General features: G+C 39.3%; 1 protein-coding gene across 3 annotated transcripts; it reads right to left on the bottom strand.

Moving 5' to 3' along the window:
• Positions 1 to 29,900: 29,900 nt before the first annotated feature.
• On the bottom strand, positions 29,901 to 45,903 carry LOC113411841 (protocadherin Fat 1). Of its 3 annotated transcripts, none has more exons than XM_087963642.1 (2): positions 40,932 to 41,274; positions 29,901 to 33,380 (listed from the first exon to the last, which is right to left on the bottom strand). In XM_087963642.1, the coding sequence occupies exon 2, from the start codon at positions 33,359 to 33,361 to the stop codon at positions 30,038 to 30,040; it is 3,324 nt and encodes a 1,107-aa protein (XP_087819768.1). In that variant the 5' UTR covers positions 33,362 to 33,380; positions 40,932 to 41,274; the 3' UTR covers positions 29,901 to 30,037. The 3 variants fall into 3 exon arrangements, with proteins under 3 accessions (XP_087819768.1, XP_087819766.1, XP_087819767.1); XM_087963640.1 differs by lacking the exon at positions 40,932 to 41,274 and adding an exon at positions 44,927 to 45,903 and having other exon boundaries at positions 29,918 to 33,380; XM_087963641.1 differs by lacking the exon at positions 40,932 to 41,274 and adding an exon at positions 42,752 to 42,829 and having other exon boundaries at positions 29,918 to 33,380.
• Positions 45,904 to 72,089: the final 26,186 nt, after the last annotated feature.

Consider the following 72,089-nt stretch of genomic DNA (forward strand, 5'->3'; position numbering starts at 1 on the left):
AATTAAATCTTATTACATTTTAAAGATTGTATCAACATTATAGTCAAAGGACAGATGTTCAAGTCTACAATATAGAGGGAGGAAATGTAATCACGATGTCTTTTTGTGCTTAGCATGACAGTAGATATTTTCATGCATACTTTACATGGATCACAATTTCTGATTACTACAATATTGACCTTACCTTTAGAAAAAGGAACTAAAATATTATACTAATAAAAACTCCATCACTATGAGAACTGTGATATATATATATATATATATATATATATATATATATATATATATATATATATATATATATATACACGTCATTGTAGTTGTTCTTTTAAAGTTGTAGGATGATGACCCCTTTTCTATCTAATAGCATAATAAGCTTCTTTGTCAATGTTATATATTTCCCCATCTCTTACAGGCCAATAACCTGCTTATTTTCAATCTAAATCTGAAACCACTGTAAAAGTTTGACTCACAGACGGACACAATACAGAAGCCTGATGATGGCAGATGAGATTCTGCTGAAACGTTGCTGAAATATATAACATTGACAAAGAAGCTTATTATGCTATTAGATAGAAAAGGGGTCATCATCCTACAGAAAAAAATCTATGGCGCAGAATATTCAATACAGCATCCAAATGTCAAATTGTATCTTATCCCTCTGGAGACTGTTCGAGAATTCTTTTGGTACTTCATTAAGAAATCTCCATGGACCCAAACAAATCATAATAATGTTCCATTTAAGGTTGTATTTCTTTTCAGCATTATGTCTGTTACTCTAAACAAATACTCATTCTATACAAACATATTTTCTATTTTTCTCCAAAGTAATACATTTCTTTCCCTCTTGTACATGCCCCTTAAAAAATGGACACAAAACCTAGGTTAAAATTTCTCTGAACCTTTTCAGAAGGCTGTATTCTTTTGTTAATGTGTCTTGCACTTGTTCCAGCTTGACTGCTGCTGTTGAATTAATTATTATAAGGAACTCTGAGCTGCCTAGCAAAATGAATCATTTAGCCATTTTCTCTTGACAAAGGAAACCACAAATGCAATACAAACAATTTTTCTGTGCATGATGCTGTTTATAAATTAGATTCCAAGTCAGAAAAAACCCTCTCGGAGGAAAGCTGGAAACAATATTTAATTGAAGTATATTTAGATACTTTGATTTCTATACAACTGGCTTGATAGTCTAGGAAAACCACAAGTGAGGAAATAGGTTAGTAGACAGCTGAAAATCTGTCTGCTGCAATTCCTGCCTTCAGGAATGATCCCCTCCACGCCCTTCCCCCTCAGGATTTTTGTGGCTTCCACCATGATACGAGTCAGGAAATTAAGTGAAGATCTGTTGTTCTTCCAGGCCTTGTTTTTATTTCTTCACTTCATTTTATTTTGCTTTGGTCTTTCGTCCTATTGTATACTTTTTATATGAATGAATGAATGAATGAATGGATAAAGCCTATTCTGAAATACAACTTTTAATTGTGCTTCTTGCATTGTGTAGCAATGAAAGCTTCAAAAAGACTACTTTATAGGCTCCACTTCAGTCTCAATTTAGCAGGCCTTGTTATGTTCTTTCCTTTCCTGGTGCCCGCCCCCAAGTACAAGGGTACATTTTAGTGGCCAAGGAACATCTATACTCAGCTTCAAGAGTTATGCATACTAACCTCTTCCTTGGATAAGGATAACCTAATTGCTCTTGTCCATGTATTGGTAATCACTCATTTAGATTAGCATCATGAACCTGATGTGATCCAAAATCTGGACTTGGTGCATAATGCAAGTGGGCAAATTTCCAAGCATGGATACTGGCCTTTCATTTTGCACCTTTGTTTATTACAGAGACTGAACTGACTGACAAACCAAGTTCACATTTCAATTGTTGGCATACCAAAGCCTAAACAATTATCATCAGGCTATCTTACTGAAGACTGACCTTCTGCAGTGCTAGAATTTACATTGGATCCCTTTCTCTATGAGCACATTTTCTCTGAAATTCTCTCCTCCCATTTCTGATATCCCTGAAACTTTTATTTCTGATATCCCTGAAACTTTTATTTTCTCATCCTTGGTTTTTTAAAATCATAATCATAAACAAAAATAAAATATCCCCCAAACTGCTTTTTCCTTTCTTTTCAAGCCACCTTTTTACACACATCCTTTTTTTTTTTGTAACTTCAGTAATTCTGTTTTATTTTAATTTTATTTTGAAACCTGCTCCAGGAAACTGCATAGAAGAAATATTAAAATACACCATCAATATTTTTTTTAAAAGACATTAAAAATATGACTCTGAAAAATCCCCTCCTTCACACACACACCTGCATACTTCATGTCTTCAGATTAAGTTGGGTTTTTTTTTTGGGGGGGAGATGGAACATGACATAGATGTTTTAAAATCCAGTTCTCAGATCTCTCACATTGCACTGGAACACCGGAGTATATTTTTTGGAAAAAGTTAATGTATATAAGAACAGCATTTGATGTTTCTATGACTTGTTGATAAACTTGGGGAAAAACCACCTAGATTATTTCATATTATTTTTTTCCAAAATAAACCTCATTGGGGAATGGAAAATTAATGAGCTGGATGTACTATGTGTGATTTGCAGTATGAAATCTACTCTGGTTCACTTATTTTTTTGAAAGATCAATGTTTAAACCTTACAATAATCTTTTAAAGTAAGTTACCATTTGAAAGGCATTGAAAATTATTTTCCAAAATTTGAGTAGTTATCTGAACCGCAGATTAAAATAGGTAAGAAGACATAAAAATAGATAAGGAGACACCTGAGTACAAAAATCTCTCTTTGTCTCTCTAGCATGAAAAACAAGTACTGACATGACGCTTTTTCAGCCAGGCTACAGAGGAAGACAGAACAAGCCTTTTTTCCTCCAAAGGTCTGGCAGAAATCTTCGATCTGATTCAGTTTTGCTTCTGCTATATAGGCTTAGTAGATCAAACTTCTGTTTCCAGTCTCCTGATCTAGCCGACTAACTTACTGATACAGATAGTCCTTGACTTACGAGCACGACTGGAACTTCCATCACCAGGTGTGGCCGTGAAGTGAGTCATCCCATGATTGTGCCCAATTTTATGACTTTTGCCATGATTGTTAAGCAAATCATCTTCCCTTACTAGCTTTGCTTGTCAGAAGCTGGCTAGGAGGGTTACCATTGTAAATACATGCCAGCTGTCAAACTCCTGAATTGAATCACATGTTTATGGAGATGCAGCAACCATCATAAGTGCAAGGTTGGTTACAACTTTTTTCAGTACAAGTACTTCTCAACTTACAACAATTCATTTAGTGACTGTTCAAAGTTCCAAAGGTGCTGAAAAATGTGGCATGACTATTTTTCACACTTACAACAACTGCAGCATCCCTATGGTCACATGATCAAAATTGAATGCTTGGCAATGGGCTCATATTTATGACTGCTGCAATGTCCTTGGGTCATGTGGTCAGCTTTTGCAACCTTCTGACAAGCGGAGTCAATGGGAAAGCCAAAGTCACTGAACAACAGGGTGACTAACAACTGCAGTGATTCACTTAACAACTATGGCAAGAGAGGTCGTAAAATGGGGAAAATTCACTTAACAAATGTTTCACTTACCAACATAAAGTTTGGACTCAACTGTGGTTGTAACTCAAGGACTAGCTGTACCAGTCTAAATTTGAACAGTTTAAAGAATTGGTAAATTTAAATAATTGGTTATCAGGGATTACCTTTATAGTAAACTGAATTGTGAGTTTGAAATGTCATTCATGCATAATGCATTTTTACCACGGAAGACCAAGAAAGCAGAAAAGAAGTTATCACCATCAACCCAGATTGTTGGGGGCAATATGCTGACACTGAAACCTGCTTAGAGAGGGCTGTAAAGCACTGTGAAGTGGCATGTAAATCTAAGTGCTATTACTATGTCTATTAATTGGCTTTATGACACTGCAATAAGCCATTAGCTTGAAGGCAAAGCCGTGTCCTGAAAAATAGTTTTAATTCCAAACCCCACCCCAAATCAAAGGAGAATGTATGAGAGTCGTTCATTTGATTCTGAATTGAATGCATAACCGCAGTGAGTTTCTCCTTTTTTTCCATTAATGGAGAACTATAAAGGACGCTTATGACATGCTGACATTTGGAAAAAAAATGAAAGGACTTCTAATGTGTTTTGTTTGTTTAAGAAAACTATTTTGTTTTCTTAAAAAAAATATTTAATGTTAGCATGCTTTCCTACGTCCTTAGCTGTGCCAATAGCTGAAGAAATTATCTAATGAACGTACTGGATTATGTGCTAAAGCTTGGCATTTCAGAATACCTTTCTCTTCCTGCCAGAGCAAGAAGAGCAATTATGGTGATCAACTGGTTACCACAACCAATTAGGATCTGTTAACCCACCAAAGAAGAACCAAATTAAATCTGATCAGTAAAGAAATGGGGAAATAGAATAGATTGGACAGAGGAGACACTTATTATATGTTGTTCATGTTGTCTTGTGACCTGGAGGAGATGTGCTGTTTGTTTTTCTCCACAAATTAGGAATTATTCATGTTACAACTGCCAGATCAACACATTCCTGAAGAAGGCAAAAGGGCTAGAGGCAAAACTTTCTAGACCTTAGTTATCAAATAAGATAGGGAATGCCTGAATCAGACAAAGGAAGCACTCAGAATTTCACCAAGAAACCTTTAAGAAGGAAGCCCAGCATGAAGGTATGGCGATAGGCAGTAATGTGACACAAAGATTCACCCCTCTCAATACAAGTTCTAAAATAAGGGCTACTTATAAAAATAGATTTCAAGATTCATTGTTGATCTGCAACATGCTTGAGAGACTAAGGAAAATGACTTTACAGCAGGGGTGTCAAACTCAATTTTACTGAGGGCCGCATCAGGGTTGTGTTTGACCTCAGTGGGCTGGGGAGTGGTGGTAGCTTGGGGTGGGCATGGCCATGGTGGGCATGACACAGGAATTCGTGTAGGAGGCACCTGTGGTGGCCAAGTGATAAGGGAGGACTTTCATGAGACCCTCCGTCATTCTCATTATAATCCTCCCTCACTCCCTTCTTCTCCTTTCTTCTTCCTTCCCCTTTTTCCTTATTCTTCATCCTTTGCTCTCTTCCAATCTTCCCTTTTTTTCTTTGTCTTTACTCTGTCCCTTTCTCGCCCCTCCTTGCATGCTAAAATGCAAAAGGGAAAACATTTCTCCTTTTGTTACGTTTTTAGTTTATTTTGATAGCCCTCTGCCAATGAAAACGGAGCTTGGGGCTGCATGTGGCCCCCTCTGCCCCATTTTGGCCTGCAACAGCCTCCTGCAGCCCCCTCTGCCAGGATCTGGCCCAAAGGTCTTGAGTTTGACACCCCTACTCTACAGGATCTAGAGAGCAACCCTTTATTGTTGCTTCTAATTCAAAAGAGGAGAACATTACAGTAGTCCTCAGCTTACAACAATTTAGTGACCTTTCAAAATCACATCACTGAAAAGTGCGACTTATGACAGTTTTTCACATATTTATGACAATTGCAGTGTCCAGGGGTCATATGATCACCTTTTGTGACCTTCTGACAAGCCAAGCCAATGGGGAAACCAGTTTTACTTAACAACCATGTTACTAATTTACCAACTGCAGTGATTCACTTAACGAAAGTTGGCCACTGATTGGGGGGAGGATAGCCTTCCTCTACACAGAGGATATGGCGTATGACTCCCAGGACTCTCTACTGACAAATATCACTTACAAACAATCCACATAGAAACAACTAACACAATAATTTGTTACAATAAGTAACTAACATAATAACTTCCTGACAAAAGTTAACATGATTATTGACAAATGTCTAATTAGATTATTGAAAGGAAACATGGTTAGCTTACAGAAATCTCAGCAACTGGACATTTTTCACTTGTTCCCATTTTATCTCTAATTCCATCAGGATGGGCAATTCTTAATGAACCTGATGGACAGCAGAGGTGGCTAGCCAGTTTACTAACAATGAAGGAATTTACAGATTTGATATAACTTTAGTAAGGTTTTATAAACCCATTTTCTTGTGTTCTGAGAAGCACATAGCTATTAACCTGAGAAACACTGAGCAGACTAAAGGGGCTGGGATACGCATAGTGTTTTATCCTCTCCTTATTATCAAAAGATATGCCTTAGGAGGAAAGAAAATATCTTTAGCAACAGGCTCCACCAATGGTGCCAAAGGAAATGGTTTGGATTTTTTAAAACAATAAAATGAAATGAATTTTTCAAAATAGACTTCTGGTAAGAAGTGTGTTTCATTTACATTGAGATTATTATACACTTCTGAATCCTATGGGAAGTAAAGGGAAATTAAGCCCAGAAAATAGTGTAAATATAAGTAATGCAGGGATGGGGTGAAGAGTAGGCAGGATGTGAAGACACAATAATAAAGGGCACATAACGCAGGTAGGCCCAGGTCAATTTACATGATTCCAGTGTGCTCATACAAATCTACTGAGCATGGAAAATGAAGAGGAAGAACTAAATGTCTTAATGCAAGCCGAAAATGATTTAATAAGCATTAATTAAATTTGGTGGGATAAAACTCATGAAAAGAATGCAAAAATTGAAAAGCAAGGCAAAACAAACTGGTTATTGAAATGGAGAGGATGGGTTGTGTAACACATGAAAGAAGAACACACTCACACGGACATCCAAAAATTTGAGCAGAAAAAGCTTTCGAGAAAATGAGAGGATTCACTTTCTTAAATCTAATCCTAAAAAATACAATAGGTAAAGCAGGATATTTCCCAGTTTTCCACTTCTTTTCCCTCCATGTCATTCAAGAGAATGACACTGAGAACCTGGACACTGAGAAACTGAAACATAAACCAGAACAGAAGAGAATGCAGATGATTGAGGCCTGAAAGGAAAAGCTTTTGAAGAACAATTGAAGGTTTTGAGTATGCCTAGCCTGCAGCAAGACTTTACAGCTGTTTTCAAGTATTTGAAATATTGTCATGCAGAAGACAAGGCAGAATAAGGCAAATAACAACTCCCTTAAATTACAAAGTATATTTCAAGAGAAAATCAAGAAAACTTCCTAACACAATAGCTGAACAATGATGGAGATTGCTTCAGGAAGCTGTAGATTCTGTATTATTGAAGCTAGGTTTGACGAGATGATCTCCAGATAGTCCTTGACTTACAACCATTTGTTTAATGACCATTCAAAGTGACAACACTGAAAGTGACATGACCAGTTTTCATACTTATAAAAAATTGCAGTATCCTCATCGTCACGGGAACAAAATTTGGGTGCTTGGCAACTGGCATGTATTTACACAGTTGTACTGTCCGAGGGTCATGTGATCATCATTTGTAACCTTCCCATCTGGCTTCCGATAAGCAAAGTCAATGGGCTAAGCCACATGATTCATTTAACAAGTGCAGAGATTCACTTAACAACTGTGGGGCAAAAAGAGATTGTAAAATGGGGCAAACCTCACTTAACAAGTGGTCTCACTTAGCAGTAGAAATGTTGTGCTCAATTGTGGTTGTTATGTCGAGGACTATATCACTTTAAAAATTTCAGTCAACTTAAGTCTTAAGATTGGATCAGGTAACTAAAAGTAACATAATTCTGAAAAAAAAATTCCGGGTGATTTAAGGTCATTTAAGACATGTGTCTCCTACTAAGAAATACAGGCCAAAGCCTGTGGAGAGTAACTGACCATATGCCTCCACATAAAGACAGATTTAAAAAAAGTTTTCTTAAAGCGTACTTTGACTTCAAGTGATTGTTAGGACATTTCCATGTCTCTACAGTTTTATTGGCAATAAATAGGGTTTGTCTTCTAGAATGATTTTTTTCTTATCTTCTAGTCTTGTCTAGTAGTCTCCCATGTATCTTGACCTTGCTAAGTTGTTTTATCATGATCACACAAGGTTAGTTGATTCAGCAAATAGATCAAAGTACCCCTGTAATGTTTAGGTAAAGGACTGAATCAAGGAATACATTATTGTAGCCTTCTTTGCAGGTAAACAGTACCCTTCATAGAGCAAGCACATTTAAGGCTGATTGAAAAATATTTTCCCAAGACTTCTAAACACTGATTGTGCAATAATCTGCAAAATCATATAAACCATACAGTGTTTCTCATATAATAAGACCGGGTCTTCTTCTTCTTTTTTTTTTTTTTGAGCCCTGAAAAAACGGCTAGGACATCTTTTTGGGGGTGAATTAATTTCTCCCCCCCTTGGGCAGCCACGCCTCGCCACCAGCCATTCCTAACAGCCGATCATGGTGGAGTGCGGAGGGCTCCCTATCCCCGCCAAGTGCCTTTGCGGCAGACCTGGGTCAGCAGGCGGGCGATGGCAGTGAGGATGTCTGCCAGCAGCATTTCAACCACTTCTCGGGCCTCCGTAGCTTCCATGGTTTCCGAGGTGCATTTTAGTTTAATCCCAAGTGGCTGGTTGGGTGTGAGAAGAGCCGAGTGAGCGTTTCAGCTGCTTCTCGGGTGGGGGAGCCGCCTCCATAACTTCCACGGTTCCCGCTGCTGCCGCCGCTATTGTTGGAGATGGAGCTGGCGAGAAAGGGACAGCTGCAGCTCGGCCTGGGCACGCTTAGAATGCAGGAACAGGCTGCGCACCTGGACTTTTGGAAACTTGCAGATCCCAAGGCTGGAGCACCAAGGGTAGCAGCGGCAGAAACGCTCGCTCGGCTCTTCTCACGCCCAACCAGCCACTCGGGATGAAACGAAAAAGCACTGTGCGGCGCTCCCAGGTACCTCAAAATGCTTTATTCCCTATTGTTGCGGGAAAGGGGACGGGGGGAAAAGTGGGAGCGACTCAGACGTTGTTGGAGACGGCGCTGGTGAGAGAGGCACCAGTGCCGTCGGGAACCATGGAAGCTACGGAGGCCCGAGAAGCAGCTGAAATGCTGCCAGTGGACATCCACGCGGCTTCCGCCCGCTGACCCGGCTCTACAGCAAAGGCGCTAGGCGGGATAGGGAGCCCTCTGTGCTCCGCCATGATCAGCCATTAGGAGCGGCTGGTGGTGAGGCGTGGCTGTCTGTGGGGCGCTTCTAACGGCAAGTCCTTCCCTTCCATTTCGCAGGTTTTAAAATAGGCCTAAATTTGGGAGTAGGGGCTTGATTACATTTTATGCCTAGCAAACATGCTGGGATTTCCTATTGGGGGGGGGGGCATATTGTTGGAGAAACACAGTAGATAGAGTCAAACAAAAACAATCTATCAGTGATTAAAGATGATGAAAGTGCTCCTCTAAGTGACTAACGTTACGGATCAAATTTTCTTATATACAATTGCAATTCAGAATGTAGCTTGTGTGTTGTAGAAATGGCATAAAAAGTGAGAATTTAAAAGTAGCAAAATTATAGAAATAAAAGATTAAACCAAAGAACACTTTATGCATGTTCCTGTAAAAATCAGTACTTCCCCCTAATAAACTGAATTGCTTGGGAAGAAGGGGTAAATCTTCATTTTTCCTGCCTGTACAAGTCAAAGCGATTATTGAAAAAAAATATGTTAATTTGCTTAAGCATGACACAGCTTTTAAATGCCAATTTTATTCCATTAACAAACTGTAAAGCTATCATTCCCTGGATAATCTTCTTAAGTGTGTTATTCATGAGAACTCTTATTAATATTACTAATGATTCTGTAATGGAAATCAAAACCTGCAATCATTTTTCAGCAATGCATGAAAATGAAGTTTAATGGACTACATCTTAGGAGTGATGGCTGAAACAAAGCAAACAAATATTCCACTCTTTGGAATGTGAAGTTGAAATTTTGATTATAATTGTAATCAATCTGAATTCTAATAAGCTAAGCACATTTTTAAAAAGTCACATTTTGGTTGTTTTGCAGTTCTATGGAAATATGTATTTATTAGAAAGGGTGACACTAAGAATATTTAAAATTATATTTCAGAATTACGGTAATACTTTAATAAAATATATACTTCTCCAAATAACTTCTTTAATTTTTTTCAGAATGTCCGCAAATAACTGTCTATTTAAAACTGGTTCCAAAAATAGAGATCAATAAAGCTGGGCAATGTATTTGACAATATATTTATTGCTCTCTAAATAAAACTGTATAGGTTAATGTGACTAATACATGAATCATATAATAATGCCGATTATCACTACTTTAATTAAATCTAGGTATCCCTTAACTTCAAAACAATTCTGGATGGCTCACAATGTAATGCACAATAGAAACATAATGGAATAAAAAAATAATAGGGAATTTACTTGCTCAATACAAAAACACAAAAATGTATTCAACAAGGGGCTCCAATCATCTTTGGATACAAGGATGATTGGATGCAAGGGTTGTAAAAACAATAAAATCTTCAAGATCTTGTGGAACACCAACAGAATGGAGCCACACAGATTTCAGGGCTGGGTCATTCCAGTACACTATAGCATTTATAGGTGAAACATTCCATACAAACTTCACTTTTCAGCTATACTTCCAATTGACAGGCTGTGGAGAGTGTGGTAGAGGACAAAATATAATTAACACATATAGCTATATTTTAAAATGGTCTGCACAAAAATCTCCATTGATTAACCCACAAATCTGTATCTTTAGGAAGACATAAAGTATATCCAGAGGTGGGCTGCTACCAGTTCGGACCAGATTGCCGCAATTGTTTCGATTCTCTGTGGTTTGGAGAAGGGGTCCCCAACCGCCGGTCCACGGACCGGTACCGGCCGCGGAACAAGCCTTACCGGGCCGCTGGTTGTTGGCGCCGCCATCTTTTGGTAAAAGTGCATCCGGTGAGCTTTTCCGGTAGAAAGCTCACCGGAAGCACTTTTTCATCAAAAAGATGGTGGCGCCAGCGCCGATGAGCTTTTCCGGTAGAAAGCCATTTCTACCCAAAAGCTCACCGGAGCGCTAGCGCCGCCATCTATTTGACGAAAAGTGCTTCCGGTGACATCACCGGAAGCACTTTTTCGTCAAAAGATGGCGGCGCCCAGTTGACGCCGGTACCGGGCCGCGGCGCCCAGCTGATGCCGGAACCGGGCGCGGCGTCGAAAAGGTTGGGGATCACTGGTTTGAGAACCAGCAAATCGGACCATTGGCTGGCCCCACACCCACCTGTTTTGGGGGTCAAAAACAGCCTGGAAAAGGGCCCAAATCAGGCTGTTTTTCAGACCATTTTTGGACTGAAAACGGCCTGAAAATGCCCCCCCCAAAACAGCCTGAAAACGGTCCAAAAAGCTGGCTGCAAGAGGAAGAGAAGCCAGTTGAGTCGGATCCAGGTGTGTCCCGGGTCCCCTTGTCCCAGAAGCAGCAAACTCGCACTCTTCCCCTCTCTGCTAGCCCCCTTCTTTGCATGGGATCGCCCAGCAATGGAGACAGAGAGGGAGAAGGGGGCTCCTCCCTACTGTGTGCTCCCGTTTCTGTGTGGCACTCTCCCCTGAATGCTAGCGGCCGCCACTGCCCCCTTCTTCCTCTCTGTCTCTGCTGCTGGGTGATCCCATGCAAAGAAAGGGGCTAGCAGAGAGGGACAAGTACGAGATTGCTGCTTCTAGGGTGAGGGGACCCGAGAAGTGTCTGGGTCCAGCTCACCTGGCTTTTCTTCCTTTTGCAGCCAGCTTTCCCAGTCTAGCTTGATGCAGGATTCCTCCCCAGGCCCCCGTCTGTTTTCCCCTGGCTGGACAAAGCCTCAACAACAGCGGACTTGGAAAGGGCAATGTGAACTGCATTGCCACCTGCATCAAGCTAGACTGGGGATGGAGAACGTGAGCCAGGCAAAGGGTTGAGTGAGGGGTGTCTGCAGTATGCTGGGCCTGGTGGAATTTCTAAGCCTGCCTAAAGCAGGGAGGATAGGAGAGTGTGTTTGTGAGTGTTTGTGCACATGAGAGAGATCCGATCCAATCTTGGAGTTATATCAGGGCTGGCGACAATGTGAGCTCTCTCTCTCTCTCTCGTGCACACACACACAAACAGGTTGGTTCTTTTTTTCCTCCACCCCTTCCAGAGACCCCTGTCTGTCCAAGTTGTGGTTCACTGGCAGCCTGTGCAGATGGCAGCATAATCAGACAAGTGGGGAAAAAGAGAGATCAGGCTGGGAGTCTGGAGAGGACTCAGACAAGGGTCCTGCGTCTGATGCAGAGGTGGGGTCAGGACCATCTGGGAGTGGGGGGCTGCCTCCTGAGCCTTCCAAGTCTGGCAGCAGTGAGGCAGAGGACCTAGGGGAGCCTGTTCCCAGTGTGCTTATGCGCAGAGCTGCTAGAAGGTGATAGGAGCTGAAACAAAAGAGCCGACTCGGGAGTAAGGCTGGGAGGTAATTGGCCCCCCCATTAGGCATAAAGGACAGGCAAAGATTAGATAAAACCTTTGCAGGAATCAAAGTAGTTTGTTCGGTTCAGATTCATTCTTGAAGCTCTTTGTACTTCGGTTGGTTTTTTTTCTAGTTGATTTGACACTGTTATTGGCAGCACTTCACAGAAAAGAAAGGTGAGTACTTATCTTGGGGGACTATTCGAGATTAATTCCGGCTGGGAATAAAAACAATTCCCAGTGTTGCAATAAAATAAGACTTGTTTTTAAAATAAGCGAGTGCGTAATTACGGTCCAGGAAGCCTTGGTCAGAACAGTCCCATACAGGTGCCACCCACACAAGGGGACATAGTGTTGGCCATGCCCACAGTCACATGACACCCCACCCATGCCCACTCACCCAGTCATTAGGGCAGAGAACTGGTTGTTAAAAAATTTGCTGCCCACCACTCACTGAGTATATATCTATTGGGACTGTTTTACCATTGAATTGGGGAACCAATACTGTCAGCATTTGCATTTTAATTTCAAAGATCCAAAATAATTGTAATAATTCAATATATTATACTATATATAAACTAATGTATTCAGTTTAGAGAAAATTGATTGTACTGCCTCAATAACTATGATCTTATAGGCCAGTGGTTCTTAACCTGGGCGATATTGCCCCCCAGGGGCAATTTCATTATTCAGAGGGGTGATGGAACGAAAAGGGGTGATGTGGGGCCGAAGGAATGGAAGGGGGGGCGATATGGGGGTGATGGAGTGAGAAGTTTTGGGGACACTTTTGAGACTTTTTTTGTACAGTGAGCCACTGTATATCTGTCATACAAAAACATCATATCGCTCGCTATTAGTGGATTGAACTGTTTTAAAATGTTCCTCCAGCTAGCTTCAGTACAGAACGTCGTACATATGTGAATACACATCACTCATCTTCATGCGTGTTGCGCAGCAGCCTCTATCACTCTACCCATTAAATTTGTCGCTCTGATTTTTGTTGCTTTCCTTCTGTAAAAATTTTCTTTGAGTCTTTTTAACCCTTTTTACAGTGTGCATGAATATATATTTTCCTCGAATCTTAATTTAGTTTCAGAGTTTTCGTCTTGAAATTCTTAGTTCCTGCCTTGCGGTTTGTTCTTATGTCCTTTTTATATTTCTTTTTGTGTCTTAAAATTCACTTGTAATTAAATCATTAAATGTTACTGTTTTTTTTGGGCATTTCATTTTCTTGCAATTGAATTTTGTTTTCAGTGGTCATTGCATTTAAGTGTCTTGAATAAATAAGATAATAATGACATACATGTATCACGAAGTTTGGGAGTAAAGTGATGGGTGGCATCAGAATTTTTCACACAGTTGAGATATGGGAAAAAGACTGGAAATAAATTATTTGCATTGATATGTCCTCATGACAATTCTAAAGAAAACAAAAAACGTGTTTGCATAAATTGAAGAATTATTTCCCTGTGTTGTGATTGAGAGGTTATGCTGGGGGAGGGGGGCAATGATAACTTCCTCAATGGCTCAAGGGGGCGATTCTTTCAAAAAGGTTAAAAACCACTGCTATAGGCCATTAATTCAGAAGATCATCAAGATCAGTTTTGTGATCTCTTCATTTACCACTACACGATGCCAACTTGTTTTAAAGAAATCAACAGTAATATTGGAACAAAGCAACTTTGTTTAGACCCAACTTCCATATTGTGATGTAAAACACATTTCAAAACACAAGGAAAAATGTGATTTAGATTTGACAACCTAAAACCATGAAGAATCAGAACATGACGATTGAATGAGTCTATTTGATTTATTTGTGGAGATGTGAACTTATGTAAATTTCATAATGTTTGCTTTGAAATACCATCTTAATTTCATGAAGATAAGGTGAAGATTCCCAAGAGTTGATTCTTGTAATTTTTTTTTTAGCAAAAGCAGGTAATATGGCATTGCAGACTATGAAATCTTTTAATTTCAGGATTAAAGAAGCAAATCTGTATTTTTTCAAATAGAAATGCCCAACATCTGGAGCAAAAAACGTACTTCAAAGGAAAAGCTGTTCTTCAAAGCAGACATGGATGTGCACTCTGAATCTGCTGGCAAGCCTCTGAGTCTTTTCTAGGAACTCAAACCCCAGAGCAATCTGCATTTCAATTAAGGAAGTACTGACATAACATGGTCATGAAGCAACTTCTTTCAGCCTTCCTGTGCCTCCTTAACTCAGGATCCCATGGCTATTGTGAGAGTTCAGAAAATGATGTTTCATTCAGAAGGTGCTGACAGGACTGGGATCTTCAACATTCCCTATTGTAAAGCATCTTTGTGGTTTTGAAAGTCTCATATACTAATAAAAATAAATTGAACAATGTATGAGTCCTCTAAAGTTTCTATCCACATAATACAAACTGAACCAACCAATTTTTATAAAGCAATGTTTAAACTCCTCAAAATGGAAATACTGTATATACTCGAGTATAAGCCTAGTTTTTCAGCCCATTTTTTGTGCTGAAAAATTCCCCCTCGGCTTATACTCGAGTCAGATTCCCCTCTGAAAAAAATATATGGTGTGGAGTCGCGGCCTCCGGCGGCAGCGACTCCCAACAGCCCCAGCCGGGAAGGGAAAGGCAAAAAGCGCTTTGCCTTTCCCTTCCCGAGGCGGCGGGACTGGGGCCGCTCCGCGGCAGCGACTCCCAACAGCCCCAGCCGGGAAGGGAAAGGCAAAAGCGCTTTGCCTTTCCTTCCCAAGGCGGCGGACTGGGGCGCGCCGGCGGTAGTGACTCCTGACTCAGGGGGCCTCCGAGGGAGGGGAAGAGAGTGATTCCTGCCTCCCGCTGTCATCATCATCTTCTTCTTTTGGGTTAGTGAATCAATTAAACCTTTCATGATAGTGAGATCGTTTCCCAAATTAATTATTTTTATTTTTGAAATTTACCAGTAGCTGCTGCATTTCCCACCCTCGGCTTATACTCGAGTCAATAAGTTTTCCCAGTTTTTTTGTGTAAAATTAGGTGCCTCGGCTTATATTCGGGTCGACTTATACTCGAGTATATACGGTATGTATTTTTTTAAGGCTGGAGAAATAACAGTGATCAAAAATGGGTAATTTAGAACAGATAGAAACCCCTACATTTTTTTTCAAATCTGACTTTTTTTCTAGACTTGTGGCTGTTTTGGAATTCTTACCAGCTATTTTTGTATGTGTGTTTTTTCATACTGATATTTCTACTGAGCAAACAATCCTATATTAAACCTCTGCTTACTGAGCTTTATTACAGGGATAAAACTGATTTGGTGCATTTAGGAAAACCCTATGCAAATTACAGTTACTTTTCTGATTTAATATGTCCTAAGCTCAGAAAATGAACACATGAGCATTTGAATTGTTTTTAGCTGAAATGCAGCTTGGTAGATCAGATTAAGATTCTTTGAAAGTATAAGACAAGGTATCTGTCAGCAGCTCTATGTCTTTTTCAGCCATTCCCTTATCATCAGATAATTGAAGATTAACCCTTATTGCTTTGAATATAATTTAATCAAGAAACATCTGTGTAATCTCTATGTGCAAAATATGACTTAGTATGGCTATGAAGTTCAGCATGGGATTTGTTTGTGAAAGGTTCCAGATTCACCCATGGCTGGAAAAAACATGCTGCCAATTCTTGATAGTACTATCTCATTAATTAAGCATCACCATGTATGTCTCTACTATGACACACTGACTTCAGTGGTACTTGTAACCCAGATAATATGTATAGAACTGGAGCCTAAGAAATTAATTTATTGACATTTGCCATTCTATTCACTCTTACTTCTAAGATAAATCCAGAGCTCCATAAATGAGCTAATCCATTAATGGGTCACTTCAAGAGTAATTCAATTCTCCTTTTTTTGTCTAATATGGGGAAAATGGATGCAACTTATCAATGGACAAAGCACACTGAATATCACATAAATGTGTCCAGGAGAATTTCCAGTTTTAATGTATTTGACTTAAAAATGGTGCTCATATCACTGTCTCTGTTCATCCAATTTCATGGAATCATCAGAAGTTACATATCACTTTGAGCTTTATAAATAGGCTATTTCTTTTTTCTGTTTCTAAACTGCAGAATTAGTTTTCCAATTTGAAATAATAAAAAGGCCCATTTCAAATCTTCAAAAACATTTATCTAAACTACATCCTAAAATCTCTGAGTGTGACAGACTGCTGGCTCAGCTCATGCATAGCTTCGTCAGCAATGAATTGCAGAAAGTGAACAACTCTAGGCAACAGCTAATTTCAACCAGGGCTCTTTAGCTAACAACAGAGCCGCTTTCAGTAGACAGAGCTCTCAGAAGATTTCAACCTGCAAAAGTCCTCATTTCTCTTTTAAAGATACTAGACCTCTCATATTTCTCAGTCTAAGCAACCCAAAACACAATCAGGCCCTTTGTATCACTGTTATCAACAAAGCAAGTCAGATAAAGGACTAAAGAGCCAAGGAAACAGCTCTACCCAGCCTTAGTGGTGGTCTCAACTAGGTAAAACCAGCTGCCTATAAGTGTTTTAAGTTGTAACATACATCCCATTACAGACAAGGAACTATTGAGCGCTTAAAATGTCAGTTGAAAACACAGTCATACATGCCTATGCCCCCTGAAGCAATCTTCAGTTAAAGAACTATGTAGTCTTATGTATCTTCAACTAAAATGCCAGATTTTAGTTGAACAGAAAGGTAGTCACTTTTTGCACTGCAGTTAAAGAAAACCCATAAATATGATTTTGTTCTCAAAGTATTTATAAAGTACTTTAAGTACTGATTAGAATGATTTTTAGAAAACTATTAGAAACAAATTTTTCCTCTTTATTTCAACTTTGGTGTAATATACTCTGGATGGGAACATAAATGGGAAATCTACTTATTTTCTTATAAGCAAAGTGCTGTTGATTTACAGGCATAGCATTAATTGGCTATTTTACGCCTTTGCAAGAGGAAATGGGTGAGGCAACTTAAATTCAAATACATAACTTGAATGAGTTCATCAAGGGGAAAACCGATGGCCTATTTTAAATCTAATGGGAAAAGATATGATATTATAGACTATAAAAACCCATGTATTAATTACTAATGGATTGTTTATTCATTACACCTTCAAGTAACATTTCTAAGCCAGTTAATAATTCAAAAAGATGCAGTTTCCCAGATTTTAAGATTTTTGTTTGAATATATGCAACTTGGAGGCAGGGAAGGAATTACATGAATGGTCAGAAAGACAAAAAATTATATTTTGTGTTAATATTATAAGTCAAGTGTGGATTCATTTACCACTAAATAGCGAGGAACAAATCTGTTATGAACATAACACATTATCATTACTATTTTAACACATTATATTACTATTTTAAAAAAACTAATAAAAATTCCTTGCCTTGCATAAAAATACAAAACCAAATTTATTGCTCTGTAAATTATTGTTAAAAGTAGAATTGAATATTAAGCTGTATGCATGTACCTTTATAAACATTTTAAAATTGACATGAAAGATAAATACAAATATTTGGCGGCAATCTTTTAGAAATATGAAATCTATTGTCACAGTGTTACTGTATTTTTTGTTTATAATTCTACCCAATTTCTTTCACAAAGCAATCAACATTCCGAACCTAACAAGCATAACATTTGTTGATCATTAACTGCTCAGGTCATTACAAAAGCAGCACAACCCTCCCTTAAGTTATCTAATGATTTGCCTTTTATTTTCTCCCGCACTTAATCAGCCAATGGATTTAACTTTCACAATAGATTGTCAGCTGTAATGCAGTAATAGAGAACTTTATTCAGAAAGATACATGCCCTGCAGTTCACATATTATTATTCTTCAAACTAGGAGTCATCGTGAAAGTGTTCTTCTAAGCAAGAAAAACAGGACTACTTATCTTTTGTGCAAGAAAAACTGCAATGGCATTGTTGAATCAAAAATGTATAGTTAGTAAAGACATTCCATTGTTATGTACCATTCATTTTGATACATTCTTCCATTTTAGAAATACACACTGAGCACTCTAAGAGCACATATTTGGATGAAGCAGACATTCTAGACTTAATTTTTTCCTATTATTAGCAGAGTATGTATGTTCTCAACAGAAAAAGGAACAGAGTGAACTGTAACATTTCCATCTCTCAAACAAGCTTCTGAAGAGAGCTACATACATCAAGCCTGGTGGAAAAAATTACAAGACTTTTAAAAGTGTGTACTAGAAATAAATTAGTCACAAAGTATAAGACAATTCCCAAGAAAACAATGTCCAGCCACGTCCATACCATTATCAGGAGATGACAATGTGGCTGAAGAAAAACCTCACTATATAGCTCAAATGGATATAAATTCAGGCCTTTAAAGGGCTATAAATGACATTACATGATTTTGCACAATAGGGCAAAACGTAATTAAAATTACCCGAGTTTGAAATGTAACATACCAGGTGTCCAAGTATCTTCATCAAAGTCATACAATTGCAAAAGAAAGTTTAATGAGATATGTCTTTTTAAATCTTTTTTTCAGGAGAACAAAATGCTGTAAGAAATCATTTTTCTTTTTTTATTGTAAGGTTGGTCAGAGACCATGATTAAGGTTTGGTATCTCTGGCTCTTAAATTTGAAGCACTGTTTATGTTTGAAAAGACTTCAGTATAAGTAACCATTTCTTTTAACCATTCTTGGGTGTCCAGTTTCAGTCTTACCGAGTAGCCAACTTGAAACTTAATGTAAGCATTATGAATTTTTAGCATTTCAATTCTGAAATAATGAATAGATATTAATGGAACTATTATGGTTTTAGAACTTAGTAATAAATCATAATTTTAATCTAAAAAATTAGATAATTTACTGGGATCCAAAACTAGATTGCAAGCCACAGTTTGAGTATATTGCTTTAACATATTATTTTTATTATTTGTAATTTATTAAATTTATACGCCATCCATCTCAGGCCGCGGCTCCACATCCAGTCTGAGTCCCGCATCACTCTTTCTGGCCCTGCCATGCAATGGAAAGGGCGACCCAAAACCGGGCCTTGACACTTGGCTTGTGCCACCCCGCATTCCTGTCTCCCTGTCTTTCACCCCATGGGCCAGGTCCCATCCACTTCCTGATGGGCGGGCCAGCTCCCCCCTTTGGCTTCATGTCCGGTGAGGCTCCTCTGGTAGATGAGGCTTTGGTGTTTACCCTGGTGTCACCTTCCTCTGCTGGAGTCCTCTGGACCCGCTCCACAGGCTTGCCTGGCCCTTCACAGGTACCCTTGATGTGAGGGACATTGAGCCAGCACCCCCACCCGGCCCTTTGAGGGCAACCATAATGCTGATGTGGCCCTCAATGAAATTGAGTTTGACACCCCTGCTCTACTTGTATATTTGTCATTATTCTTCCACCTCACTGGTGGAATTGTACACAAAGAGCAGGCACTGACGAACACATTTTATTGTCAAAGTCCTCCTGATTTTTTTGTTACCATACACAAAGCCTCTAAAGTGTCAAAAAGGATGTCTGAATCCTGTTAATAAATGAACTTCAATCAGTAGATCAAATTGACTTCTTTCTCAACAGGTTCTTTTTTTTTCAGTCTTACTATGAAAGTCATTACTATGGAATTTTTGCTCATAGTCATGATGCCCTATGGCATCTAAGTATGGTGTCTTCTGGGAAAAAGATAAGGAGATTGAAAGCTTTTTTTCTATCTCAAAAATCTGGAATAACACAATATCAAATTCTTTTATCTCTAGAAATTTGTAAGCATGAGAGAGAAAAAAATTCTTGCTCACTCATGCCTTTAAACAAATTAATGTGTTAAAAAAAGGCAATTCACTGAATTTAATTAATTTATTCTGAAATAAAAGCATCTTTTACCCTGCATGGATATCAAAAAATGTAAGAACTATATAAAATTATCATAACAATTTTCCCTTTTATTGTGTGAAGTATTTTCATCAAAGATGCATTAAACAGAAACCCCCAATCGGAGATGAATAAGGGCAGCAAAATGCACATTATATAATGCAAATAAGAAAAATAACTACCGTGTTTCTCATATAATAAGGCCGGGTCTTATTTTTTTGAGCGAAAAAATGGCTAGGCCGTCTTTTCGGGGTGACTTAATTCCCCCCTTGCATCTTCGGGCGGGCGGGGCGGCGACAGCTTGGATGTTGACCTCGGCGTTGGTGGGGCACTTCGTGATCGGGGTCAACGCAGGCAGCACCATATCCGGGTGTGCAACAAAAGTTCTTCCTAACGGCAAGCCCCCCACCATTCCCCTCCATTTCGCATGTTTTAATATAGGCCTTAATTTTGGGGAGGGTTTAATTTCATTTCATGCCTATAAAACATGCTGGGACTTCCTATTGGGGTAGGCCGTATTGTTGGAGAAACAGGGTACTGCTGCCTTCTTTAAGAAACTGCAGTATTTACTTTTTAAAAAAATTGGAACAATCCTATTAAAGGGTCTCCCTTGAGCTTGCTACTCTTTCTAGGGTCAATGATCTTAGACTGCTTATTAATATAACATATTACAATATCTTGAGTAACCGGCAATCGCTGCATCTTACTTTGCTGCATATTAAACCTTTCCAAATGAAATCAGAAAGATCTATTTTTAATTTGGCCAGTTCAATTACAATCCTGGATTTCTGGCTTAATTTTTAAAATAATAACTTTTCAATAATGCAATAATAAATTAGTTTCTACAGTTTCGGTACAGGCTAGGCCTCACATAGGTTGAAAGCGCGTACTAGGAACAGAGAACATCAATCAACAAACACGTCATCATGGGCAAATAACTGGAATGTAAGCGCTGATTTGCTACTTAGTACCTTTTAAACTGACCATGTAACTGTGATTGGATGTTACTATGTGTGCACTAATATTCCTACTCATGTAACTTAATGATTGGATAGACTTCACTGCTTGTGACGTATCACTGTGTGTTTTTAATAAAAGAGCTTCCCGAGCTTATGATCGGGGCAACTCACCCAAGATAGAACCTGCGTTGGTGTCTTTCTTGATGCATTCGACCACCCAGTGAGAAGCCTTCCTAATGCAGAGCAAAGCCGCACAATAAAATAATAATTGTTGCTTGTGAATCTTGAGAAATACAACTGTAATCTAGATCTAGTTACGCTTCCTCAACTGCTTGTCAGAATTTGCCCAATCTCAGCCCAGCAGAGTGTGTCCAATCTTTCAATGTCATGAAATACCCTGGGTATCTGTAGTATTTTCTAATCCTAACTTTGGTATTAGCACGTTACTATTAATTAACATTAAAAAACCCCCTGTATTCTGCACATAGCAGAGGTTTAACGTGTATGTTATCTTGCAAAATTGGAAAAAAAAAACATAAGGCTATCCTTATTTGATTTAATATCAAAGGGGGCATTGGTCTTACCTGAGACACTCTTTTAAAAAAACAAACTTTATTGAATATACAACTAAAATATCAAACAAACACATACACAACACACAGAAAAAAAGGAAAAAGGAAAAAAAAAGATTAAAAACTAGCAATTCTATTATCGACAGTCTATGGTTCCTTGTTTGTTATCAATATTGGTGATATATTTACAAATACATCTTATTGCAAATATATAATTACTACCTCTTTTACATTTTATGTTGTTTACTAATATATTTTCTCTTTTTGTTCTATTCAGTCATACCAGCATTCCCAGCTTCTGTAATATTCTGATGTTTCTTTTTCCTTAAGTGCTAAAGTTAATACTCCTTCTAAGAGGGTGAAGATAGGATCCAGACAGCGTGGGAAGACTCTGGTCTGCTTGCTCTTTAGACTGAATTGTTTAATCTGAGGACATGCCTCTTCCTCCCTAACAGTCCCCAGTTTTCGATGAAGTTGAAGCAATGCATGTGGGTGATGATGGCAAATGTCCCCACACACACACCCGCAACCCCGACCAGTTAGTGTGTGGAAAATACATAGATCCTCCCGGTATTAGGGCCTCCAGCTTCCAGGGCGATATTATGGCTACAAGGAAAACCACCTTGTACATCAGAAAATGTAGATTAATGGATCTTAAAAGTTCAAAAGGTGCAGTCGTAAGTGCCTGAAGCACCTTGGATAAGTCCCAGGAAGAGTACCTATGCACCACCAGCGGTTTCAAACTGGTGTCTCCTACGTACCACCGGGAGCTGTGATAGGGACTCAAAGGCCCCGAAAGTCAAGACTGTTGAAAGGGCTGCTACCTGTCTATGAATAGTGGCAGAGGCTAAGCCCTTGTCTAGTGCTGCCTGCAAAAAGTCCAGTACTTGGGCCACTGTTACTGAAATGGGCTGAACTCCCTTCATTGCGCACCACTCGCAGAAGGCTTTCCATGTTGCATCATAAATTCTGGTGGTAGATGGTCTCCTGGCTGCCTGAATGGTTCTGATCACCCGGGAGGAGAAATTGTCCCCTGTCAAAATTCTCTGCTCAAGTGCCAGATGGCCAATTGGAGCCACTGAGACTCCGGATGTTCTATTGGCCCCTGGCTGAGAGAGATCCTTTCGGGGAGGATTCTCCATGGTCTGCCTATTGAGAGACCCACCAGATCCACGAACCATGGTCGCCTGGGCCAATGAGGGATTTAAAAAAGGACCTCTAGTTTCTCCTTGATGACCTGCCTGATTTCTCCTGGTATGAGTGGGAATGGTGGGAAGGTATAAAGGAGACCCCACAGCCATAGGCACCTGAGTGCGTCTACTCCTTCTGCCCCCTGTTCTGGGAATCTTGAAAAAAACTTGGCAGCTGACTGTTCGAAAGAGTCACAAAAAGGTCTACTATTGGAAGACCAAAACAGTCTGATATCTCCTCGAACAGGGCTGGATGCAGGCACCACTCAGATTGGTCTAGAGTGGCTCTGCTCAGTCAGTCTGCTCTCATATTCCTCACTCCTTATATGTGCTGTACTTTGATGGAACCCAGGCACTTCTCTACCCAGCAGCTCAGCCGTTCTGCCTCTTTCGTGAAGGGCTTGGAATGAGTTCCCCCCTCCTGTTGATGTGGGCCTTGGCAGCCACATTGTCCATAAAAACATGCTATCCTGCAATCCTGTCCTTGAATTCCCTGAGAGAAAGGTGGGCTGCTTGTAGTTCTAACCAATTGATGTTGTGGTCCAAATCTATGTCTGGCCACTTGCCCTGAGCCACTAGGTCTTGGAAATGTGCCCCCAGCCTGAGAGGCTGGCATCCATCGTAATGGGCCCTGTTCTCTGAACAAGTACCTGTTGATGATCGCCTGGGACCTCCACCAAAGTAACGATAACACATTTGGGGATAGTTTTACTTTTGACAGTGAATTGCTCCGACCCAACTTCTGAAATGGTAGCAGGAACCACTGCAGGTCTTGTGCATGTAGTCGAGCCCATGGCACGATTGCAATCCAAGAGATCATCTTGCCCAACAGTTGAGGTAGTTGACCAAGCGATACTACTCTGAGGGATCTCACCTGAGTCACCAGTCCCTGGATGTCTAACCTTTCCTCTGGAGAGAGGGAGACCACCCCAGCTACTGTGTCTATTATCGCTCCCGGTGTAATAAACGAGGGGTTGGAGAAAAATGGCTCTTGCTGATGTTGATTGAGAAACCATGGGACTGCAATGCCTGCAAGGTGATCTGTAAGACCTCCTCTGCTTGCCTGTGAGATGATGATTGAATTAGAATATTATCAAGGTAACATTTTATATGGACTGGGATGATTCTGAGATGGGCTGTCAATGCTGCCAGAATCTTTGTGAAGGTTCTGGGTGCTGATGCCAGGCCGAACAGGAGGGGTCTGTATTGTAGATGTCTTCCCTTGTAGCAAAACATCAGGTATTGACGGTGATCTTGCCGAATCAGTATGTGAAGGAAAGCCTCTGTGATACTGATGGACGTCAAATAATCTCCCTCTCTGACACTCTGCAGAATGTATTATAGAGTGTGCATTTTGAATTTTCTGTATATTAGGTAATGATTCAGTCCTTTTGGATTGAGAATTGCTCTCCATCCCCCCGAGTTCTTTGGTATGACGAATAGTATTGAATAAAATTCATGCCCCTGTTGATTTTCTGGAACTGTCTCTATTGCCTGTATTTACAGTTAATCCTGAATGGCTGCCTCCACCAGATTTCTCTTGGTTGCGTCTTTTGAGGTTGGACATCAGATAAAGAAGCTCAGAGGCTTGGATCGGAATTCTAGCACCCAGGCATCCGTTGTCGTCTGCTCCCATTGGTCTGTGAAAAGGCTTAGTCTGCCACCAATGGGAGCCTCGGTATGGTAGTCACTTGGGGTGATGGAAAGGACAGTTGCCTTCCCTTGAAAGGAGCACTTGTTTTGTGTTTGGGGCTTGTTTCTGTCCCTGAACCCCTGGGATGACGGAAAGTCCTGCCTCTGGCCAAACGACTTTTGAGTTTGTTGAAAGGTCTGTAATAAGATGAAAGAAAGGACTGCCAAATAGGTGAAAACCTATTATCTGCTCTGCGCGAAAGAGAAGCCAGGATCTTTCTTTTGTCCCTGGCTTCCACCAAGATCAAGGATGGCTCGCCACCCCCGAGGCTTTGGGAATGATGAAAAGGCGAGAGTAAAGCCCACGTCCCCGTTGAGACGGGGAACAGGTTGAATAGCCCTGATTTCAAGAAGGTGCTGTATGGCCTGATTCATGAGGGCTTTCCTGGAAATGTCCCGAGACACAGGACAGATCAAAAAAATTTTGGGGGGTGGGGTTAGGAAGTCCAGTTGTAACCCTGACCTAATAGTGCTGAGCACCCAGGCGTCCATCGTTGACTCCTCCCATTTGGAGGCAAAGAAGGCTAGGCGACCTCCGATGGGTGGGGAGAACGAGGGATTATTTAGAGCGATGGAAGGAACGACCCCCTCTCCCCCAAAAGGGTCATTTACCAATAGAAGGTTGTTGCCTGCCAGATGTTTCCGCCCGTTGGTCTTGGTGTCGGGAGTATGGCCTGTGAGAGCGGGGGAAGCGAGATGAGGTCTCCGCTCGGAAGGCAGGAGGGAGATAAGGAGCAGGGCGATAGTCGGCTTTCTTCCCAGAGGAAGAGAGAATTTTATGTTTATCTCTGGTTTCGATGAGATAAGGTTCCAGAGTATGGCCAAAAAGCTTATCGCCTGTGAAAGGAACTGAAGCCAGCTTCCATTTTCGGCGTGACTCCACCTGCCAATTTCGGAGCCATAAAAGTCTTCTTGCTGCTACAGAAGATGCCATGGTCTTGGATGCAAATTTGGCAGAATTGAGAGTGGCACCCGCAGTGAATTCCGCCGCTGCAATAATCTTATTAAGGTCTTGGTGAGACCGAAGGTCAGAAGCAGGCAATCTATTCTGGAGTTGGTGCAGCCACCGTATGGATGCCCTGGTGAAGAAGGATGCTGCTCTTGAAGCCCGAACAGCCCAAGCAGCAGCCTGGTGATTGCGCTTGAGGGTATGTTCGGAACATTTATCATCCGGTTTCAGGGTATCTTCTGGCTCCGTGGGAGTGCCAGAAGATGAGAATGAGGCCAGACCTGGAATGTCAACAGAAGGCACTGCCAGGGCATTGTCCAGAGCTGCGCTGACGTTGTAGAAACGCTTATCTAGAGAAGATGGGCGAGGACCTGCCGAAGGAGAAGCGCACTGTTCCTTGACCCTGTCCAGGAACAAAATGGGAGAAGGCAAAACCTCCGCATGCACTACAGGCTTGGAGAAGAGCGAATCCCCTTGGCTAGAGGGATTTCCTTGTGGCTTGGGAACCACTTCCTCTGGCGGCAGCTTGGCAGTGACCAAGGCCTTGCTGAGTAATGGCCTGAAGAGAGTAGGTTTGAAGACCAATGCAGAGGATGTCTGCTCTGGGCGAGAATCCTCTTCCTCTGAAAGGTTTTGGTCAAAAATCTCACCCTCTTCGCACTTTGAATGAGAGGAGTAACTGTGTTCAGATGGTAAAGGCCTTCCTTCCTCATCAACCTCCTCCCATTCTGGTAGAGAAGAATGGACATGAGGCCTGTGTAAATCAGGATGATGAGGCAAGGAACTTATAGATTGAGAAGGGAGAAGGGCCTGAACCCTTTCCAGAGGTCGAAGAATTTGCCTGAAGCCTTCAGCCAATCCCTGCCTAATGGCTGATGAGACTACATCTTGGATATCCCTTGGTCTATGCTCAAAGGTAGAGGCAGAAGGCCGAAGGCCCGCTGCTGTGGGAGTGAAGGTGGCTTCAGGCCTAGATTGAGGAGAGGTTCGAGGCCTGGAGGGAGGGGGAAGAGCATAGGGCACAGAAGCCTGTTGGAAATAAGGCTCAGATTTGCTTAAATCCTGAGGATCTGACTGTACAGCAAGAGCCTCAGGAGACCAGGATGGAGGATGGAAAGGCTCATAGATAACTTCTCCTCCCCTGGGAGGGCTTGGTTGGGGCCCACGAGTATCACCTGAAACATGCTGTATTTGCACTCCCTTCTGTTGAATAGTTCTGTTGAACTGCCTCTAGAGCTGCATGTCTGCACTTCTCTGCCCTCAATTCTGCCTGAGTTACCCTCTTAGGGGCTAGAGACTTAGCTTTGATTTTAGCAGCCACCTCCCTCTGGACTGATTGCCTACGTCTTTTTCTCCTATTGGACTTAAGAGACTGTTCCAGTGGGGGGGAAAGCTCTGACAGAGCCTTATCTTGCTCCATTTGTAAAATAAAGGCTCTTGCATTGGAATGAAGCTGTTTAGAAATTTTTCTATTAAGCCCCTTAGGGTATAAATGGCCCTCGGGCTTACAAAATGGCCGCTCACCTCGTGGTGGAAGGCTTGAATCCAAGATGGCCGCTGACTACAGCAAAACAGGCCCCAAGATTGAAGAATCGCTCCTTAGGCTATACAGAGCCCCTGAGCGAAGTCAGCAAGGGAAAAACACAGCAACCAGCTACACGATCAGCTGGCTTGAGCTCTTATCAGTTTGTTGATCGTATTTACGATCCCTCCAAACTGCAGGTGTGGGGGAGGTCTGCAGACACTGCCCAGCTTGCCTGCACAGAGCTCTGTAAAGCTGCTCCCAACGTTGCAGGAGAGAGGAGAGAGAGAGCCCTGCTCTCCTGGGAGCTGCTTGAAGAGAGGAAAAAAGTACTGAAGATTGCTGGTGATTGCTATCTAACAGAACGCTTTCAGAGACACAGCTACTGACTGAAAGGAGCTGAGTCAAAAGCTGGGGTCTCTCCCAGGGGCTGGCTTTTATATCTTAGTACAGACTCAGCTATGATGTCATAGGAAGGAGTCAACCCCATCCTGGGCTCTTGATGCAGCATGGAGAATACCCTGCACATAAAAGATATTACAAGCTTTTAAATTCTCTAGTATTGACCCACCTCACCTCACCTCCAATCCACTTCCACAAATGAGAAAATTATGTTGAGAAAAAGTACACAAGAAAAGAACTTTGGAAAAGGAATAAGGCTGTCAAGAATTCAAGAAATCAATTTATAGCAGTTACTTAAATCAGTTTTCCAGATCAGGAATGAACACCCTCTCCCCCCATGACACTCACACACCCCTTGTGACATAAAACTATTTCCATTATATTGTGGAGAGAAATCCACATTATTTCCACATTAAAGTGTAATGTAAGGCCTAAACCATTGTAAAGCATGGTGTTTGTGCATTACTGCCCTCTCTACTTTGCATCATTGCTCTTTTCGATTAAGTTAAATTTCCAGGCACCAAAATAGTCAACCTACTTTTGGTCATCACCATGAACTACAAGAGTACATAGCATATATAAGATTTTATAGACATTATAAAACTGGTCTATTTCTGTCTTATAGGTACAATTCTTATGACATATTATGGGACCAAAAAACTGTCTCCCATTTTCCTTTTCCTGCTATGCCAACCATAAAAAAAAAACTTAGATTACACATTACCTATGTTCCAAAACCAAATTATTTATATTAAATATATAAAATTACATATCAGACATGCTAAAATAATATCCCTGAAATTTACGTTGTAAATTGTATCATATTCACTTTGGAATATATCTTTACCATGTGCTTTCTAATCCATGTTGAAAAATATACTGGAGCTTAGTATAAAACAGATATTTTTTCCTATATCCACCTACCAAGCATTCTGAATGAAACAACAATCAGATTATGTCCAGGTTTTTAAGTGCACTTTTAAGTTTTAAGAAAACGTATTTCAAAAATTTGATATTTCTTATTAAACAAAAAGCAGTCCTGTGGTGCATGCGCTGAAGCAATGTGTCATGCTGCTTTCTCTGAGCAACTTTCAGGACCTAATCCTAATACTCTTTGGGAACCTCCTATAGGTATTTAATCCTTAACCAATTTGCTGAAGATTCTAGTACAAAGTCATGCAAAAATTCCAAAGATTCCTAATGTACAATCAGCAGAATATTACGTTTGAATGAGATTTGTTTCTTATTTCAGATTAGGAACTAGTGGAACAGGGCAAGTGAAGGCAAGCCAAGCAAAAGAAAGCAACATGATAACCTTGCATGCATATTGCTTCACAAGAGGGCAGGACAGTCAGTCAGCACAAGCCAGCAAGGACATTTGTTCAATAGCTACAAAGGCCAAGCAGAAAAGTTATACACTGTTCTCATTCAGAAGAAAGAGGGGAAAAAAAACCTTGTATCAGGAACAGATGAGAGATTAGAAACAACAGTAACAACAAAAGTAGATTAAATAACATTTTCAGGGTAAACAGACTATCCCTATGTCCTTAACAGTGGAAGACAACAGAAACTGCAAGGAAAGGGTTGAATAGTAAAATATGCCAAAATAACAAATACAGCAGAAACATGTTGGCTCCCCAGATATTCTCAATCTTACTGCTCGTTATGCAGCAATGAGTTTATGTGCCTCTTCTTGCTCTTTTTAAGAAAAGCAAGAGAGATAAATATGGATATCTATCCTGTAATCTGCCTAAACATTTTTATTTAATGCTGTAATAATAGTATTAAATTTTCAACAAATGTCTTAGGAAATATCTGGATTGGATGCAAATTAATTAATGACAATGGTTTTTTCCTCCCGTTATATTCTAAAAATATATATTTAAGACCACTCACATGCAAAGATATTATCCAAATCAGAGTTATAATGTATTATATTTAAGACCACTCACATGCAAAGATATTATCCAAATCAGAGTTATAATACTGGCCTTACAATAGAGTACTTCATTATTTCATAAGGATGCATCATAATTTAATCTTCACATCTTTAAATTTCTATGGAGACTTGATAAAAAACAACTCTGTTGCCATTTTTGTCTATACGTATAACAACTAGTCTGGCAAAGAAGTATTCTCTGTATTTATGCTTTTTCATTAATGACAATAAAAGGATACCAACCTTTTTAAAAATTATAATGAACATATTAGACTTCTTATAACTCGTTATTAATTCAGGAATTTATAATAATTTGGCCCTAATGAGTTTGGGCAGCTCACAACAATAAAAGAAATTGCAATAAAATCTATCAATAAAAAGAATGAATAAATTGTCAACAATCATTTGTTATTTATATAAATAAAAGTATGGAAAAAACATGAAAAAAAAGATGGTAAGCATTTTGAAATGACAAAGTGGTTATACTTTTTAATTCCTTTATTACACACAATTCCAGTCATTTTTAGCGGAAATTATACTCAGTATAACTTGTGCTATTTCACTATTACTATATTTGAAACCTCCTATGGATAATTGGGCTTTATGCATAGTCAAATTAACAGAACAGTTAAGTACAAACTTAAAAATGACTCATCTTTTCAAAACATTTAGAACAGAATAATTTCTTACCTTTTTCTTCATCTATTCTGAAGATACCAACACCAGATCCATCCCTTATTGAATATCTGATTTCACCATCTCTTCCTGTATCCTCATCATAAGCAGACACTGTCATTACTGAAGTACCAATGGGAACATCTTCACTTACAAAACTTTTATCCACAAAATTAGAAAAACGTGGTGGCTGCAGATTTTCATTTACATCAACTATTTCAATTTCAACATAACAGGTAGAAGACAATGAAATGGGTTTTCCCTTATCCTTAGCCCGCACCGTTAGATTGTAAACTTGTTTCCTCTCAAAATCCAGTCCTTGTACAATACGGATTGCTCCACTGAGTTTATCTACATCGAAACTTCCATTTCCATCATCCAAAAGGGTGTACCTTACTTGGCTCGCCTGGCCTAGGTCAGGATCATAGGTTTCCAGCCACATGACAATAGTTCCTTCAGGAAGATCTTCTCGAATTTTCACTCGATAATTTGCAGGAACAAATTTTGGAGGATTATCATTAACATCTTCCAATGATACCTTTAATAGAACTGTTGAAGACAACTGTGGTGACTCTTTAGCTTGATCCCTAGCTTCTATCTTTAAGACATATACTGCTTGAATTTCACGATCTAAAAGTCCTGAAACTTTTACAATTCCAGTGACACTGTCAATAGAAAACTTATTTGTATCTGTAAGAATTAAGTATCTTACTTCACCATTAGTCCCTAAGTCTTTATCGATGGCTTCTATCTGTATTATTTCTGTATTTAGTTCTTTGTTTTCACTTATATCAATAAAATAACTATCCTGTAAAAATTCTGGAGGATTGTCATTGGCATCAAGAACTCTGATATTTAAAAGCCACCAGTTAGACTTCTGTGGTATTCCAAGATCATAAACAGTAATATTCAAAGTATACTTATCTCTTACTTCTCTGTCAAGAGGAGACAAGATTTTTAGCATTCCTGTTTCCATTCCAATGATAAAACTGCTGTCATTATTACCTCCAGAAATAGAATAGATTAACTTTCCATTGAAACCAGTGTCAAGATCAGTTGCATTCAAAAATATGATGGTAGAATCTACAGGCATATCTTCTTTTACTTCAATGCTCCTGGGAAGACTATTTTCAAACTGAGGCACATGCAGATTCATTGTATGCATATCAAAAAAAGTATCCTCTACTTCAACACGACCATGTAGCTTATTTGCTTGCAAGAGTTTTTCTGCCAACATTTTGGCCACACCAGTCTCTTCACATTGTAAGCTCACTGGTTTGCGGCTAGTGACTACAGTGATGTTAATAAATAAGGGTGTTGCAAAATTCTCTCCATCTGTAGCGGTTATTTTCAAACTATGAAAAGATGTTTTTGAACTTAATCCATCTCCTAGTGATTGTTTCAGGAAAAGAACCCCCGAGTTTGGATTCAAACTAAATAAATCTAATTCATTTCCAGATTCTATTTGATATTGTACTAACTGGAGTTCATCAGCATCAATAGCAGACACTGTAGTTATTTGCTCTCCTACACCAAGTTCCCTGGGAACTGTTCCCTCACAGTTTATTTTCTCAAAGAGAGGAGTGTTATCATTCAAATTATTTAAAGCTATTGTAACAGGGACTTCAACTTCTCTGCGATAGGGGGTGCCCCAATCAGATGCTCGAATTCTTAATTTGTAAATTCTTGGCATCAATTCATAATCCATAATTTCAGAGGTGGTAAGCACACCAGTGAAGTGGTTTATCTCAAAAGGAACAGGGTTTATATTTGCAATGCTATATGTGACATAGCCATTTTCACCTTCATCAAGATCCTTTGCACTCACACTCATAACACTTGTCCCTATAGGGACATTCTCATTAAAAGAAGCTTTATAAGATGTCTGAGTAAATTCTGGAGGATGAGTATTAACATCTAAGACCTTAATGAATACTTTTGTGGATGCTTTTCTATCACTTGTCATTATGTCAAATTCAAAATGAGGTGCATGTTGAGTTTTTATGGCATCTATAGTAGTAATAAGGCCAGTGTCTGGATTCAAATTGAACTGAGTTTTGCTTGGTGCATTTACAAACAAATATTTTATGTAGGGATAAGTAGGCAATGCTTTGACCATAACCACAGGTGTGTTCGGTGGAGCAAATTCACTTATTTCAGCTCTATAAACTACTCTTTCAAACTGGACTACCCCAGACCTAAACTGGGGAGAGGGCAGATGAATTGCTTTCACAGAGGAAAACTTTGGAGGGTTTCCTTTATCTTTAGCTTGCAGTGTAAGATTAAAGCCAAAAGGTTGGCTCTCCCATTCAACACTGCCCACTGCTTTGATTTTATACTCTTTTCCCCCTGGGAAGGTTCTCACAGCTTTGAACTGCTGAAGTAGGTCACCTGCTACAATACTTAGAGATGCTACCTCTCCATTTAAACCGTGATCTTTGTCTTCCACAGTTATAATTGCATATGCTGGATCCTTGTCCAGCTCTGAAGGAGTCAACGCAAGGGCTGTGATGACTGGAGCATGTTCGTTAGCTTGTTCTATATGAATTGTCAATCTTGCCATGCTACTAATCCCACTGCTGCCATATAATTTCATACCACGATCTGCAGCAAGGATTTCCAACTCATAAACTTTTGTTTCTGAATAGTCAAGTCTGCCAGTCAGAATGACCACCCCACTTGTAGGATGAATAGCAAACATGTCTGTCCTCTCCTTAAAACTGTAATAAAACTCTCCATTGGTTCCAATATCCGCATCAGTTGCACTAACTTTGGCAATACTGGTCCTTATTGCTGTGTTTTCCGACAGTGAAACACTGTAGGAAGTTGGAGAAAACAAAGGCCTTAAGTCATTTGTATCCAATACTTGCACTCTGATGTTTGTGAGAGCTTCTGAATTTGTATTTTTCTCTATTGCTTTTACAGTTAATGTATAGTGGTCTTTTACTTCTCTGTTAAGTATAGCGGTGTTCCCTCCCTTGGTCCGAATTCGTAAGAAGCAAAAATCCCCCAAAACGTATTCTTCAGCTTTAAACAAGTTCTCACTATCCCCAGAAATAATTTTGTATTTTATATCCCACAGGGAGCTTGTAATGTAAATGCCCATTTTTACTGGATGCCCAACGTAAGTCTTAGCTGCAGAGTTTTCATATATTGTGGCACTGTAATGAACTTGTGTGAATTGCATTGGCAGTGCATGATATTGTCTCAAGGTTCCTTCACATTGTTCAAAATCCTGCACAAGCAGCAGTAGGGACAGCAACAGCAACATGGTCAAATGGCTCTTCATACAAGCAATCACTAAAAATCTGGAAAAAAAAGACAAGAAGAGAAATCAATGTCTTTGAACATGGTCCATTAAAATGACTATAACTATTCTGTGAATAAAATAACTTGGAGTTCTCTTATAAAGTCTATATGGAAACTTAATGTATAGCTCCATTATCCTATACACATACTATTTTTTAGTTAAATTGTCATACCAAAGGATTAAAATGGTGAAATGGAAAAGATTTGCCGTATTAGTGATATCCAAGAGTCCCTTAGTTTTGGCTAGCTTTGAGGGTCCAACAAAGCTTTAATCCTCTACCAGTCTTAAGGGCCAGGTTCTTGTCCTTAGCTTGCATATAAAAATGGATATAAATCAGAATACTGGACAACATTCATAAGCATGAACTTTACATCACTGAATTTCAAGATTCTTCATATAAATTCAAGGGTCTATTTGAAATTGAGAAGTTACTGAACAATAATTATATATTTTTTCTTCTGCATTGTTTTATAGCCAATTTCCATCAACTTTTTCTTCCCCAAAAGAAAAAAGACAAAATTCTCATAAGAAAGATGTCAGATTCTTGCACTTTAAGGGGCACTCTGTAATGCACCAGATTCCTTTCTTTCACTATTCAATTTGCCCTCAGATTCCTTCATTTTCCAAACTGACATTAAATCTCTAGGGAAGATACAAGAGAAATGTTCCCAGGGATTTTTTTTTTCATGGTTAGCAAATGAAAAGGCAGTTTTAAAAATATATAACTGAAAGAGCAACTCTAGCATTCTGTAATAGTGCCCAGTAATAAATTCTAAAGCATTCTGAATAAGACAGAAATAACAAATGCGTCTTTTATTAATAAAACTTTCAGGAATTTGGAAGTGAGTTTTCAAAGTGACATTCATAGAGATAATTCAGAATGTCTTGAGCTTCTAACACATAAGAGGCTAATAAAGCTGTAAAATTAATTCCTTCAGAAGAGGAAGACTATGGTTTCGTCACTATAATACCATTTTTAGAGACCCTGTTGTTTGTGTCATTAATACCAACATAAATGCCTAATATATACTTTTTCATGTTTTATTGATGAGAATGAATTAAGATGATTCTACCCTTAAGCAATGCAGTCTGTAAGCACACAAGCAATATCTCACTTAAGAGACAAAACACAAATATGTCTTGTTCTTGACCCTAATCTTGGTATTAACTAATATATAAAGGGTTGAACTTTACCCCAAACTGCAGTTAACAAAACCAAACATTTTGTGTTTCCTGAAGCTGAGATAGAGAACTTATTTTACACTCTTTCAGGCATGAATAGAATATGCATTAATAGAAGAAAAATAATGTCCACTGCATTCCTAGCCATAACAGCTTTAAGTGAAGATTAGTTTTTAATTAAGACTACCATCCCAAGAAGAAATTCTATCCTTTAAGAACACTGTAAAAACAATTAATAGTCTTACTCAGTAAGGTAATTTACACAGTGACTGTGTTCTATTAACAAATGCAGTTTCTGCTCCATTCAACTTAGTTCAAATATTTTTAATCATGCTTTTAGAGAGCAGGTGGTTTGCCTTAAACACGACCTTTTTCCAATATACTACTTTTTATTGCATACTGTCAGCTAATACATGATACAACAAGATCGTGTATACGTACTTAAAAATACTGTCAGATCTTAAGATTTGCTTTTTCTCACCTGGAAATAGGATAATAATGAGCTCTCATCTTTGCTCTACAGAATATATGATAACCAATATTTGATTTCAAGCACCACTGTTTTGCAACCAAAGCCCTGTGGAGCAATCTCAAAAATTGCAAAGTCTTCTAAACCATTCAATTATCTCTAACTACACAATATGACACTCTGTCTCACAAAGAGACTCAAGAGGCAATTGTGATTTTTCACAAGTATAGATATTATTTTATGACCTACAATCTCCTAGCATATCCCCTAGCACTTAAAAAACCCAGCTAATTTTGTAAATTTCTATTAATAAATGGTGAGCAATCCAATATGCTGCAAAACAAAGTATCAGCCTTAAGCTTAGGTTTTACTTCTAAGAAAGGGCCATAATAAGACCAACATTTGACACTTTCCTTTTGTTAACAAATGATTAGATGCTAAATCCATTTGGTGAGCTGAATAGCTTACAGTGATCACCTGAAATGATATTTAGACTGGATGAGAAAAAACCCTGTCCAATTTCATGTTTCCTAGGGTTATGTATAAATTTGTTTGCTTTCCCCGAGATCTTCATACAAAAATGTTATATTTATCAATAGGTAAAGTATATGCAAAATTCAATCGTAGATAATCTAATTATTTAAAAAGCTTTGCCTAAAAGATAAGAGTCAAAAACAACAGCAACCACCACCGATCATTCAAAGAATCAGGAGCTAATCAACTGTAGGAGAACAAAACTTATCAATCACAACTGCGATCAGCAAACTCAATTGCTTCCACTACTAAGTGAGACATCAGATGACTGTAACTTGCAATTTTGGCTTCACTGTCTCCATTAAGTCTGCTTGTCAGAAACAAGTTGTGAAGTTCACAAATGGTGATCGCATGGCCAAAGAAAGCTGCTATGGTCATAAATGCATGCCTGTTGCAAAGCATCCAAATGGTGAAGAAGCCCAAGAGAGGAGTGGTCAACTAAGCTGTCCCCCCCCCCAAACTGTCATAACTTCAAATGGTTAGTAAAAAGGGAAGTGAGGACTACTTGTATACTGAGAAGTGTTTTTCCAATCATTTTTCATTTCTGCCCAGTTACCGAGCTACCAAAATGTGTCACTACATTGTAAAGACTGAATTCTTTTACTCTATGGATATGTTCTCCATTTGGGAATAAGTAACAATGGATGTCAATATGATTTGTTCATTGAACATCTTGAAAGCTAAATGCCTATGTTAAGTTTTTACTTATTTATTTTAGCAACTAAATATCGACATAAATTATAGTAATATTATTAGCTACAACACAATACCACATAACAGCAAAAGCTGCAATGGATAAATGAATAAAAAGAGCATTTTATGAAAAAATATCTGTAGGAGAAGAGCAGGCAGAGCTGAGAGGAAGAATTAAAAGCATGTCATAAACTTAGAACAGTTATGTTCCACAAATGATCCAAGTCCAAATGTCTTGAATTGACTATATTAATGACAGGTGCAAAGAATCAGGACCATATGTTAAATTGCAATTCAAAAGATTTATTGTTCAAGCTATACACAAGAATCTAGCCAAATTAAGTTCAATATTAAGGGGTTGGACTTGGACCATTTGTGGCAATGTAACAATTCTAAGCTGATGGATGCTTAACTCCATCCGCCAGCTCTGCTCACTCTTCTCCGACAATATCATCTACAGAGTGATATAAGTATTCAAGTCAAAACCTGGTTTGCATAAACTGGATGATCTTCAGCAATGCTAAAGATCTACACATTTTTTTATGCATAGGCCAGGGTTTACATTCATTTTACATGAAACTTGACTGGATGGCAACATTCAAAGCATAGACTGTAGATTTAAACAAATTCTAGTTATTGAACTAAATCAGAAAAACATAAAGATCCATTCATATACTTTTCCTGGGTTTTTGCTGAATGAATAAACTCTGCCAATACTACATTAAAATATTTATTTCAAAAATATTACAAGATTGAATATTTTAATGAAATTTTAAACATAGTATGAAAAGTTATTTGCTTAAGTTAACTGGCAACGGAATACTGTTTGTTTTATAAAAAAACTTGATACTCTTCTTTAAAAATGAAGGCTTGAGTCTTCCTTTTTCTCTTTGTCTTTAAAAGCAAAGGATCATTGCAATAAGGGTTATCCCTTAAAAATGGATATTAAATTTCTATGTTGCTCAGCTCACTCTGCAAAATGACTTTGGGCAGCTCGTAATTAAAATCATAATCATATCAAAACATTAAATATAGAGACAAGAAGCCAAAGGCAAGATTAGTAAGGTGGCTGCATCTCTTCTGCAAGTCCATCAGTTATCTCCAACCTAGAGCTCCCTCAGGCCAACTGCAAAGCCAGGTTTAATGTACTGTACTGGAAAACCAAGAGTGGGCTCAGACCTCACCTCAGGTAGCAAGATATTCCAAAGAGTGGGGACCACAGCAGAAAAGGCTGCCCTTCTTTATCCTGCTAGCTAAAACTCTTTACCAATGGGGCCCTCAGCGTACCTTTGACCAGATCAAGTGAGACAAGCCAAAACCATTCCTTAGATCAGGGGTCCCCAACCACCGGTCCGCGGAACAAGTCCTACCGGGCCGCTGGCTTGCTGGGCGCCGCCATCTTTTTTTGATGAAAAAGTGCTTCCGGTGAGCTTTTCCGGGAGAAAGCTCACCAGAAGCACTTTTCATCAAAAAGATGGTAGCCCAGCGCTCGTGAGCCTTTCGGGTAGAAAGCCATTTCTACCCGGAAAAGCTCACCAGAAGCGCTGGCGCCGCCATCTTTTTATGAAAAAGTGCTTCCGGTGAGGTCACCGGAAGCACTTTTTCATCAAAAAAAGATGGCGGCGCCCAGCTAATGCCGGTACCGGGCCGCGCCATAAAAAAGGTTGGGGATACCGGGCCACGGCGTAAAAAAGGTTGGGGATCACTGCCTTAGATAACCTGGTCCCATGCCACAAAATACTCTATGTAAAATATACAATAAAAAATAAATAAAAAATACAATAAAAGTTTTGTTGGTCATAGCGGAAAAATAGGAACAGATTGAAGAAGCATTTTTAAAATAAATTATTAATCCAAAAACCATTCCAAAATTAACTTTTTTCCAAATAATGCTTGCCCCTTAATCACTACAATAATCTTTCCTTGGTTTCATTGTGGAAATAATTGTTGGAAAATATTATTCTGTATATTTCATACAGGCAGAATTGCATAGCCTTCAGTTACTAATACCCAAATAATTATAGCTGTTGAATAGTATCTAGTATTGAATGGTATCTCAATTCTAGAGTTTCTCTCAGTTCTTTTAACTTTTAGTTTACCAGATTCATGACTATATGAAAGCAAGTCATTTGCTTATCAAATCTACATAACATATTAAACTATAGGGGTTAATTGTCTAGTATCTATTACGCAAGTCCAACTAATGCATATTTAAACACTTTTGTCTTAGAGTCAGACAATGTATCAGACAATTCACTTATGTTTTATTCAATAAGCTATAATCAAACTACAATTTGGATTCACTCGCCATGTTCAGCGGACCTTTCTCTTTGATTTTGTTTTCTTCAACCTGCTGCAAAGTAACAGATTGCAACCAGTATCATACTCATTTAATAACATGATTAGTAAGTAATACAACAAATTAGAAGAAATAAGATTGGTATCTAAGGGAAACACATTTATGAGCATCCTATTAACAGCCAGTATGTTATTTTAACATACAATTCTTTGTTTCTGTTTTTTTGAGGCAGGCTAATCTTAGTGTCTTACTAGCTGAGAATTTTCCTGTCTAACATATGAACAGAAAATCATTATAAAAAAACAATATAGATGATATATGTGTCACTTACCCAAAATATAAAACAGAATTGAAAAATAAAGTGGTCTCACATTCAGGATCCACAATAAACTAAAATGGGACTGATTTTGAAAACAGGAAGATGACTTGTTCTTTGTTGCAACCTTCTTATAAAACAAATTGGGGAAATAACTAATTTTTAAGACCTTCCTCTATGAATATTCTAAGTTTTATCCTTCCAAAGAATGTGAAGGTCAAACTGTGGTGGACTCTGTCAATAAGCCAAAAAAGAAACAGAAAGATCAAGGATGAAGTCTGCCCAAAGTTAAGCACTCTGAAGGCCTACTGACATCCTAGAGGAATTTGCCAAGGCAATGTTATTCCACAAAAACTTTATAAAAGTAATACATGATTATGTATGTGAACAAACACTAGGCTGTGCAGTGAACTAAATACAAAGGGGAAAAGGCATTTTGGAGTTTGTAGGGTGCACACATTGCATCTATTTAGCAACTTTCTTAAAGAACTGCATTCCTTCCTATATTCATACAGTAAGACACATTAGATTAAGGGAGATCAAATTAATATGCATGTCCAATCAGCCTCCAAATCACTTTCTCCTCTTAAAATTCAGACTGCTACATATCCTAGTATATCTATATAGTCATGTTTGCACACATGGCAGATGTTAATATAGAACCTGTTGCTATTTAACTAAACAAAAATTGCTTTTGAATAGATATTGATAGGATTCAAGCAAGCTTAAGTGTTGCTTGAAATAAGTGGGACTTTGCTATGAATGGATTATATTCAATTGTCCTAAATATTGTATTCCTATTAGACAGGGAGATGGCAAAGACAAGCTACTCCTGTATTCCTACCAAGAAAGCTATATGGATATCTCCATGAAGCCACCAAGAGTCAAATTTGATTTAAAGAAGACTACATTAATGAAGGGTTTGTACTTGGACCAAGGACAGCCAAGTTTAACCAACTCAGCATGAGTCTACCATCATCTTTCAAATCTATTTATGTCATAGATTTATGTGGTAGAACAAAATAAAAAAACCTCATCTATGCTATCTTGAGTTTTAAAGAGGAAAAAGTGGAACATAATTGCAATCAACAAATCTTGGCATTTTAAATGCTTACTTCAGATTATGAAGTTTATAATCTTCCACTATAGGATGCCAAGAATTCTGCATGCCTTCCTTTTTAAGACATATTAATCACCCTTTGCTCTTCAAAACAAACTCTGACATTCATAACAAGAGAAATCACAGCCTCAATCCATAGTTAACAGCTCCTTCCTTTCCAAGCCCACTAATAAGAAAAGATAATTACTACCCACTTCCTTCAATTTTTCTCCAGCACTTTAGTTAGGTCACAACAACTGGATTCTGATCCAATTAGGAAAGACAGGCCGACCTTAATAAAAAAAAATAATGAACTTAGACCAAGGGAAAAATAATGAAAGACTAGCAGGGATTTTAGCAGCAGATAAAACTGAAAGCACTCTGAAATCAAGAACAGGAATTGTGTTGCAGAGGAGAGTAGAAAAAGTCTTTAAGAGGCTTTATCTCACTTTAAAGGCTACCGCCCATAGATTTGATTTAGCAATTACTCTTGAAAGAAAAGGGGGTTCTCCCCCCACTTTTTTTTCCCTAAGTCCCTTTCATTCCCAACGTGGCTCTCGCCGTGCCCTACTGAGCTCATGGCAGCAGGAGGACAAAAGCTCCCGGGCAGGCTGCAGGCCCCCGCCTCACTTGCTATTCTCCTCACGTCCCTGACACCCAGAAAAGGGGGGCGGGGGCGGGAGAGACTCTCTGCCACCCATCCAAATGCAAATGGGGCGGCTGGGCAGAAATGCTCCTAACTTTGCAGAAAGCACTAACTTTCCCACCTCCCCTTATGCGGTAGCCACGGCGCCTCTTTCTCCTGTTAGCAACTTTTGCACTCCCGCTTTGCTGGCTGCTCCAACAAACCCCCCTCTCTTGGTGCGGGAAAGCCCCCGGTGGCAAGGCACCGAGGGCATTCCGATCCCGAACTTTCTTCTTACTCGGGTTTTCCTCGGGTCCTGCCCCGTTTCTCACCTCGAAGGTTTCCCTGGAAAAGGCGGAGGCGTCGGGGGAGACGGCTTCTACAGAGGCAAAGCGCCAGCCCGTTCTCTCGCATGGTGCCCGCTCCAAAGTCTCTAAAATCTGCCTGCCTTTCTTCCTCCCTCGCGCCTCCTTCGCTCCTGCTCGTCGCGACACGCTCCGGTCCCCGGATTCCTCCGCCAAAGCAGGGGCAGCCGCCACAAACCGCGTCCGGAACTAATTTCTCTGGCATGAAAAGTTAAACCACTCTTCAGCGACTGCACGGCTCGCAACCATCTGGCTCCGGAGTGATTATAACCCTGCAGATCAAACGCGCCACTATCGTTCTCCTTCACCCCCTTTCCCCGCATTTAACGGAGCAACAGTTGTGATCACACGAACAATGGGGGCGGGGGAGGGGGTGTAGAGAGAAGGAAAGGCTTAAGTGTGTTGGGTCAGAGCCCTGTTTACTCAAGAGGAAATCTCACCGGGTTCATTAGCCGCCTGCAGCAGTCTTAGCTTGACCAAATCTTGTTTACTCGGAAGTAAAGCTAGGTGGAGTTTCCTCTAAACATTGCAAACATATTTTTTTTTACCTGGCTGGGAGTAAGCCTTCCTGAGTGCATATGCACACAGTTGATCTTTAGGATAAATCCAGCTAAATCTTTTTAAGAACCTTTAAATATATTTAAGGCTCCTTTGCAGCTACTTTTAAAGTACTGCTTGCCTCTAGCAGTATGTTAATCTTTTCTTTGAACCCTCGAAGATTTGACTTATCATTGGGTTAATGTCCTAAAGCAAGGAAATGTGAACAAGGCATCTTTTCCTTTCCCTTTAAAAAAAAAAAAAAAGAACTATAAAGCATCAGATCTGAGTTTCTAGTTTCTACCCGCCCGGATTTCGGCTGAGCCTGAGCTCCGAGTCCGTCTCCTAGCACTTCCATGCCTGTAATTGCTTTCTAGTCTGCACATTGTTACAAGCCCTTAAAAGGAAGGCTCCGCGAACCAAACAAACTTGCCTCCTTTGGCACTTTAATGCTCTACCGCCCCAGCGACACCGACCGTCAGATTAACCTGCAGTTGCGCTCACAGCTGGAGAACGGCTCAACCTTTCAATCTTGCAGAACCCCAAAGCACCTCAACGCCCTTCGTGCGGATCCCGCAAAGTATCATATCCCAAACCAGAAATTAAAGGCAGGCAGGAAAGGGCAGCTACGCCAACTTGGGAGGCCCAAGCAGTTCTAAAAACAGTCGCGTATTTGAATTAAAGACAAACTTGTCCGATTTAAACTAAGGAATGCACACGCGAAAGCACCCCCCCACACACAACAGTTTGGACCCAACAACCGTCAGAGCACTGCACAAGCCATCTTGCTTGCCTACTAAAGGCAACTCCCTAGGAATAGCTAGCTTTACTTATGAGTAAAGCACTGACGGCAAGCAGCTTATTCCCAGATACATGTCAAACGGACGCTGCCTGAATCAATCAAATCGGCTACTTGATCTCCTTGGATTCAGGCGCCTGCACGCGATTGTTCCTAAACATGACCGCATTGCCCGGGGCTTCGATATCGCTCTGCTCGGCGCTGAGATGCTCTCTCGGTTAAGCAACGCCGCTTCAATACTTGAATTATTCATTTCAGCGCGTTCCCGAGCAACGTTAAAGGTTACCGGAGCTCAATTCGGCAAAGGACCGCCCTGTCGGTAACTTTTCAGGAGTGCCCGCAGCCCTCTATTGCCCAACAAAAGATTACCGTACCGTAACCACCTCCGCCCGCTTCTAAGAGGAAATAAAAGGGCATCTCACTGAGGGAATTTCAAAGCTGAGCTACTTACTTTGAGGAGTCGGAATTTTCACGCACACCAGATGCATTGCTGGATTATTTTTGAGAGACTGGGCGCTGGAAGGGATTCTCCAATAGGAACTGGGAGGGGGGAGTTTCTCCTTGGAGGAGGGGGAAACTCTGGGAAAATGGGAGGGTTTTCAGATTCCATTTCAGAGCTTTGATTTAAAATGTAACCCGACACCAGCAATCCGCCTCTTAATTTCAGGAACACTCCGACCAATTTATAGAAAGGTAGGCGGCTTTTCTCACCCACCCCATTGATAAAGGAGGCGAGGCTTACTCTGATGAATGAATTTTTGAAAAACTGCCGTGTCACGAACGGGTAGTTTGAAATCCTTTGAAGGGCGCAATAAAAACTGGAGTTCACCTGCCTATCAGCAGTGACAGAGTACAGAAGGCGGAGAACGTGCCTGCCTTCTGCAAACAGGCGTAGGCGAATGGATGGAAGCAGCAGCAGAGCCAGGCCTCAGTAGTTCCAGAACGTCCACAAGCAACTTTAGGCTTCTACACCGGTGTAAATCCTTTGGTGGTTAATGGGACTTATTCCTAGGGTAGGATGCTTAGGTTTGCAGCCACAGGTCTACATTACTTACCTAGAAGTATCCTCCAGTTGGCTTCGCTGCGCGATCCTATACCCATCCTACTCATAAGAAAATGAATACTTGGCTCTGGTTTCCATTAGACCACTTCTGTCAGATTGAACTTCATCTCGATGCTCAGAAATTGTTGGGGCCCGCCCGTTTGGGCTATATCCTTGTAAACGACGGCCGGCCGCGGTCCCATGCAGAAGGGTGGCAGTCGAGTCACGATCCTGCTGGGGAGTAAATGCCTCCTAGATCTGGATGGACCTACTTCCGCCTGGGATGCGGAGTCGGAGTTACCCGTTTCAAGTCACTGTGATTTCAAATCACTTGAACCACCCAGCGCGTGCCGGCTCAGGTGGCCTGAGGATCACAGGGGCAGCTCGGATCCCTTCGCTCTGGGAGTAGCAGGGGGCACATACGTCGATTTTTGCGCCACGTTGATCTTTGTTGGGGATAACGCGCTTTTTTAAGCAACCTGACTGGGCATTACCAACGGTGCAACACGTTTTACTGAGCATCTCTCCTCCTCCTCCCACGGACTGTTTCAGAAACGGGTTGCAACTAGGAGGGGGTAAAACAAATTGCTATGGGACGAGACTTAAAGAGGCATCCCCGAGGAAAGGGCAGCAGCATGTTTGGTCAGTTCCGGTTTCCAACCTTGCGACCCACCCTTCGAAATTTAATTGCCTGGAAGGAAGGAATCGCCTTTTTCCTTACTAAAACCTCCCTCAAAGAGGAGGGGCTAAAAAGGAAGCAAATTCTCCAAGGTGCGCCACGCTCTTTGCTCACAACTAGCCCTGCAATTTTTTTTTTTCAAAAAGGTTCCCCCGGCGAGTGCTAAAGGGGGCCCAAATCGTTGCGATCAATCCCCACCCCACATCTCGGTTTAGAAAGCTCGTTTATTCTTATTCACACGCCCCGTGACTGACTCGGGTCGTGAAACGAGACGCCAACGCTTGCCCTCGAGGCTCACCTTTGGAGAAAACCGGGAGGGAGCCCCCAAAGGTGGGACAAACAATGGACGTGGGGGGCGCTAGGTGCTCCGATTTCTCTCTCCTCGTGGCTCCGGACAATGCTGAACTTGACTGGCTGGTTACGGGTCCAAGCAGCGGCGATTCGGGCCACAGAAAAGAGGACGGGAACTCGGTTCTGTTCCTTTTTGGTAGCTAGAGGGCGCTGCGCCATAATGCTTCCTCGTGGATCGCCTACTTGTTTCCTCCTTCCCAAAGGCACTATTCCTAAAACAAATTGCACTCGACCGTATACGTAAACGTTAGGAGCGCCCTTTTCCAACCAGGTTCCTTAAACAACGATCTGGGAGACGCAGACTGCAACGGGGATGATTGGTTCTTGCAGTAAAAAAAGAGGGGGGGGGTGGGTGGGGGAGTTTTTGCTAGGGGTCACACAGATAGAAACTACAAGGAGGTTAAGAGGTCGAGCACGCAAAGGGGCCGGTGCCCTCAAGTGTCTGTCCATTCGTCTATCGAGTATCCCCTCTTTCAGGTGAAGCAACGCGGGGGCTTCCGAAACGCAACTTGGAAGGGTTGGGAAGGAGGGGATGAAAGGAAGGGGGAACTCACCAACCAGGCCAGCTGGGTGCAACCTCGCTTTGCTTGCTTTACATCTAGATTCCTTTCGCTTCACTCCATTCCAACAGCCCCGGGTTTCAAAGGACTGGCATAAACCAAATCAAAGATCCTCTTGGCTCCGTCTCTTCCAGCACCCGAGACATCGGCCGCTTCTCTCCATCTCCAGGTGGCTGCCTGCCGGATTGAACCCATCCGGTTCGAGAGAGGAAGGGGGGAATCCTAGCAAGTTGAGAGGGGCGGGACAAGATCCAAGTTTTTCAAGACATGTCCAGGCAAAGCGCGAGGCTGTTGAGCTTCGGCGCCTAGAGAGAGCGAAGGCTGAGCCCGGGTCCCTTCCCCGCTTGCTTGGAACTCGCCGGCTGGAGCGCCGCCCACTCCGGCTTCCAAAGGCTGCTCTGGAGGAGCTTCTCCAGCCAGGCGCCGGTGGCGGCAGTTTGGTGCTTTCTCGGCCAGTCTGCGTCGCCCTCCGCGGAAAGGGCGGCGGCCAGGGTGGGCGAACTCTGCCTTGGCTCTGCTTCGCGAGAGGCGGGAGCGAAGAGCGCCAGCCCAACCTTCCTTCCCCGTTCCTCTCTGCCGCGTGGGTAGCCTGCCCTTCGCCGCTGGGGGAAGGGGACGCGTGGCTTGAGCGACTGTGGCCAGGTGTAGAGAGAGCGGAAGCCTAAGCGCTTCTCCTCACTGGCGGAAAAGATCGTGTTGCCAAATCCTGAAGCCACGAATATTCTCCCCGACTTTTTCCAAACATCCTTGGGATCCGTTTGTCACATCAGTGCCATAAGCACATCCCGCGGTTTTTGCGTTTAGATGCAGTCACTTACGTACACATACTTCGATTTGCCCAGAAATCCTAGATCCGTAGTACGGATGCTAATCTGCCCACGTTAAACTTGTCAGGGCATGATTTCAACATAGGACAGATCCGTTTAGAGGAATTTGCAATAAGAATTCAAGAACCGCAGGAAAGTTGGTGGGCAAGAAACAAAAGATCTTTTGTTCTGTGGTTTTTCATCAACCCTTTCAAAGATAAACATTAGAATTACATAATCTTAGATAATGGGTTTCACTTTTCAAAAGAATCACCAGAAATAGTCAGCAGAATCTATAGTCTTGGGAGCACATTTTCTCCCCTCCTTTGCCAAGCCATGGCCAAGCATGATTCTTGAGATGTTTGTGGTATACAGCAGATGACACCAAACATCCTGTTTTTGTTTAGACAGTTCATGAAAAAGAAATGAGTGAAAAAAATAATCTCCAGCAGATTTCAACAAATCCCCTCGCCTGGGCATCCAAGCAGTACTAGAGAGTTTTGACACTGACCTTCACAAATGGTATGTAGGAACATTTTTGCTCTACAGAAATTAAAATCTTATACAACATTAGTGGATACACACAGACTGATGGATGCATTGGAATTGGAAACACCCCAGGCACGCTGTAGTAGAAAGAGTAGTAGAAATCTAATAAATGCATTAGTCAATATTATTATTATTAGTAATTGCAATAGTGATGGTAATAGCCACAGAATATTCATTTACCCCACCATAGACTCATTTAATTGATTTATAGGACCTTCTATCTTGCAAACATGACTGGATGCTTCACTAAAACTAAAAGAAAAAGCCACTTCTGGACCTCCATGACTGGGAAAATTGAAGGACATACAAAATATTGTGGCAACAAAGGAAATCAGCAATCAATCCACTTGGCTCAGCTACTTCCGAACCTTCATGACTAGCTTAAAATGGCTATTTTCCCCCTCTAGAATTCTCAAACAGTTCTCAACTATCTTGATCTTAAGCCCCATTAATCACTCTATCCCATGGCTGTCAAACTCAATCGCGTCATGGGTTGTGATGTAGCATGATGTTTTTTTCACCTTTGCTGAGCCAGGGTGGGCATGGCCTGTGTGTGATGTATCTTGCCCATGGGCTGACAGTTTGAGAAAACTCTTTACCACAAGGTTTTGCATTTATATATTTACTAATATTTTCTTATTACGTTTACATTTACAGTAAGACTAAAGGATTTACTAACTTGTTCCATGTCTCATCTAGATTATTTCCAGATAGAGCTGTGCGTGCTTTGAAAATTATTCATAAGAACTTGGGATTTCAAATGAATAGCTCTGCTATTTGTTAAAGCAACCCACCTTTTCTCAGGCTTCTGCCCAAACTTTAATGGCTTGGCTGCTTTAATGAGTTGATTCCTTAAAGCAGATGTATCTTTTGATTGTTTTAAGGCCTATATAGAAGTTTTGGAAAAAATGGCACCTTTAATTAGTAGCAGAGAAATGTTGTGCTCAGATAACATCCAAAACACTCTTTATGAATCATTGTTCAAATATGTACAGACCTAGTTATGTTGTTGATTGAAAATCACTCTTCTTGGATGAACCTTTTTGTCACAGTTTATGTTTTCTTTTTCCTGGGCAGATGGACATCCTTCTCTTCCAAACAAGAATATTGGCATTGTAATGGCTTAAAAGGCATATTTCTTTTTCTATACTTGAACAAGTGCTTCATTGCTGGGAGCTTTGAATGGAGAACATTTGTAAATGTACATATTATTGTTCTGTTTATTTTCTCATTTTCAAAAATTGTAATATAAAATGACTTAAATAAGAATAACCTAACTGTAACATATGGCAAGAATTGAAATGTAAAATTAGTTTTGATTACTAAATGAGAGGATTATATTCTGGGGTGGATTCTTCTCTCCCCTTTTTTGCTTTTTGTTTATAACATCTTCAAAACACATGCACAAAACACTGGAACCATCCCATTTTCATTTTCTAATAATGCAGGTTGAAGATGTGTGGGTCTGGAACTATTCCTCAAACCAAGTTTATGAAGTAATATACAAATTTCCATTCAAGGTATGGTCAGAATAGTCAGGGTTATTGTCCTTTCTTTATTCATGTCAGAAACACTACTAATTATGGTCATATAACATTCAACACTCAGCAAATAAAATTGGTATAGAATAGGTTGCAAACATACAAGTGTGTAAAAATACAGAGGATAAATAGGATTAAAACTAAATGATATCCGCCAATATCAGGCCACATCAATTATGCTTGCAACGATGCAATTGAACTGCCTATTTTTTTTCCTGTGAAACACACAGTATTGGAAGAAAAATCTGGTCCAGTTCCAAGCTGGGAGAAAGACACTGGAAATAAAATGGAGGCAGGTTGCAAGAAAAAAGGTCTCTGGTAGCCAGAAACTAGTGACAGCAGTATGTTTCTGCAGTGGCTGACAATGCCACTGCAGAATGGGGTTGAGTAGGTGGAGTTTTATACATTCTTTGGGGCTTTGTGATTTAAATGCCTGTTTCTGTGCAAGAATATGTCCTTCAATATTTTAAAGGCTGTTGCCAGATTCCTGTGGGATCATGCAGGGGTCATGGCTGGCTCTACAGGAAAAAGGGAAATGCATATCCTAGGTGTTTGTCTGAGCTAATATTGTCAACTTGGCCCAGTCTTTCTGCATGGGTATAAAATCTCCATTCCTAAAGACCAGCCTCTTCAGACTTCTATTTGAGGCTGTTTTCCTATGGCAGGAAAACATGTTGCCTTTTGCCTTTGTTAAGATTTTTCTCCATATCTCCTCTGAAGCAATATTCTATCCTGCCTCTTTTTAATATTAGAAATAAAGAATATTTTAATCTTGGGGTGGTGGGGCTTTTCTACAATAAGAACAGGCAAGGCTTTGATTGTATTATTGCTGCTACTTTTTACTTTTTGGACTACCAAAAAATCTGGTAGGTACTATGGATAACCCTTTCCCATTAATTGTATTTCATTTCAGACACTGGTGGTTAGTAGCAAAGGAAATTTGGGGTCCTGGGAAAAGTATCTGCAGCACAATGGGGCTCACAGACTTCAAAAGACGTATACTCAGGAGAATCTTCAAGGGAGGCAAGAGGGGGCCAAATGTAACATATTTATTGACACCATAGAAATACTACAACTTACATACTTGTGGCCGGCATAATGCCTCAAGAATATAGTGGTAACTTTGAGCAATGACATCATTGCATCTGTGTCATAATTTTGGTGTCATCATGGATTTTTGTTTGCTTGTTTCTTTGTTTTGCAGGCACCCTTATCTATGGTTCAGAGGACATGCAAGAATGAAAACATTCTGATCTTCAAGCTTTTGCATTAGCTATTGACATTGGACATTTCTATAGTGCTGAGTCCAAAAATCTAAAAACACATTGTGATTGTTTTTAAAATTCTGGGAAAAAGCAAAAAAAAAAAAATATTGCTATCTCCTAAGCTCCTGTCATTGAAATAGCAAAAGTCCCTTTGAGAAAATAAAATAACATGAATGTCTTGCACATTCTCCTCAAATTCATCAGTTCTGGGAGCTGACAAAAGCATCAAGCCACTTTGCTCATTGAAAGAATTGAGGCTCAGAAACCCAGAGGTGGATGAACCAAGAGGGAATCTGGAATTAATGGGGAATCTGGAAACTCCAGAGAGTCATACATTTAAAAAAAGTACTTTTACTGCAGTTTTAAATCAATAACAGGTGAACCAGAAGTAAATCAGATCCATTCTTGATTCAGCTAATCTTGTGAGGTCCCAGTGGTGTGGAACTGCTTTAGAAGATTCAGAGTGGAACTTTTTCATCCTTTTCTACAACTAGAGTAAATTAGTACTGTATGAAAGCATGTTCCAATCAAAATTCAATCAAAATTCAGCACTGGTTTTAATGGGGCACTAAATATCTGTATATAAGCTTCAAAGTATATATAACTAGATAGTGCCCTGAGAATTCTGAAGCACAGGAGTTTGGTTGTTTGTTGACATGCCTTGAATAGGGTCCTTCCTCAAGATGACTGCTAAATGGTAGGAACTTTTTTTCTCTTCTGCTGATGATCTGCTGATTTTGCTACCAAACCTGGTTCTTTGGCAGCACTGCTTCCTGGATTTGAATGGGAGTACTTAGGAATGATCCAAGATGAGTTTTGAATGACCGTGGATCCACCTGGGACAACGAAACTTAAAAATTACACTTCCTGGTGGGAGCAGTTGAAAGTCAGATCATCCATCTTTTCCCCTTGACAGATCATTCTTTTAAGAATGGCTGGGTTTTAATTACACTTTTTGAAGTTTTTGTTTTATTTTGCTTTTTGACTCTAAAAGTTAACCGGCTGTTTGAATGCTAATTTATTTTAACCCCCTGCTGGATCTTACCTGGGTATTTTGGGGGGGTCTCTTTGTTTTCATCTATTTAGTTATTTTGAACAACTCTTGCTTTTCCTTAAGGAAATCACATTGGCCTAGTTTTGCTTACCAAGATGGCTGCCGAAGGGTAAGAAGATTTTTTTTTTTCTCAGCCAGAAATCTGCTGATTTTGCTGCTGGCTGATTCTCTGGCAGTGCTGCTCCTGGATTTGAATGGAGGTGCTTAGGACTGGCACAAAATGATTTTTGGATGCTGTGGACTCATTTGGGAAGGAGAGTCTTGAAGATTCCAGTTCCCTTTGAGAGCGGTCAGAAAGACATGGGCATATAACTTGCTGTATAGTCAATATCTCTTTGAATCTGCAACTTCTGAGTCAGATTCCTCAAAAGCTTCATGCCTGCACTTATTTTCCACAAGCAGTATCATCTCATCAAACTTTTAAAAAACACATTTTATTAAAAGTTGCATGTTGTCAGAAGATCTTTTTTCAGATTTCATCCACTGCTTGTCTATAATGTAATAAACTGCTACTCTCTGGAGCTTAAGCAGAGAACAAAGAAACTGGAGCAAAAAAAAAGAAGAAGAAGAAATGTTGTTTTGTGGATATTTTGATCCAAGATTAAAATAAAAATAAAAAAACTCCAAATATTTTGTAAATCAAAAAGATACCAAAACCATCTTGTGAGAATCCAATATTCATATAAATTAAATGGGAGCACTTCATCGTCAACAAACATGCAATGCTTCTATATGGAAAACAAAAGTTATTTAGAACTTTTAGAACCATTTAATTATTTAGAACCAACAAAAATTAAGAGGAAAAAAAGAGAACAGCTGAAGTCCAGCAAGAGGGTTGAAATAAATCAGCATTCAGCCAATTAATCCACTTTTAAAGATAAGCAAAGGAAAAGTTAAATTAAATTAAGTCCCAGGCATGTGTAAAAACCAAAATGCTTACAGGAAGATATACCCCTTTTATGTTCCTTCTGAAGAATACAGTTTTTCAACTTTTCATATTTCATTAAAAATGGGAACATCAGAATAAGCTATGATTATTCTTTTATTGTATGATAGAAAGCAACAGTAAATCATTGAGACTGAAGACAACATTTATTTTACTACCCATTATTGTTAGTGTAGTTAGACAACTTTTAGCCTACAAAATAGACAATGATGTTAGCAGTTCCATTATGTTCCTTCTCCATTACGTTCCTTCTCCAAAATATGGTCTTGGCTTAATCCCTAGAAACTAAAGCAGTCACTTAATATATGTTGATGGAAATGTATATGTCTCATAAACTGACTCTTCCATCCATAGGATTCATTCCATAGGATTCAATAGAGCAGGTACTTTGTAGCTCATTAAATGAGCAGTATATTCTAAAGAGCCCTAGAGTCTCCTTTGTTGCAGTCCCTACTTTTTGGAAATGCATTGCCCTGGAGGCCTTTAAATAATCCTTGAAAACCTGTTATTTTTCTTCCAAATTGTAGAGTAGATTTGGATGTATTCATCTGGAGCGTATTAATTCTTTTGATTGGGGAGATTTATTTGTTGACTTATTTATCTATATAGCAGGCATTGAACTTGTTTTTAATTTATATGTTACCCATAAACAGTATAATGCTGGACGGTCTTCTAAATCTAAATAAATAAATAAATAAAGGTATTGCTCTGGGAGTTGCATTTGGCCTCTACACTTTTAGCATTTTAGAAAATTTATAAGGACACACTTTTGCCAAGCTCTTAATTGTTAATTAGTTGATGTTAATTCTAAATTTAGCTTTCAATGTTTTTGTGTTTTTTAATTTGTTTTTAATTTTCTCAACTTCCTGAGTACTCACCAGCAGAGAAAGATGAAGGATCAATCATACAAACAAATAAATAGATGTCACTCCATATATTTTTGCTTCTTTTAGAGAGATAGTCACATTTTGAAAGAAAAAAAAATCCCTATTTTATATTGTTTATTCTATTTCCCTATTTTAGATAGGAAGTCACATTTTGCAAGCAAAAATATTTCTAACCCCTATAATTTTTATTTTTTAAAGAATGATTCAGTGGTATATGGAGTGGGGAATGGACATATTTTTGGGAGGGAAAATTAGGATTATGATTGAATTTTGTTTGCTATCTCTTGATAAATAAGAACACTTTGGAGTCAATATAGCCTGGCAGTTACCAAAAGAATGAAATTAATGACAGTGGGCTGGAGACTAAGTGATCAGAGTCTAGTTAATCAGATGTCCAGAACTTCTGAACTATAAATGAATCTTTTAATATTCCATGCCACATAGTTTTCATACTTCAAAGTGTGTTTGAATGTTTGATACTTGAAGCTATGATGGACAAAGTTCAGAGTCTGTAAACTTTCTTATTTCATTCTTTCCATGCTAAGACCTAAGAGCATATTCTAGAGCCATCCATTCATCAATGCAGTAATATAAAGGCTGTCCTCATTACTTCTATATTCTTCTATACTTCTATATTGGCAAAGGAATGGTTGAGTGACTCTAGAATATATTCTAAGGCACCAGTGGAGAAATAGCCTAAGTCAGTGTCACAGTGTGTTTTGACATTAATTTATGTGTCTTTATGCGTTAATTTATTAAGTTTAGATTGGGCGAGAGTAACCCAAAGCCAGTGAGCTTCCATAGCAGAAGATGGCCTTGAACCTGGTTCCTTCCAATGGTAGTCAAAGTCTTTACTGCTACACTCATTTACATTTGTATATTCATGGAAATATGACAATGCATTTCAGCTGCATTTCTTTGAGATACATATCACAGTGCAAAGTAGTAAATTATGAATGGAAGAGGGCTTTCCTATTCAATCTCCATTGCTCTCCTCTCTGTATATAGAATTGCCGAGCAGCTGGTTTTCTAACCTAGCACTTGAGGCTTGCGAGGAGGGTGGCATCCAGCAGTAGCAATACATCTGGAGCGTGTCAACTCAGAGATGTGCTGCAACACATCAAAACTATTCAGTTCTGAATAACATTATTTGAAACATTATTGGGTATTTGTTGAGTTTAAGAGTCTGGTGGAAGAAGGAGAATAACTTATTAGAAAAGCAAAGAATAAGCATTTCCAGTAGTGGCTGATGACATGTGTACTTTTTTTTTTTCATTAAAAGAACTTACTCTTCCAATACAGATTAATATGGGGAAAGAGAAAAATGTTATTGAGACTTATCACCTTATAAGAGAATTCAGGGAGAGATGATTCAGTATAAAATTATTCAGCCCCTTCTCCAGAGCCAGTTTACAAAGATGTTGATTTTTTTCACCCACTTAGCTTTCTGCATTCATACAAACATAAACATACATTCCAGGAACATGATATCTGTGGACGTTAATGAATAAAAATCCTACTGTCAACCGAATGCAAAAAAGCGTATGTCCTGCTGGATCATTCCTTTTTCCTAAGTAGCTCTGCTTCAGCCCCAATCAATCACCAAAGGTCACAATACTGTTGTGCATCTGTCATTTTTCAGTGGAACATTCTAATAAGGAATCCCATGCAGCAGTGAAAAAGCACACACAGAGGAACAGCTTATCTTGCCAGATCCTTTTCCTCTTGGGAAAAGAGAAAGATCTCCAAATCTATCACCTCTAATCCACTCTACCCATCCCTGCTTGCCTTTATTGATCTCAGAGAGTCATAAATCAGGCAACTCTTATCATTGGCGTGAAAGCTATCCTTCTCAAAACTATTCTGTATCTATTTTCTGTCTCTAGATGAGAAACATTACTTTGGAATGTCAAGACAGGATAAAAAATGAAGGCCTTTATCAAGTTCAGGTTTGACTTGGGAGTCAAACTGAACCTGGATTAATAACTAGATCAAACAATTGATCCTTAATTAAAGAGGTCAAAACATTTGATTCACCGATAAGTGACTAATAACTGAAGTTAACTATTAATGGTTAGATAAGTATTTTTTTATTTGTATTTTTTATCCTTTCAACTGGAACCTTTGTACTCCACTCAGCTATAATGCTTGAAAACATGTAACTGTTTAAAACAGATATTTTAGAATAGGGATTTGAATTTTTTAAATAAAGGCTTTGTACCCTACACCTGAAGAATTGACTGCTTTTGTTTCATGCACATGAAGAGGCAACTTCAGAGTTCATTAAAGTTATGCTTTATGAGACCCATGGGTTAAGTAGGAGAGATGAACTTTTGATCAGTGGGCTGTTTTATACTTTTTAATAGAAAAATGCACAATTCTCCCATTGTGACACCTTTTACAATTCTTTTACTACTTTAAAATTAACAACTCTGTATCTAGTCTCTGGTGGAGTCTGGTCCACTCCTCCATTAACATGAAATTGTTGTTAATTAAGAAGTTAATGAAAAAATCTTCATGCAAGGCAAATTTGGCAATTGTAATCATCTCTTTTGAAACTATAGAAATGAGTGATGAACTGGGAACAAACCTACCCAAAGATATATGTTTATTGATATATGATGTTCATTTTTGAATGTTGCTATATATTTTCTGTTCTCTTTATTTTTAAATTTTAATTTTCTTTATAAGCGGATTATTGATCAAAATGAAGAAACTTACTGACTTACTAATGGGTGGACCAAACACTTCTGAATTGTTTTTAAGTGTTCCTGTATTTTAGGATTATTAAAAACTTCAGTTTCAATTCCAGAAAGATGCTATGTTCTATGAGGGATATAGCTACTTTAAAAAATTGAAGAAAGATGCTATGTTCATATCCTGGCATTGTCCCCAAAATATTTAAGAATCAAATTTGATATAGATAGCAACTACTGGAACAATTCTAAGTTCTGTTCAGATTTATTGTAATCATTGTCTATTCTTTCAATTTGTAATTTCAAAGCAACTAATTTAAATAAGGATCTACATAAATTAAGTGTCCCAGGAGATATATAAATATGATGCAACTATCATGTCATATCCAATTGTCTGAAAGGCTATCATAGAGAAGAAGGAGAGTCTTTATTGCCTTAGACAACAGGAACAAAACCAGTGAATTAAAATGACAAAAAAGGAAGTGCAGGCTAGACATCAGAAAACCACGAATAACCAAAGATCCATATACAAATACCCGCAAGAACCTCAGAAAATTTATATATATATATATATATATATATATATATATATATATATATATATATATATATATATATATATATATATATATATATATATATATCACTATTAATGTGTGCCAGTGTACTGTACAGTACTGTGAGTAAAAAAATGTCAATAAAAGTTCTCCTATCTTCCTTCTTTCTTTCCCAACCCTATTCCTCCCCACTCCCTTCCCAGCCAAGTACTTACCAGATCTTATCCTGTTTAACTTTCTAAAATCAGCCTACTGAAATAAATACCAAACTAAACTGCCCAATAATTTACCTACTATCACTATCTTGCAGCTGATTTCAATGTAAACAGTCAATCTGCAGTATTACTAAATTTTGCTAGGCATCTGCTGCATGTTATTTTCTCTTCCTTGATAATCTAGTCTTAGCTGGGCAAAACAGTCTGGAGTCACTGGCAAGAGCAGCTCAGAGCAGAGAAAAGTCACATGTGTCCCCATATACCTTTCTCTACGAGCAGCCTCGTCCCCTCATTTGCGAAGTGCGCTAAGTTTAAAGGTGCTGTGAGAGGCTGCTTGCATGGAGAAAAGTTAGTGGGAGCAGCAGTTGAGGTGGTCGGTCACCTGTCCCAGGGCTCATGCTCACCATACCTGTGGGGGTGGGGTGGGGGATGCAGTGGCAGCAAGGCTGTAATGGCAATAGCAGCAAGGAAGGCGATGGCAAATCCGGTAGCATTGGGGTTTCCGGGACCAGCTCCCTGCCGCCGGCCATCCATGCAGCTGCACACATGATGCATTGGGGCTTCCAGGCTCTGCTTCTTGCAGCCCCCATCAGCTTTCTTGGATTTGATCAAGGGGCGACTTGCTGACATGAGCCTCTTCACATGTTTCTTCCTGCTGCTCTTGCTGAGAGAACAAGAGAGTTTTTCCTGGCACAGTGAAATGCTTGCAAGTCCCCCTCCCATTGGAAATTGCTCCCGAGAAGCAGAGAGAAGCAGGATTCAACCTGGCTGCTTCTCTGCTGCCAGGGAGCCATTTCCAATTGGAGAGGGACTTGCAAGCATTTCACTGTGCTGGGAAACTCTCTTGCTCTCCCAGCTAGAGCAGCAGGTGAGAGAGGCAGCCGCTAACCTGGCTGGAGCCTACACGAGCTTCTCCATGTGTTCCCTGCTGGAAGGCAAGTGGGGGAGAAAGGTGACCGTCGGCAGCAGCCAAAGACAAGTGGGGGGGGGAGGCAACTGGCAGTGGCAGATAGGTGACCGGGGCTTGCAGAGCCTCACTCACCCAGGAAAATCAGTCCAGGTAGGGCCGCAGCGGAAAGCAGGCAGCAATGGTTGGCCTGGCAGGTGTGCAAAAGCAGGCTGCAGGCAGCAGTGTCACGCGATGTGCGATGTGCGTGCATGATAAGGACTGACTGGGCAGGTAGCAGAGAAGCGGGCGGAGAGGGGCGGGACCAGCCAAAGACCCGATTTACCGGTTCTACGAACTATGGAGAATCATAACAACTGGTTTTACCAAACCAGTCGAACCGGTAGAATTCCACCTCTGGATGTTACCTAGTTTTAGTAATGAAGCATCTGCAAGAAAACAACCGTGCTCAGAGAGCACCAAGGACCCCTAATTTTAACTCTGAGCTACAAATATTATCCTACAGTGGAGGCTGGATAACAACCCCACAAAGGTACTGTTGTGTAAACTGTAGTTAGCAGGATATTGGATATTGGATTACATGTAAGGTCTGTAATTGAGTGAAATATAAAATAGATATAAATACTCCAAACATTTGTACCCAATGCTTTATCATTTTTTGTTTCTAAATTATTGCTGATAATTTGGCTTATGTATCAGTGTCTTTTGAAGGACAGCAAGATGACACATTATATTGGGGAAATATAAACAGTAGGAGCAAAGCTGAAAAGGTTGTGCTCCAGAAGTGTCTGATACAAATGTGTTTGAAAAAAATGACAAAATACTCATTGCAACATCATGCAATGAGAACTCAGATACAAATACATAAGTCTCATGTTTGCACTGCAATGAACATTTCATCATTTTCTCTGACACAGCACATGCCCATTATATTCTTCTTTAATTTTGCCACGTTAAGAAAATAATCATGGTGTTCAGTTAAATGTTGAAGGCCCCAGTCTTCAACCATATTATAGTGCAAATCAGTAACTTCACAATGATGACATAAAAGTGGAATGGCAAACTAAATCTAATACTTTATTTTTATTAGCACCATTCAGCCAGTAGCCAAAACAAGCACAGCAAGACCCTATAGCTATGTAGAATTTACAAGATTATTGTTCTGCTGACTCAGCTCAGAGATCTGGTAGCAGAGAATGCTGTAGAAGCCCTCTTATTTATTTCAACCACTTATAATTTTCTCTCACATCTGGCATCTGCAGAAGAAGTCAACAAAATCAAGATGGCCTTGCTCCCTTTTGTATGTGTGTCAATGTCACATATATGATCAAAGGCTTTGATTCCCAACTAACTTTGCTTTTTGACATGAACCCTTGCAAAATACTGTGGTCTTTAATACATGATCCAACTCCTCAAGGCCAGCCTATTACAAGATACTGAATGTTACAGATACCATAGAGCAGGGCTGTTAAACTCATGGCCCACAGGCCAGATCCATCACGTGCTGGCAATACCCATGCCCGGTTTAGCAAAGGCAGGAAAAGTCCCAATACATTGTGACACCACCATAATGATGTGAGTTTGACACCCCTGCCATAGAGGATAAAGTTAGATCCTCATGGTAGAACACATTAGAGGTTTTCATTTTTGTCACCTCTCCAGATATTTGAAAATCTGATTATGTATTATATACAGCATTGGGAAAATGATAAATTCTACACAGTGTTGGAAGACATTTTTGTTCCTCATTATGACAGCAGGTGCATCTTATTTTTGGGGGGAAGCAATTTTTATTCTCATGTGCATCTGTGGGTGTAAGAATGAAATACCTCAAAAGGAATCCATGTTGTATGTTTCTACATGAACCATTGATCTATCTGCATTTCATGACTGCAACGTAGCAAATCTCCAATAGTGACTCATCCAATGGTGACTCATTGTGAACTTAATGGCTTTATTGAAGGTCTCATTTAGTGAACCATTGTTATTATTTTGATTGGAAAGCTCCTCCTCCAATTGGAAGCTTTAGAACTGGTTTTTTAAAAATTTTAGACAGAAAGAAGTAGGATTTTTTGGGGGTGGAAGGCAATGCAGAGCATCATGTTCAACTTACTTAAATGGACAATGCTTTATTAAGTAAGGAAATTCATCTAGTTTGAATTTCAAAAAAAAATAGCATTGTGAAATTCAGCAGGTTAGCAGTTATGTATTATGGAAAAATCTGGGCAAAAATAAAGCTGCAGGAGTCTCAGGGAAGGAAATTGTAAACAAACAAACAATTAAAGTAACAGGTACAATGATTGATGTTTTGCCCCTAAGGTATCAATGGTTTTTGGGAAACTAGGAACATTGTATGTATTAAGAACAATTACAAATAAACATTTAGGAGATAGTTGCACCAAAGTACATATAAATGTTAGTATAAGTTTATTGAAAAAAAAGTTGAACTGCAATAAATCTGACAGGTCTGTAAAATTAAGACACTAAAGAACTCTGAACTTGATAAATTTGAAAAATGAAAATGGAAAAAAACTAAAATTGACTTATTTGTCCTTGCCATCATGCCTGTGGGAATAAAAGGAGTTTGTTTCTGCAGCCCTGACAAAAAATATATATTTATTTTGGAATAAGTGCCATTTTATTGGAGAAAAGGGAATATATATTTTAAAGAGTAAAAATAAAATAAGAACTTTAATTGTTGCTCTGGGATTAGAGATATAGAGGGTAGTACATTCCGACCTCATCCATTGGTGAGGGGCCTAAGGACTGTTGGAAGCCTGTTCTTCCTGCCTCCCATGAAGAGAACAAGAGGGAAAACAACTTGGTTGCTTAAATCAGCCAGAGGAGAAGCATCTGCAGAAAGTTTGCTTTGTTCCTTCTGCCAAACAGAACGAGGCAATTGCCTGGAGACTGAAGAATTGATATTCAACACACCCTTTGTCAGCCAAAGGAATAATAACCACAATTGGCTATTTGAGCAAGAAAGCCAAGAAGGAGAGAGAAGTCCAGCTGAGTGGTATATAAAAGCCTACCCAGCATTCTGAGCCAAATGGCAAGGACCATCACTCTGTTCTTAGCTAATATGAACTGCTGCTCGGGGGAAAAAGAGCAGCCTGAAAAATCAGACACAATATAAGTAAGAGATCAATGTTACACATAATAAACTGCATACAAGTATATAAAACAAAACAAAACAAAACAGAACATAGCAGCCACTGTTACCAGTTGACTACAGCACACACATGCATCATTTGTGCCTACATCTTTTGTTTTATAATCATTACTTATAATCATAACCTGTACAGGTAGTCCTTGACTTATGACCACAATCGAGCTGCATATTTCCATTGCTAAGTGAGACAGTTGTTAAGTGAATTTTATTTTTTTTAATTTATTTTATTTTATTTGGTTTGTCAATTGCTTACAAGATAATAGGTATAAGTAAAAACATAGTTATGAATACATGGATACATATAAGAAAAATAAAAGAAACAATAGGACAGGGACGGTAGGCACGTTGGTGCACTTATGCGCACCCCCTACAGACCTCTTAGGAAAGGGGTGAGGTCAATAGTAGAAAGTCTAAGGTTAAAGTTTTTGGGGTTTGGGGAAGAAACCACAGAGTCAGGTAGAGTATTCCAGATATTGACCACTCTGTTGCTGAAGTCATATTTCCTGCAATCAAGTTTGGTGCGATTAACCTTGAGTTTGTATCTATTGTTTGCTCTTGTATTGTTATAGTTGAAGCTGAAGTATTCATTGACATTGCAATGTATGATTTTATATACTATACTTAGATCGGACTGAAGGCGGTGTAGTTCTGGGTTTTCTAGGTCTAGAATTTCAAGTCTGGTGGCATAAAGTATTCTACAACGAGTAGAGGAGTGGAGAACTCTTCTTCTGAAATATTTCTGGACTTTCTCAACTGTCCTAATATCAGATACGTAATGTGGGTTCCAGACTGATGAGCTGTGTTCAAGTATTGGTCTAGCAAATGTTTTGTATGCTCTAGTTAGTAGTGTGATATTACCAGAGAAAAAGCTATGTAGGATTAGGTTAACAACTCTTAATGCCTTTTTGGCTATGTAGTTACAGTGGGCTCTAGCACTTAGATCATTAGAGATGAGTATTCCAAGGTCCTTTACAGAGCTTGGATCATCAACAAGGTCTTGACTATTCAGCTTGTATTTTATTTTCTGTTTTTTTTTTACCAATATGTAAGACAGAGCATTTATTTGTTGAGATTTGAAGTTGCCATTTGTTTGACCATTCTGATACATAGTCAAGATCTTTTTGAAAGGTAGCAGTATTGACTGTGGTGTTGAATAGTTTTACATTGTCAGTGAAGAGAACGCAGTTGCTCTTGATATGATCACAGAGGTCATTTATGTAGAGTACGAAGAGAGTTGGTCCTAGATCACTGCCTTGGGGGACACCACTATTAACAGGTGCAGAATTTGATAGGACACTCCCAATTTTGACCATTTGTTGTCTGTTTTTCAGGAATGCTTCTATCCAGGTTTGCAGGTGTCCAGAGATACCATAAGATTTTAGTTTTAGGAGTAATTTTGTCCCATTTTATAATCTTTCTTGCCACAGTTGTTAAGCGAGTCACTCAGTTGTTAAGTTAGTAACATGATTGTTAAACGCATTGGGCTTCCCTGTTGGCTTTGCTTGTTAGAAGGTCGCAAAAAATGATCATAGGACTCCTGGACACTGCAACCATTATAAATATAAAACAGTTGCCAAGCATCTGAATTTTGTTAATATGACAATGGAGATGTTGCAACAGTCATAAGTGTAAAATAAATGTTGTTGTAAGTTCAAATGGTCACTAAATGAATTGTTGTCAGTAGGACTACCTATAGTTGCAAAGCTCATGTTGCACAGATTTAAGAACAGCATAAAACCTGTGTCAGCCAGACTCCTTATAGTATGAATAAAAAGAAAAACAACTTATCCTGAGATATGGTAGCAAGGCTTCCTGTTTTCTTTCTTGTTGAAAATCAGTTAACTCTGAAAAGAAAAAAATAAGGAAAAAAAGCTGTTAGGAATAACATAGGTTACCTAACGTAGTTTGGGTAAAATAATATATATAAACTATGATAGTGAGTTTATGTGTGTCACTTTAACTCCAAAGCATGTAATTTTGGATGCGGCTGTAAATCGCCATAAGAGGGAGCAAGAGAACTTGATTGATTGCTGGCTTACTGGATTGCTTGCAGACGATGATGGATTGATGGTTTGTTAACTGCGTATTCTCTGCTGTTGCTGAAGAAAGGAGGTTTGACTTCTTCATATCTCTACTGCAAAGAGATATAATACTGGACTGATATTGTAAGTTTACTGACCTCTTTTTCGACACTGGACTTTGCAACTGAATAATCCCCAGACGGACTGAACTAGTATATGATATATGGACTGTTTGACTATGCTATAAATCTTACTGGAATAAACTATTTAACTAGCACATTGTATCTGTTTTACTGAGTGTAAGCTACAAAATCGTTTGTCTCACATATTTGCCTGACTGCCTGACTGCCGTGCAGGTTCTGCTAGGGTGTATATCCCTAACAAAAGCCACAGTATCCAGCCAGATGTGGTTTTCTCTTTCATTATTATGCACATAGGTTTTCATCAGGGGTGGAATTCTACCAGTTCGCACCTATTCACTAGAACCGGTTGTTAACATTCTAAGCAGTTCAGAGAACCGGTTGTTAGAAGAAATTACTGGCCTAATTCTGTAAGGAAGGCAGGAAGGAAACATTCTGGTGTTGCTTACAGAAACTGCCTCTCCATTAACTCTTATTACATTCTTGGCAGGACTAGACTTCCTGTCTCTGGAACTTCTCTGGAGTTTTTTAATCTCCTTTGCTGGTACTTTGCTTGTATGAAGTGACCATTCAAAATTACAATGGCACTGAAAAAAGTGACTTATGACCGTTTTTCATACTTACGACTGTTGCAGCTTCCCCACAGTCATAAGAGGCCAGGCGAGGAGATGCGTGCCTCAATGTGAGTGATGTTGAGTTGACTATGCCCAGCCAGTCACATGACCCCCAAGCCACGCCCACCAACTAAGCCACGCCCATAGAACCAGTTGTTAAAAAAATTGAATCCTACCCTTGGTTTTCATGCAATCCTATTTCAAGTAAATGCCTAGACAAACTTTTAATGTATCCTGACTCTGTCAGATAAAGTAGGGAAGTGATTTATGAGAAAATAATAATAATAATAAAAAACCTTCCACAGGGAAAGGTCTTTTACAGTAAATACCATGACAGTGATTGGTAGATATTTAATTTTAGGGCGGCCTATCTCAGTCATTTCACTGATGGACTGATAGCATAGCTGTGATGGCAGGAAGCGAAGGAGGAGGTAAATACAATTCTCTCTAGCAACATAAAATGAATTTAGAAGAATTACTTTCAACACCAGACTGTACTTATTCAAGAATAAAGCTTGATAATGTCAATGGTGAGGAGAAATCTAAGGAAGATCATTTGAAGTAGGCAACAGTATTTGTAGCTGATAGCTATGGCCATCTACAAAAGAGCAAGTATTCTGAGTGACATAAATTGTACTGATAGAAGGGAATATTCTACCACAAATGGGTGTTAAATGCTCCAGAAAATACCCAAAGGGAAGAAATTTGCACATAGGCATACTTCCACCAAGGAACAAATATTGCTTGGTAGAATGCCTATGACAGCATTCCCTGCTTACCAGTGTCAAACCTCCAATAAACTGCATTGCAGCATGGAAAATAACTCAAGAAAGTGGTTGGAAAATGGTACAGTTCATGATCACAGATGCACATTTCAGACAAAACAAATATCAGCATGGAAAACCTAAGGGACAACTACAACAGCCCACCACACTAGATCATATGGAAAGGCTAACAACCACCATCAAGACAACTGCCCAGAGATATGCTGGAAAAAGGAAAACCATGCTACAAATCAAACTAAACTCCAGTATCAAAGACGCACCAGAACCTGACTGGGTAGTCAAAATGGCCAGCTGGCCACTCAGCTAACCAATTAGAGTTCTTAGGAGGATTGTTTCAACTATAGGATTTCCCACAGAGACCCTTCAGACAAACTATGATACCACAGACCATATGAAGATGAGAGCAAAACTCAAAGTCAAGAACAATGTAGCCCTCAAAAAACTAAATAAAAAATCTAAAGAAAGACCAAACTACCATCATCCTACCTGCAGACAAAGGCCAAACCACTGTGATCATGGATGGAACAGAATTATAAAAAGTGAAAGAATTATTAGGAGACATAGACATTTTTGTTAAAGTGAACACCAATCTTATACAAAAACTAGAGAACTGGTTCAAAAAAACTGTCAGTGACTTCACCAAGAAAGGTCAAATTGCCAAAGAAGACCAGTAGTAGATGAAAAGTAGTGGCCCTGTCCTCCCATGCTTCTATGGACACTAAAACATTCAAGCCAAACATACTTCTCCATCCAGTTGCATAATTATCAGGGACCCTAAGCTATAACAATGACAAAGAATTGACAAAACACACATGAAAACATCAATATCTTCAAAGGTATAAAATTCACTAGGGAAAAAGAAAACATCAACACACTACCCTTCCTAGATATTCTCATCAACAGAGGCAGTGACAGGAAATTAGAAACACAAGTCTATCCCAAAACTGGCCACTCAAAAAAACACACAATGTGTTTTTAAGCCAGACTTAGTAAGTAAAAGATTCTGCTTCTGATTTCACTTTGCAAGCATTTCCACCTGGCTTGAGAGTCTCCCAGATTTTAGAATTAGAACTTTTAAACAAACTTTAGGGCGCAAGATCAGCCAGGTTCACTGAATGGTGATAATCACCTTATCTTTCTCAATATGCTTGAAATGGAAGAAAAAAATGTATAAAAAAGTGCTCATGTTTCATCACCTTTCAGTGTGAACAACTGGTTTCTTTTTTCTTTTTCCAGGTAGTCCTGAACCATTCGTTTAGCAATTGTTCAAAATTACAATGGTACTGAAAAAAGTGACATAATCGGTCCCGCACTTCAGCCATTGCAGTACTTCCCATGGTTATGTGTTCAAAATTAAGGTACTTGGCAACCAGCGTGTATTTATGATGGTTTCATGTGGAAGGTCCATTCGCAACTTTCCCAGCCGCCTTCTGAAAAGCAACGTTAATTGTTTAGTATTCTATACTTACACAGCATACAATTCATACTTAAATAAATCCTTACTGTTGATCATCCATATTCAATCCCTTATTTTACAGGATGGGAAATTTACTTTACTTCACAGCTTAACAATTGCAGCATTACATTTTTTTAAAATGTAGCTGGGGAAAATGCATGAAACAATGGCTTTTAAGGGAATTAATTCTGAATTTTTACTGCATTCAGGAGGTCCTGTTAACATACAGTATATCCATGGCAAAATAAAAACAAAAAGTATAATGGAAAAGATGTAAATTCCCTTCCTCTGACTTCTGATTTTATGTTCCAGAAATTTATTTTGCTCATATGCATCTTCCTTTAGCTTTTAGGCAGCAATTTATAGAAATGAATGAAAACAACACAATTGTTAATGTATAGCAAAATTTTGGAAATGCTTAGAGACTGTATTTATAAAGATTGTTATTTCTCTTCCTGTACTTTTCCTGCATCTCAGAAAGCATTTTGATTTTCAATCTAACAGAATTGGTTTATGCTTCTTAGTGTCTTATTTTGCAAGTTTATTTTTACACAATCCTTTGCATGATATAGCAGCCTAGACAAGCCCACCACAGTATAAATTAGACAAATAGGCAAGTCTTTAGAAAATTTTCATTAAGAGAATATGCCTTACTTTTCCTTTAACATATAAACCTCTCATTTACAGAAGGATCACACAAAGGTCAATGATTATAAAATAAAAGAATATATCCAAGTAAGATCTAAGTAAAAATCTATACAAATCTGCATTATTTTTTCATCAATATGTCTATATTTATGTATCAGCCACATAAAATTATTGCATGTTATTCTTTCACTAATTTATTTCTCCTTTTCTCAACATTTGGCATGAGATAAATATTAATTGAAAAAAAGGCCTTATCTCTTGAGATTTTCAAATATTAAACTGAATCTATTAATATTTTAATTGATATTAATATAAAACACTTCAGCCCAAAGAGGTTCATGTGAAGTGGACAGATAATATATAATATAATTTCTGGATGCAACTAGAATAGAATAATGAATCCTTCCTGTAGGTGCAGGGTATTTATTGCTCTTAATCAGAAACAAAATAGTGTACAAGTTTGGAAATTGTGTTTTTCAAACAGTTGATTCACTTCAACATAATTTACTATTGAAAAGGCTCTCCAAAAGTGCTTTTTTGATGAAATGAACATTTTTTATATTAAGTGATAATATTTTATATTTCTTAGATCCTGTCTTCTCCCCTTCTTTGTAAAAGGTATTTACTAGGTTTCTATACTGCGTAATCAATTTATATAGTATACCACCAACTTTTGATTGTCCCACTTCCACACAGTTATATTTAAGTCATGCTCCATCTTTCATTTAGAAGTGATGGAACTTACTATCAAAGTACATTAACCTGGTTGTGCCCAACTTATATATATATAATTCTCAAGCAATGATGCTTCCAAATTTCCATATTTTTCACCATAGGGAACCAAGGGCTCCTTTCCAGTTTCAGGTAAACATGGTTTTCTACTATAGTTTTTGCCTTAGGCCAGCTAGGAAACTGTTTACTCTAGTTATAAGTTCATTAGGGTAAAGCATTTAAAGAACTTGTGAGTTGCCCTGGAAAAAGTTTTATCTATGAAAATATGGCATACCAATTAATGTCTAAATCTAATATATTTGCCTTATCTTGGAAAGGAAACTTCTGTGCATTGCAGATTTGGCAGATAGTGTCTTGAAATTAAATAAGTGAGACAGGCTAGAGGTCAAAACACATCTGGAATTTTTATTATATAGAATCAAGACAGCATTGTTTAAAGTTTTAAAGATACATGGCCATTTTTTACTTTTTCTATTTGTATAGAGTGAGTTAACTTTAAACACAATTCCCTGATTTTTATATAGATTATGGATATAATAATGTTACCTCTTGAAGACAAATATATGAATACTATACCTAGACCTGATTTGTGTATTATGTTGCAAGGGTGTGTATATGTGTCAAGTACATAGGGAATTATGTGATTTTTTAAACGTGAGAGTTGTTCAGGGTAGGTAACAGGGATATATAAGCTTTATATCTCTGCATCTCTCTGCTATTCATCTTCCTTCCTTCCTTCCTTCCTTCCTTCCTTCCTTCCTTCCTTCCTCCCTCCTTCCTCCCTCCCTCCCTCCCTCCCTCCCTCCCTCCCTCCTCCCTCCTTCCTTCCTTCCTTCTTTCTTTTTTCTTTCTTTCTTTCTTTCTTTCTTTCTTTCTTTCTTTCTTTCTTTCTTTCTTTCTTTCTTTCTTTCTTTCTTTCTTCACCTGGATGTTCAAACAAAGAACAATTATAGAAAATCCGATACAAATACAGTAATAATATACTAAAATGCTCCATTAACTAAATTATTCTAATGTACAATCAGAAAAAAATCATATATTTGGTGATGTTTTCATTGTGATATATTTAATTTTAATTATTTTTACTACCCAATAACATATACTGCAATCTGTAGAGTCTTTTAAAAAAAACCTGTCTTATATGAGAAATTGAATTTACTGTGGGTTGGGAGGGTGGAACAACCATCCAAGAATCATATAAAGTCATTTTTTGTAATTTTTAGCTTATACACAGTATATGAAGATAATCTAGCATTTGCTTGCAGAAATTATTTTCCTGCAATCCTTTAATTTCTCTTTTCCTTCCTATTCACCAGTAGACTCTTTTAATCATAAATTTATCAAGATACATATCTAGAGAATGAAATAGTAATGAACAAGAAAGCACAAAAGGAAATTACATAAAATTAGAGAAATTTATTGGAAAATACCTATGAAAAGTTATCCTGCTTTGATTTCATTGGTAGCGAAATTGACTCCTCCCATCAATCAGGTGTATCCTTTCTTTGTTCATTCTTAAAGCATGATTATTATATCTGAAATGAAGATTAGTCATAAAACTAAAACATTGCTACTAGTAATATCTGAGCTTTCCTGCAGCTGCTAACTGAAGTTAGGGTTTACAGACATTATGAAAAGATGATTGTGTTGGTATTTTTGTCTATATTTTGATTATATACTGCTTACATGGCATAGATACCATGTTTCTCATATAATAAGGCTGGGTCTTATTTTTTTTTTTGAGCCCCCCCAAAATGGCTAGGATGTCTTTTCGGGGGTGAATTAATTTCTTTTCCCCCGCGCACCCTCGTCTAGGGTGCCCCGCGGTCAGCTACACCTCGCCATCAGCCACTCCTAACAGCCAATCATGGTGGAGCATGGAGGGCTCCCTACCCCCACCAAGCACCTTTTCTGCAGACCCGGGTCAGTGGGTGGGCGGCGGGGATGTCTGCCAGCAGCGTTTCAGCTGCTTCTCAGGTTTCCATAGCTTCCATGGTTCCCGCCGGTGCTGGCGCCTCTCTCGCCAGCGCCATCTCCAACAACAGCATCTGAGTCACTCCCGCTTTCCTCCCGTCCCTGTAATAACAGGAAAAAAAGATTTTGAGGTACCTGGGAGCACTGCTCACGGCATTTTGGTTTAATCCTGAGTTGTTGAGTGGACGTGAGAAGAGCCGAGCGAGCATCTCTGCTGCTGCTACCCTTGGTGCTCCAGCCTCAGGCTCTGCAAGTTTCCAAAAGTCCTGGTGCACAGCCTGTTCCTGCATTCCATGCATGCCCAGGCTAAGCTTCAGCTGTCCCTCTCTCACCAGCGCTGTCTCCAACAACAGCGGCAGCAGCGGCAGGAACCATGGAAGCGTTTCAGCCACTTTTCGGGTGGGGGAGCCACCTCTGTAACTTCCATGGTTCCCGCCACTGCTGCTACTGTTGTTGTTGGAGATGGTGCTGGCAAGAAAGGGACAGCTGCAGCTCGGCCTGGGCGCGCTTGGAATGCAGGAATGGGCTGTGCACCGGGACTTTTGGAAACTTGCAGAGCCCGAGGCTGGAGCACCAAGGGTAGCAGCAGCAGAGACGCTCGCTCGGCTCTTCCCACGCCCACCCAGCCACTTGGGATTAAACCAAAACGCAGCGCGCAGCTCCCAAGTACCTCAAAATCTTTTCCCCCCCTGTTTTTACAGGAAAAGCAGGGCCAACTCAGACACTGTTGTTGGAGAGAGGCACCAGCACTGGTGGGAACCATGGAAGCTACGGAGGCCTGAGAAGCGGCTGAAATGCTGCCGGCGGACATCCACGCCGATGCCGCCCGCCTGCTGACCCGGGTCTGCAGCAAAGATACTTGGTGGGGGTAGGGAGCCCTCCATGCTCCTCCATGATTGGCTGTTAGGAGCGGCCGATGGTGAAGCATAGCTGCCCACGGGGCACTCCTAATGGCAAGTTCCCCTGCCTTCCCCCCTCCAATTTCGCATGTTTTAAAATAGGCCTAAATTTGGGGGGAGGGGCTTAATTTCATTTTATGCCTAGAAAACATGCTGGGTCTTCCTTTTTGGGGTGGCGTATTGTTGGAGAAACACAGTATTATTTTATGAACTAACATTTTAAAATGTAACTTGTAACTTAATACTGTATATAATTTCTTGAATTTTTTACATCTTACAAAACTGATCACACATCTTTGTCTTTTTTTAAAAATTTTATTTATTTATTTGTGTCAATTGCTTACAAAATAATAGGTATAAGTAAAAACATAGTTATGGATACATGGATACATATAAGAAATATAAAAAATAAAAATAAAAGAAACAATAGCACATGGATGGTAGGCACGTTAGTGCGCTTATGCACGCCCCCTACAGACCTCTTAGGAAAGGGGTGAGGTCCATAGTAGACAGTCTAAGGTTAAAGTTTTTGGGGTTTGGGGAAGAAACTACAGAGTCAGGTAGAGTATTCCAAACATTGACCACTCTGTTGCTGAAGTCGTACTTCCTGCAATCAAATTTGTTGTGATTAACCTTGAGTTTGTATCTATTGTGTGCTTTTGTATTGTTATAGTTGATGCTGAAGTATTCATTGACAGGTAGGACATTGCAATGTATGATTTTATATACTATACTTAGATCGGACCGAAGGCGGCATAGTTCTAGGTTTTCTAGGTCTAGAATTTCGAGTCTGGTGGCATACGGTATTCTGCAACGAGTAGAGGAGTGGAGAACTCTTCTTGTGAAATATTTCTGGACTTTCTCAACTGTGTTAATATCAGATTATGTGTATTTTATATGTATTTTATATGTATTTTATCTGTATTTTATATGTATTTTATCACTACTGTGTTCTTTTCATGCATCTTTGCTGCTGCTATTTCAAGCTATAAATTAAATAAACAAACATACTGACTTATGTCCATCTGATATCTTTCAGTCTGTCACATTCCTGGATGAAATCCTTAGAAATGAGTTATCATTTGTTTCTGTAATGCTTTTGGTAATTTGTTTGCTTTTCTTCTCTTCTATTTAGTCAGGTCAGATTCTCAGACACTTCCTGGGCAAGTCCATTCAATTTTCTTGGCAATTTTTTTTCAGAAGTGTTTTGCCATTACCTCCCTCATAGGGCTGAGAGAATGTCATTGGTCCAAGGTCACCCAGCTGACTTTATGCCTAAGGCAGGACTACAAATACAGTCTTCTGGTTTCTAGTCTAATGTTTTCTCTAGACCAAACTGGCTTATTTGCTAAAATACACCAAAATCCATTGTGTTTCTCCAATTAACATCAATAGGAATTATGTCCTACATATATTTGTATACAGCATATGGTCAAGGTCTATTGATGAAGAAGCAACGGTTGGGAGTTTTTTTGGAATTGCTTGGACATGAAAAAACTTTGGTAGCTGGCATAGATTTTACAGGTTTTTATTGAATAATCTTTGGGATAGTATTGAATCTTTCCATAAACAACAGTTGTGTCCAATCAAAATCAGCACTGCCATGGCATGTCCATGCCATATTATGAACTTTCTGATTATTTTCATCCTGAATTAATTAATACAGCAAATTATCATTCTCTTGTACTTCTTAGAAAAGGACCTTGACCAGCTGGAAGGAAAAAGACTGATAAATTTGGGCAGGGAACAGGATAGAAACTGGAGAAATTAGAGTATACCATTCCTGACAATTTGGAGATGAAATTGAAGCAACATTGAAATAATTTCTTTAAGAGAAAATAGGCCTAGAAGTTTGATATAGAGGTGGAAGCGCAGAAAAATTATTAACTTTTACAAAACCAGTCTTCACAATATAACTTTGTGTATATATTTAATCTTTCCAATTTTTTCCTGCCAAAACAGGAAAGCTTTGTGCTTGGGGAAGACTATTCAAATATTCCATAACAGAATAAGGGAGAGGGATACAAGCATTACGAATAGATTACTTGTCTCCTGCTTTCCTATGACTCAAACTGGATGAGTGGATATGCTAAATCTTTCCTATACTCTCCAAAACCTGCAAGTATGTCTTCTGTTTTTTTAAAAAATATATTAGCCGTGTGACAGTTCAGAAGGTGACAGTGAGGTAGAATGTTAGAGACTGATACATGTGTACATAGCCTTAAAAATATTTATAGTATTAATATACTTAACTAACAGGCTTCAGTATAATGAAAGTGAAGCATATCAAATAGCACAGCTGTCAAATACACTTTGGCCTGGTAAGGCCAACTGTGAACAGCTGACAACTAATAATGCTTAAGCAATTCTATTTTTTAGCAACTGATCTAAACAGAAGCATTTAACTGTTGACCCACATATCCATGACATAATCAAGAATTTTAAACACATCTGTAAGAGTATTTTTTAGAATGGTAGCTGCTAGCAAAACTTACCTTTGTTCTTCCTAAGACCTGATTCGTCCTCTCCAAGCTAGCGAAATATGTGGCTGGATGTAGTGGCAAGCTATTATACAATTTCTAAGGCAGTGACTTGTATAATAGAAAACAGTAGGCAGTTACCAATCTTGTCAGTTTTTACACATAGCACATGGGGGATTCAAATGCCTTGGCTCTTCCCACAGAAAAGTGAATTCCATAAATTGTAGAATTTGTATCTTAAAATCTTATTCTTCTACATGATTATAGTTGCATGGCTTTGAACTGATATGAGTGCAACAGTTCTGTTGCATATTTTGTTAAGAGGACAATAACTTTTGTGAATGTATATTCCTTATTTCTAATAAAAACGTGAGTTTGTATGCAGGAAGGGGAATTGGCTTTCTTTGATCAGGAGATATGGAATATCAGTGCTGCTGTAAGAGAAGAAGAATTGGAGACAGAGTCAAGAGAGGAATCAACCTGGGAATCATTATGTTCTGACAAGTGGTCCAAATTTAGCATCTTTTGAATTCCATTAACTCTTATCTAATGACAATTTAATGCTGTTGGTTAACCAGATTCTTGTGCAGAGGCATGAGCAATAAATCAGCTTAACTAGAACTAAACCCATGGTCCCAATTATGTGTCTGACAGTTCCACTTCTACTTTCCCTTCACTCTATGGCTGTTCTGAATGAGAATGATGGAAGTTGCAATACAGAGCCTACCAAAAACAACAGAATGAGGAAGGCCATACTTTTTTCAAGTACTGGAAACAACGATGAGATTAACCTGACTTACTGTATATCGAAGG

Source organism: Notechis scutatus, chromosome 4 (genome assembly GCF_049901735.1).
Source record: "Notechis scutatus isolate UNSWTSFEM ecotype Mainland chromosome 4, rNotScu1.2, whole genome shotgun sequence".
Classification (NCBI taxonomy): Eukaryota; Metazoa; Chordata; class Lepidosauria; order Squamata; family Elapidae; genus Notechis; species Notechis scutatus.

Excerpts from the sequence above, each read along its gene's own strand:
- LOC113411841 (XM_087963642.1), bottom strand. The coding sequence starts at position 33,361 with ATGAAGAGCCATTTGACCATGTTGCTGTTGCTGTCCCTACTGCTGCTT.